The 72,089-nt window shown below is 42.5% G+C and overlaps 1 long non-coding RNA gene across 1 annotated transcript; it reads left to right on the top strand.

The window, feature by feature from the left end:
- The first annotated feature begins 15,060 nt into the window (after positions 1-15,060).
- Positions 15,061-56,418, top strand: LOC140848706 (uncharacterized). The gene is made up of 3 exons (XR_012129813.1): positions 15,061-15,244; positions 27,543-27,602; positions 56,256-56,418. It is a non-coding gene; the product is annotated as an uncharacterized lncRNA (long non-coding RNA).
- The last annotated feature ends 15,671 nt before the right edge of the window (positions 56,419-72,089 follow it).

Below are 72,089 nucleotides of genomic sequence, written 5' to 3'. Positions count from 1 at the left end.
TTAATTTTCGTGACATCCAACAGCCTGCCTGAGGGGCGGATCTCTGAGAGCATCAACACATGTGTGGCTCCGTGTGGGTTTCCATAGGACCCTGGGTCACATGCAGGGCCGCTGGCTGTGCTTTGAGGTGCACCATCCCCAGAACACGGTCCATGTGAGAAGGAGAGGGAGGACAGCACTTTTCAGGAAAGGTTGGCAGCTGTGCGGGGGAGCCATCCTGCCGCGCCCCTTGGGCGAGGTGACCTGTGTGAGTGGGTACCTCTCTGGCTTCCTCCTGGAAAACACAACTGTGGGTCTCTTTGGAGGGCTGTGAAGACCGTGCGCCTTGGGAGAGCTCGGAGGTTTTCCTGGGGAATCCAAGTTCATCCCCCGAGGCACTGAGATTTCCTGGAGAGTTCTGAGTTTTGGTCAGGGAGCCTTCTCTCCAAGCCTCAGATAATCTGCTCAGGTTTTGTGAAGTTCATGGCCTAGGAGCTCTGGGGTGACTCTCAGGGTATTTCAAAAGCTCTGATATTCAGCAAGTCCTTGGAAGCCTTGTGGCCTGGACAAGGAAAAAGTCCAGTGCTGGACTCCAATTCTGCTTCATCCAAGTAAATGGCTTCGATTCAATCGCAATGAGGAAAGTCAGCTTTCTCTGTGGACTGCTCCACAGTCAGATGCGGAGAAGCTGGATGCCCAGGGATGTCGACTCACTTCAGGTCTAAGGCCCAAGGGTGGCTAGGGAGTAGAATCCCTATCCTGACGGTCACCTAGGAAGGGCTGTCCTGACGGTCCCCAAGAGCACCCTACGCTTGTTTTCCTGCTTCCTGCTGCTTATTCCTGTCTACTGGTTCCTCTTTGGAGGCAGCCCAACACCATCTTCCCTGCCTAGGGTGAGTGTGAGGGGCATCTTCCCTGGGTCAGCGGGTTCAGCCCAGCCCAGTGTCTCAAAGTTCAACACCAGGCCAAGTTCTCATGGCTGAGAGGAAAGGGCCCCTGCCTCCTCGCTTGGCCTCCTGACTGAAAACTCCCACTTGCCCTGCACAGTGGATGAAGGTTGCTGCTCCCCATGAATCGTTCCTGAGCTCTTTGCTTCCTTGTTCATAGTTCTCAAGTTGAGCAGAGGTCCAGATGCAATTATAAATAAAACAGGAGAAAATGGCTTGGAAGACAGAGGAGATCTGTTCCCGTTATCCAGATGAAGGATGATTTTAAGGACAAGATTTCTTAAGGATTCTTTGGTTTAAGTAATATGTTCTTTGTGGAGTCATAATCTTTTCAAGTAACTTTTTCATTGCATAGAAGAAAGTGCTGGAGCTTCTTTTGGCAAATGGAGGCATTGAAAAATAGAGAGGTAATATTATTTCACAGCTTCAAGTATGAAATAAAGACTGGACTTGAAGTTCCTCATGTTTGCAATTCTGTCCTATCATGTTCCTCTAGGAGGAGGCCTGGGGACTACGATTCTCAAAACAGGAAGTACTAAGAATACTGATAATAACAGCTGAAGTTGATCCGCTATGCTTAGCACTTTGCATATATTAACTAATTTTTGTTTCTCCTTTATTGATTTCTATCTTTCTCTCACATGTCCCAGTGAATCTATTAGCACATCCTATCAGCTTCTCTTTCACAACATACACAAATGCTAGTCATTCCTCACCACCTCCTCCACTGCCACTCTAAGCCACTTTCCTCTCTGAGCTGGGCCACTGCCGCAGCCTCCCACCTGGTCTTCCCGCTGCTGCCCCTTGCAGTCTAGTTAAACAGAGCTAAAACGCAAATCGAACAATTCTACTAATCTGCTCAAAGACCTTCTGATGGCTCCCCTTTCTGCTCAGAAGAAAAGCCAAATTCCTTGTAACAATATAACAGGTTCTACATGACCTGCCCCACTCTTCCTTTGTACCCCCTAAATAAAACACTTCACCCATGACCTCATCTTTTATTCTACATCTCTATCACTTGGCTTTGCTGAACTGGTTTTCTTTTCTTTTTTGGAGGACTTTTGTTGAGGAGTTTTGCATCTGTATTCATCAGGGATATTGGGCTATAGTTTTCTTGCAGTGTCCTCATCTAGCTTTAGTATCAGTGTATGCTGGCCTCAAAAAAATGAGATTGCAAGTATTCCCCCCTCTTCAATTATGTGGAAGAGTTTGGTATTAATCTTTAAAAGTTTCATAGAATTCACCAGTGAAACCATTAGGTTCTGCCATATTATTTATTGGGAAGTTTTCATTATTGATTCATTCTCTTTATTAATTTTATTACTGGTCTGTTCAGACTTTCTGTTTCTTTATAACCTTCATGGTAAAGGTTGTATATTTTTAGAAACTTATCCATTTCTTCTAGGTTGTCCAATCTGTTGGTGTATAATGTTCATACATACCCTTATAATCCTTTATATTTCTGTGGTCAGTTACAGTCTCCTCTTTCATGTATAATTTTACTTATTTGTATCTTCTCTCTTTTTCTTCTTAGTCTAGCTAAAGGTTTGCCTATTTTGTTTATCTTTCTAAAAAGCCAACTCTTAATTTCAGTGATCATTTCTATTGTTTTTCTAGTCTCTATTTCATTTAGTTCTGCTCTGATCTCTATTATTTCCTTCTATATGCTAACTTTAGGTTTTGGTTTGTTCTTTTTTTTCTAGTTCCTATGAAGTTAGATTGTTTATTTGAGATCTTTTTATTCCTATTGTAAACATTTATTGCTATAAACTTCCCTTCTAGGGCCGTGCTGCATCCCATAAATTTTGATATGTTGTATTCGGTTTTCATTTGTTTCAAGGTTTTAAAATTTTTTCCCTTTTTATTTCTTCTTTGGCCAATCGGTTGTTCAGAAATGTGTTAATTTCCACATAGTTAGGACTTTTCCAATTTTCCTCTTGTTCTTAATTTCTAGTTTTGTCCCATTGTAGTCAGAAAAGACACTTGGTGTGATTTCAATCTTTTTAACTTTGCTAAGACTTGTTTTGTGGTCTAACATTGACCTATCCTGGAGAATTTTCATGTGTACTTGAAAAGAATTTGTTGGATGGAATGTTCTGTTATGTTTATCAGGTCTATTTGGCCTAAAGTATGGTTCAAGTTCAACATTTCCTTGTTGACTTCCTGTTTGGATGATCTACCCATTGTTCAAAGTGGGCTACTGAAGTCCTCTACTTTAATTATGTTTTGCTATCTACTTTTCCCTTCAGTGCTGTTAAAGTTTGCTTTAGATGTTTAGATTCTCCATAGTTGCATATATACTTACAATGGTTATATTCTCTTGATGAATTGACTTCTTAATCATTATATATGACCTTCTTTGTCTCCTTTGACAGTTTTTGACTTAAAGTATATTTTCTCTGATATAAGTATAGCCACCCTTCTCTCTTTTGGTTACCATTTGGGTGGAATATCTTTTACCGTGTCCTCACTTGAAGTCTGTGTGCATCCTTAAAGCTGAAGTGGATCTCTTCAACATGGATGGACTTAAAGGATATCATGCTAGATGAAATAAGCCAGGCAGAGAGAGATAAATACCATATGAATTCACTTATATGTGGAATCTAAAAACAAAATAAAACAACTCAAAATGAACAAAATAGCAAAAGAGAAGTAACTAGTGGTTCTCATGGGGAAGGGGTTGGGGTGTGTGGGTGAAATAGGTGAAGGGGATAAAGAGACACAAAATCTCAATCATAATACAAACTAGTCATGGGGATGAGATTACTGCATAGAGAATATAGTCAATAGCTCTGTAACATGTTTCTATGTTGACAGATAGTAACTACAGTAGTTGGGGTGAGAACTTAATAAGGTATTTAACTTCAAATCACTATGTTGTATACTTGAAACCAATTCAGTATTATGTATCAATTATACTTCAATTAAAAATGTATTAAGAAATAAAGTAAGTGTCTTGTAGGCAGTATATTGTTGTATCTTGAATTTTTAAAAATCCATTGAGTCACTCTATTTCTTTTGGCTGGAGAATTGAATCCATATTAAAGTAATTACTAAGAGGTAATGATTTACTATTGCCATTTTATTCATGGTTGTCTGGCTGTTATGTAAGTCCTTTCTTCTTTTCTCTCTTGCTGTCTTCTTTGGTAATTTGATGAATTTTTGTAGTGGTATGCTTTCATTCCTTTATCATCCTTCTTTTAAGCCTCCACATTTCTTTAGAAGTTCTTAAATTACTTATTTATTCTCTTTACTTGTTAGAGGTTTATTCAGATTTTATACTTCTTGAGACAGTTTCTACTATTTGCTTTCCTAGGAATTTGTCTGTTTCATCTACATTGTCTAATTTGTTAACACACACTTGATCATAGCATCCCTTATAATCCCTTTTACTTCTCTAAGATCAGCAGTGATGTCCCCTCTTTCATTTCTAGTTGTAGCTGCAATTTCATTTGAATGTGAAGATAGTGTATTACCATGGAGCCTTGAGACATTTTTTGTTCAAGAAAACAAGTGTCTGACATTTGTAAGATTTCAAAGGGGCTAATTTAAACTATGGAACAGGTAAGATCAGCTACTTTGATGAAGTTTGTTTCAGCAGTGAGGGCCTCAGAACTTAAAACTGTCCTGCAGAACTAGAAAGTCAGAGAGACCATCTATGTGTATTGGGATCGCCACCATTGATGACTCATGGCATTACCAGAAAAGGCATGTTTCAGCACATAGAGCATCTGGGAGTTATCTGATAACATATGGTAATATTTTATGGACAAAAGTAATTTGAAAAGGAGGGTAAAGTTGTCATGAAATTAACCACCCTTATTTATTTACATGATAAAATCATAAAAAGAATGCAGAATTCACTAACTCTTTACTGCATTCTTGAATTGTTTTCAGAAAGTCAGTTTAGAAGAAAGGGATAATCATAAGACTTCACATTTCAAACAAACCATGTAGCACAAGAAAATCTGTTAATTATTAAATGTTCAGCTGGAGGATTAATAAGGCATTATCCAGGAATGAGTAGAATACTTAGGAGAATAAGAATATAGGTCTAAGGATCAACAGAGGTGAGGCTTAGAACCTCCCCCCTCTGTTCTGAGAGAAATCTTCTGCATACGTGGATGTTTTATTGCCCTTGTCTAGCTTGGATTAATACATAGTCTACAGGCACACACCTGATCATCTACATTTGCTCTCTTACAACACTAAACTATGTTTTCTACCTTTATCTTGTATCTACCTACCACTTCAGCATTTTATTAAAAATAATAATAATAAAGAGAGAAATGTGGTATCCACATATAAATCAAGTATAAAAATCAAATGAATATTCATATTTGAACTGACTGTTTATAGTTCATAATGCATGAGCAAAACTGAAAGCTTCTGTGATGACTGCCCTTGTAATGTTCACCCACGTAACTTATTCACTATGTAAGAATTTGCACTCCATGTAAGAACTTGTTCGTTATGCTTCAGAAGATTGGAGACTGACGAAAATTAGGCTTGGGGTGGATTAACGATTGTGCATTGAGCATTGACCCCCCTATACAGAATTTTATTGTTGTTAACAACCATTTGATCAATAAATATGAGAGATGCCCTCACAAAAAAAAAGAATATATATATATATATATATATATATATATATATATATATATACACACACTTCCAATTGTAAAATAAATAAGTAAGCGGGATGTAATGTATAGCATAAGGAATATAGTCAAAATATTGTAACAACTTGGTATGGTGATAGCTGGTACCTAGAATTATCATGTATATAAATGTTCAATCACTGTGTTGTACACCTGAAACTAATGTAATACTGTGTGTCAACTACCCTTCAATAAAAATAATTATCTAAAAAAAAAAAAAAAGAATATACGTCTAAGGATTGTTATTGATTAGGGGATATTTCAGTGCATTCAAACTATAACTGGTTAACACTGAATGTATTACCTATTTTTCTTATAACTGCACTAATTAAATTAAACTTTTTCTTTTCAATATGGCAAAATCAGGTCCTAAATAAGACATGTCACTCTGAGCTCTACCCTAATACTAAAAATCAAATGTCAGTCCAATGAAGTCAGGGATTTTGGTTGTTTTATTTCATAGTTGTGTCCCAAACACAGTGCTTTGGACCATGTCAACACCCAATGAACAGCTGTTGAATAAATAGATGATTAATAGTAGCTGCTTGTTATTAAGATTCCAATGTAAATAATAACAATGGAAACCTCCTTTTTGTTGAAGAGATATCATAGTTCAAAGGCAAAATAACCTCTTCCAGCAATTTCCAAAATGCAGCTCTAAAACTTCCCTAAAGGATTAGTCTCCTGGGTGGTGAAGCGCCCCAATTCAAGTTTCCAGAAATGCTGTCTGTCGGAAATATCAGAGTCTTTAAGCAATCACAGTTAAAAACACTGTTGTTGTAAGGATTTTCTTTGATTTAAATACTGTTTCTCTTGGAAAGGGCTTGTTATTTTTCTAAGCAAGTTAGGTCATTGAACTGGGCATACCAGGGAAAAGGAAAATTAAAGAAGACATTTCAAAACAGAAACTACAGTCACTTTCTTGTGTGTATCTTGACTGAGTTTCTGATGCCTTCCATTTAATTTTATCAATAAATGCTTATTTATTAAAAATAGACTGAAAGTGCAATTTGATATCAAGAATTTAATCATAACCTCCTCCTGGGGTTCTTGTGAGGGGTAAGTGCTCTAGTGAATGTAAAGTACTGAAATATAAAAACAATCATTCAATGTAGGAAGTATATTAACTTGTGGGTGGGGCCCATCCTTATTTAACATTTTGATATTTTGTTCATCATGAATTTTTCTTAAAGTAATTTTGATTCTTCAAACATTAAAGTATTATTTATCCTGCCTGATTACTATTTTGGTCTTTCTAAAGTTTGGGCCTGACACAAGTGCCTCACTTGCCTCACCCTAATCTTGGCCCTGGTGGGCAACTCTGTGACCCGGGATGATTTAATGAGGTTTTACGGTGTATACCATGCCTGATTCCATTACACGGAAAACTGTATCACTCTTGGTTCCTGGGTCCTGGTCCTTTTTCCATGGGGCCCAGCCATACTATAGTTTCTTCCCTTGGATCCCAAAGCCATTCTTGATGCTTTTTTGCCTCATGTTTATCTTTAAAGATTGGTTCCCTTTTTCTTGAGCCAGGTGAATCAAGCTTCTGTTCCTTTGCATCAAAACAGGAATCCTCAAACAGATAATTATATGTATCTGTTATAGCCAGAATCTATCCCAGTGGAGTGGCCCAAATCTTGCAGTCAAATGGTATTCAGCATCTCAAGGAGGAGGGATTGGAGAGACTCTTGGAGGCCCAGAATGTCTGCTGATTAAAGCCAGTTAGATCTGCCCTCTAGGTACGCACACACTAGGAGAGAAATAAAAGAACAAGCAGAACTAATAGGCAGTTTGCCATGGCAGTTTCCTGGGGACCAAGTTGATCTAAGAGGTAAATATGGTCACTAAACAGTCAAGTTGACCTATAGGCTCTGCGTGCTAGGCCAATCTTCTTGCCTGAGCGGTCTTTCATGGTGAAGTTACAATGCAAGTTAATCTCCATTGGGATAAAGACGAAAGCTTAGAGGACTGCCCCTTGCCCTTCAATTTACCACAAAGAATAAAGGGTTTCTAGGTAGGATAAAAGAAGAAATCCAGGAATGAAGTCAGGAAAAGGATTCCAAAGGAAGTGTCAAGAAACTAGGTATTGGAGGAAGTTAGAGCAGAGGTGAAATAGGCAGAATTTGATGTGTGGCAGGACCACCTTTTGAGGAACAAGTTGGGAATTTCTGAATGCTTCAAGGATGGGCGTGTAATAGAGGGGCCAACTATTCAGCCTCAGTGTGGGAGATCTTGCTAGAGTTTGGAGATGTAAATCTAATTCAGGGAAACCTGAATTAGGAAAGAAAAAATATTTGTCCTTCAGAACTGACAGGAGGGCAAGCAACCCACTTACTTCTTTCAGGAAAATGAGGTGATATCATGTACTTCCTGGGTCAAGGGGGAACAGGTACTCACAAAACAAGGAAAAGACATGACAAAAAGTTATGTGTCTATAAGTTTAAAGTGTCTCTAAGTTTAAAGAAGAAAGTAATGCTCAACCATGTCCCACCATGCAGAATCATCATAAACAATTTAGTTTATTTTTAGTTTTTTTCGATGCATTTACTGAGTTGAGATAATAATATATGCTAATTTTAAGTGCCTCTTAATTTAGGAATATTCGCAAATAATGTAATTTAGGAAGGGACATGTAATAATATATACTGTCTATCCCTGGATAATTTATTGTCTTTCTTCAATGAAAAAACGTCTAAGTTAGGTCATCTAACACAGGGCTTTTAAAGATGCATAAAAACCATTTCTCAAGTTCTTTAGCAATGAAAAAGTTCATTATGTCATTCTGTGCAATACTGCTTTTGTGGAGAGGGAGAGAAAAGACCTTTTGTTTAGCAATTTTCTTGGCACAGGGTCTTCACTATGTAATAAGCTTAGACATTGTTAGAAAAATCTGGACAAGAACAGCATGAGTTATTGTTATAAGTGATCATCAAATAAGGCAAAAGATTCCATATGAATTTAGGTTAAGGGATAGGGCTCAAGAACTATGTTTCTTGGTACTGGGAGAAAGTGGGAGCAGTAAAAGAATAGCTAAGTTAACACTTCAGGGTTGCGTCACTGAGGATGCTCTTTTGACTGGAAGTGACAAAATTCTGACTCATGTGTATTAAATAATAAATACATCTGGTATCACAGCAGTTTGGTTCATTTAGCTAATCAGTTATGTCAGCAAGGACCAAGATTCTTTTCATCTGCTGGCTTTGCCATCCTAGATGTATTGGCATGGTCCTCAGACCAGCTCCTCTCATGGCTGTGAGATGACTGGAATAGTTCCCAGATCTGGTACTTTCAGACATGGTAATGCCAGGAAACATAAGCCTGGCTTCTACAAAGGATAGAATCCTCTATTTGAGAGAGGAGTGTCTTTTCCCAGAAGCCTCCAGCTACAGATTTCGCTCATGTCTTATTGGTCAGGATTATGTCACATGTCTCCACTTAAGCCAATCATAGACTAGAAGTAGTCCAATCACAGTCCACACCCTGTGGTGGTATGAGGATAGTTTTCCTTGAAGCTCATGGCTATGTCAAGAGGTGGGTATGAACAAAATTAGAGTGCCGTTGGGAAGGAAGAAGGATGGAAGATGTTGGTTAGGAATCAGTAACATCTCTCACAAGGCCCAAATTGTCTCTGAGCTACACATGTCCCAGACAACACAAAAAATCTACGGAATTCCCAAATATATTTCCAAACTGTGTAAAGGAAGTCCTGCTCCTTTGTGCGCATGTTGTTAATTTTGATTCTTTTATCTGTTGGTCAGTGTATGCTTCAAATAATGTCCAAGGAAAGACCATTGGTTGATGTCCTTGACTATCTGAGCATGTCTTTCCGTTGCCCTCATTAATCAATGACAGCATAATTAGCTATAACATTCATAGATCACAATCCTTTTCCATCAAAACTTTGTAGATATGGTTGCATTGTTCTTGCATTTAGCATGCAGAGAAGTCGGATTAGTCTAGTTTCTGCTCCTTTGTAAGTATTATTTTTTAACCTAAGTGTTGGAAGGATTTTCTTTATTCAGTCAATTTAAAAATGTGCTGAGGATGATCTAGCTATGGGTCATTTTTCTTTAATTTTACCTAAAACATCTCAGCAGTCTGCCTACTCAAATAATTTTTACATACGAAAGCAAGAAATTTTCAATTATCTCTGATTTGGCTCAGTTTCTCTTTTTCTTCCCTGTCATACTTATTAAGTTGAATTGTATTTCTCTTCTCTGTGTCTATTTCCTCCTCCCCACCATTTAAATTTCCTCTGTATGATAAAAGAATATCTCAAGTGTGGTCTCTAGAATACTAATTTACTTTTGCACAGAGCTAGTGCTGCTCTTTATTCATTCCAGTATATACTTTCATGTTAGATTATTTAATATGAAACCTATTACACTTCTGGTATTGCTAATACTCTTACTTTCCTCATCTACCGCTCATTGCTCTTCATCTCACTCTGTTTTGCATTCTGTCCTTTCCTCCTTTGTGACTATCAGTACCTCTTTCCTAGAAGCCATGTCTTCTGGCATCTCTATGAGGATATTGCACAGTCTTCTAAAAATGTTTTCTGATTCCCCCGCAGGAGATCATTTTCAGAGGAATGTTTTTCACCTGGTCTTCTTCTGCATAATTGTTTTTTATGTCTCCAGTTACAGTTTTTCTTTTCCTGATTACTCATTTTTGAAGGAAAAGAGAAAGAGCCAGTTTCAGATTCACTCACAGATGGGTGTGTAGATTTTATTTGGGCCTATTGATTGGACACTTTGGTAATGATGGAATCTTCTCAGATTTATAGGTTGGTGGGAGTGGGTGTCTGCCCGATTCTGATGCGTTAGCTAGCATTCCTGTAGTGTGGCTCTGCCTCCATGTTTGGTTCTGTGAGACCTTCCTCGCTGTGTATTGCTGCCGGAACACTTCTTCATATCATGAGCTAAGCATTTTATTTCTGGGGATTATCACTTGGAGACAGCAATGCATCCAACACCCCCAGTTTCATACACTTCTGAGAGTTAGTCTCTAAATGAACGTCAAAAGATGGAGATGGCAAAAAGATTTATGTCAACTCAAATGTAGCACTGTCATGGTAAAGGGATAGCCACCAGGTTTCTTGTGGTCTAGGCCTCGGGTCTCTAATTAGGGAAATACAACAGCCAGGACGAACAAAACCTCTTCCTGCCTTCTAAGTGGCCAGAAATCCTCTGTTCCTTAAGGAAAGGGCCAGACTGATAACTGGCTGTTTTCTCCTGCTCATTAAAAAATTTTAAGTATAAATTCCTTCTAGATTTTGGCAAGTAATTTTCTGTTGGTCTTTAGCTTTTGGTGGTAAATGGGGTTTTTATTTTTCTGTGGCTTCACAGATACTTTAGAGGAAATTTAGGCAAGTTTCTACTAAGGCAGTTAGTCTGGTGCTTTTTAAAATCAGAAGTAAAAAGTAATAGTTTTAGTTACTTCAAACTGGATATGAGTCAATAATGCACTTGGCTGCTATTAAAAAAAGAGGCTATCTTTATAGAGAGATCAAGGCTGGAGATATTCTCATCGCACTCTGCCTTGTGTGAGTTACAGCCAGGCACTTTGGGTTCACTTATGGCTTTATTATTAATAAATGGCAAAAGATTCTTTGACGAATGAGAGTAAGTCCAAGGGTGCATAAATAATCTCTGCATCATGTTGAGGGAGTGTAGGTAGTTAACTCTGAAAAACAGATGACATGGACAGAAAATGGGGGAGGACCTAACTGTGGTAAAATATGCAAACAGTGATCATGGGAAAAGGAATTCTATTTATTCTGGTTTGTTCCAAAAGAACAGAACAAGGATTACTGGGAGGAAGTTACAAAACAATGGATTTGGCTCAACCTAAAACTGATTGATAATGGAGTGGGCACCTCATAAAGAAGGCAGTGAACTGCCTGTCCCTTTCTAGAAGATCCTGGTCAAGAAGATCCTAGCTGACCACTTAGTGAGGAAGCTGTGGGAGAAATTGGGTACTGGGTGGAAAGTCGGGTGATCTATGCTCCATACTTTAATGACCTTGGTTCTGGAGTTTTGCCCTTGAGGTTTCTACCTTCTCAGTTGGATGAGTGACTTGGCCTCTCCTACAAGGAAAGCACTGAACTGCGAGAACCCAACTCCCTCCAGGCAAACGAGGACCCAGGAGAGGCATGTTCCACTTTCACCTGTGCTTTCTAGGCCCCAACTCACACAGTAGCCAAGGCCACTTCCAGACCAGACCATGACCAAGCTTCTGTCCAGGAGGTGGGACGTGGGAGCAAACAGGTGATGTGGGTGTCACTTCAGGTAGTCCTCACCACAATCCTGGGAGGCTGCTTCCTTGACAAAGAATCCAAGGCCAGAGGGGGCTAGACAATGTGCCAAGAGCAAGAAAACATTCATTCATGGAGCCAGTGGAAGCCCCAGGGATTTGCCATCAGAGGAGCTCAGGGGCACAATGGGGTTGGAATGAGAAACTGGAGATGTATCAGGAAGCTGCATATGCCTCATTTGCATTTTCTACGGATGCATGTAATCATGTTTCACATTATGATGTATGTGCTACTATTTTTATTTTGTGTCTGGGGTGGCTTGTGGGGGCAGATGGAGACGGGGATAGAGCTGCTCCATCCCACTCCAGGCACTCCTTGGCATCGTGTGGGGCAAGTCATGATTTGGACCCTGGTCTGATTCCAAAGCTCAGTCTGACCTCATGGTGAGCAGAAAGACCTCTTTAAATGTACTGGGGATTTGTTTTGTTTTGTTTTTGTACTTCATTTAGACTAATATAACTAAATAAGGCAGGAGAAAGCAGATTGCATGGTTTAGCCTGTTTTCTAGCAGACTCCCCCAGTACAGAAAGCTGGCCTGGATGCTGGCGGGTCTTCGCTGCGGCCCTTGCTGGCTGCGGCCCTGTGCTGGCCGCTTCCTCTGACCTGCAGGTGTTGCTCCTTGTCGCAGTCCAGGGAGGAGGACCCCATCTGCTGCCTCCCAGAGGGGACGCTGCAGTCAGTCTGGGTTGAATCTTGAACTCTTCCTTTCCCTTTCCTTTTAAAAACAAAAAAGCCTCCTCTGCTCATCCTATGGGCTTGCAGTCCCAGATGTGGCAGGAGTTGGTTCCCGTAAAGCAGCCTAACCAAGGGGCTCTTCCACCGCGTTACATAATGGCAGGCTTCACATCACTTTTCCATTGGTTTTGGACTGTGCTGGGGATAGTCCTCTGGGGATGTTCTGAAGTTCAGGCTCCTTCAGAGCCAGGAGAGAAAAGCCCAACAGCAAAACAAGTGGAAAGAGAGCATGCTGGCCGTGGGGCCTTCGGTTTTCTCTGAGATGCCTGTCTGTATATGTATTTTGTTTCTGGAAGATTGTGAACAATCTTAATGCTGGTCAAGTGTTTTTTCCCTCACGATCAACTGTCCTCCCCTGTCTTTGGACATATAACACGGATGGCCATTTCCTTTCTGTCTGCGGCCGTGCCTCCCTTGATGTCTACAACACTGCACTTCTGGAGTTCCTCTTCTATTTCTTTGATCACTCCTCTTTCCTTAGCTGAATATTCGGCGTCTGTGCCCTCTTTGCCTTGACATTCACATCCAACCTGCCATTTCTTAAGAGCCCTTGCTGTAGGTTAATCTTCAATAACAAGCAGTTCCAAAAATTATAATGGCCCAATCACAAAAGAAGTCTATTTCTCATGCATGCATCAGTACACAGTAGCTTTTCCTGTTGGCAGGTGGACTTCCTCTCCCCAGGGACCCAGGCTCCTTCCAGTCAATGGCCATCCCTACCCACTGGACTCCAGGGTCTCACTGCTATGTGTGTGCTGCTGACCAGAGAGGAGAAAGAGAAAGCAAGGTACGTCTGCCTTAAGACTTTGGCCTGCAAGTGACACATGTCACTTATGCTCATTTCCCACAGGAGATAACTGGTCAATGGCTGCTTCTAGATTTCCTATTTTCTAGCAAGGGGAGTTGGGAGGAGCAAGCGCCTTCCCCAGCAATGGCTCTATTTTATGGCAGGGGACATGGATTTTGGCATACAACCGGTCACCTTCACCACAGGACTTTAGTCTTCTTACATGACTGCCTTTGGTGAACTGCTCACCCATTCTTGGAGTTTCTTTCTTTACCTCAGCATTAATGACTCCTAAATCTCCATTTCCAGTATCAACCGTGCATGGATGGCTACCTAGTCATATATCCCCATCGTCCTCCAAGCAGCCTCCTCACTCCCTTAAACTTAACCTCTCTCCCATCCAGAGCTGGCTCTCGTGCTGGCCCGCCCCAGTCCTATCAATGGATCATCATTCTTCTGGCATCATCTACAATTCCCAGGCCCCAGAACTAATGCATCTCTGAGGCCTGATATGTCCCTTTTCCTGAGTCCAGTCTCCCTCTTTTCTGATCTATTTAGATGCTTTTGACAGGCTACTCTTTCTGAAACATTTTTATTCTGTCACTGCCAAGAAATTCTCCTGAAGAGCCTATGCTGCCTTGTTACCACTTTAGAAATGTGAAACAGTTTTAAATAGTAACAGCCTGTAAATAAGACAGCTTGTTAGGCAAAACAGTTACTTTTTAATCTGAAGGGCAAGTCCAGTTCAGTGTGATGAGGTGTAATAACCAACAGATAAGGAAGCCAGAAACCATAACTTCATCTTTCCCTCCACCTATAACCAATCTCTGAGCCTCAGTTTTTGTTTTGTAAAATTAAGAAGGCAGCATCTCTCCTGTCTGAAATCTATGGGCTACCACAGATTACATCTTTTGGTTCCTTCCAGCACTGGGAATGATAATTTTAAAAATGCAAACTCCCTTGCCTAATATTTTAAGAGACCCTCAATAATTAAACACCGCTCTTTCTCTCCAACTTAGTCACCCACACCCTCCTAAATACTTCTATTCCATCAGTTGTTTTCTCTCCATGTCCCAGATATGCTGAGTGTAGTCTGACCTAGTATCTCTGCCATGCTCCTCTCTGTCCAGAATCCCCTCCCCATCTGCTCTGCCCATCTAACCCCACCCACTCCCCAGGCACTGTCAGGAGCCAGCCTGGGCCACTTGGGAGGATTTGAGGCATTTAGAAGGACTTGGCCACCCACATGGCCTTGCCACTTCAGGGCTTGGAAACCTCAGTAACATGTGTAAATTTTGCTTTGTAAAATGCCATCACTACATCACTTAGTCTTATGATTGCTTCACGAGTTAGTTTTGTTTCCCCAGTTAACTGGCTGGCTGATTGGATTAATTGATGATTGACTGATTGGTTTCATCAGTCAATAAGCTTCACATAAGGTTGAACCGTGTGAAGCTGTTGGTATTTAACTGCTTTTGATCTACAAAAAAACAGCAATTTCCTATGTAAACCAAATAAAGTACTCTAAAAATATTTGTTATTCTTTCCACTCAACTCACTCAAATCTTCCAAGGCAGAGGAAGCCAACATTTGAGAGTAACAGTTGAAATCACTGTGGAAGTAATTGCCACATCTTTTTTTCAGCAGTCCTTGTCTGGGCTGTGATTTGGGGGAAAGAGCTGTCCCCAGAGGAGAGCCATGTCTGACCCACGGCTGCCCTCCTTGGGAAGCCGGTCCTGGAGCCAGCAGGCAGAGCAGCAGGAGGCTCCAAACCGCCGCTGAGGACTGAAGACTTTGCCTTGTGTCTCTGTCTGAGGTGGGTACGTGATTTCACCTGCACCAGACCAATGGTTTGTGGTATTTGGAAGGACAGATTTTAGACCCAGGTCTTGGTGACTGTGCCTCCCTACCTTAGCCTTCCACAGGGAGCTAGAGTCACCGAGTCAAGACCTTAGAAATCCAGGTGCTTTCTTTGTTTACTTTTTGTCCCTAGAATTCAGTCCTTATCAGAAAGAAATGTCGACTGTGCAGAGCAGGAGGAATTTGATGGGGAGAGACAGCCTCAGTTTTGGAATCAAGCAGACCTGATTTAAAATCTTATTTCTGCTGCTTAACTAGGTATATGAACTTAGATAAGTTAGTTAATTTCTAGAATCCTCAGTTCTATCATTTGCAAAGGGGAATAAAAATGGTTAACCAGCAGAGACAACCTTTTTTGTTAAGAACCTTTCAGATATTTTATCTAAAACACTTGCCCCTCTTACTGCACTAGGCCAAGACTAGTGACTCATTCAAGGCCTGGGCCCCCACCTCCCTTCTTGCCTGTGTGCACCTCGGGCTTCTCACCTTGAATTCTTCCTGAGCTCTTGGGTGAAAACAGTGAAGGAGGATTTCAGTAGAACATGGTTTTTAAAAATATGGTTTCCTTAGTACATGGATCAAATCAAGTTCTGAAACCACAATTACATTGGGAAAAGCTGGCCACCAGCCCCAGAGTCAGCAGGGAAGGCCTGTGTTGTGGGTACACATAACAGTTTTCCAGTGAAAACGTTCAAGTCTTTATTAGCTCACAAATGAAGCATGGAAGTTGTGTCCATTCTTCCCATAGTGGAGACAGGGAAACTGAGAGCAGAGGCGCAGCCTGCCCAAGCTCCTGCAAGTGAGCTCAGGGGTCTCCTGAATCCTGGTGTGGGTGCCGAGTGCCAGCCACCCTCTTCCTCCTGTGGGGCCTCAGGCCTCCCTGGACATCCTGGCCTCCCCGCTAACTCCCTCAAGCTGTCCCTTGCCCAGGCAGAGGGCCATTGCTCAGTTCTGCTTTTGCAGAGGCTCTGATGTGTCTGCTCAAGCACTTCTTCATTCAGCCTCTTTTTTTTTTTTTTTGCTCTTTGGCAGAGCCAGAAAGTGGGGCGAGTCCAAGGCAGCTCTGGAGTCTCTCGAGCCCTTGGGATTTCCTTGTGGGCCCAGGAACTGAGGGGTCCCGGAAAGTCTGAAGGTTGTCTACCATTTGCCTGCACCTGGGGCCTAGTCCAGACGACATGGATCTCTTCCAGGTCCCCCAGATGCTTAGGGTGGGTCCAAGTTACACTGAAAATGATCCAGCGAGTTCCAGTGTGATCCACACCCCTAGTTCCCGGAGTTGAGTGACTCAGGGTTTTAGAAGATACCTCAGTGCTAACTCACCCCCCTGAGGAAAGGGTGTTTCATATTAAGGGCTGTGTCACCTATGGGCTGGAAACAAGTTCTAGGCCTTTCCAGTTCAACTTTCAGGCTCACCCGCAGATTTGCAAGGGGTTCTGGCATTCTGCTACTCCATTTCCAGCCAGACTATAGTGACATTACTGCAGTCCATGAAGATTCCCTAGGAGGTCCAAATATCCATGACCACCCTCTTTCTTTAGCCAATTTCTAATGTATTAACCAAAGGAGCGAGAAGAAGGGTAGATGGTGTATGTGGGATTTGGGGTCCACGGGAGTGTATGCATAGCCTGGAGGCCAACCTGCAGGAGCCTGAGGATGTAGCCCACAGTTACACACTGTAGGTGTGGGCCCATGGCTGACCCTCAGTCCAAGGGTCTTTCCTGGTCTCAGTAGCTTGCACTCTGATACACTTGAGCTCTGGACTTCCAGTTGAGCAGCTGAGTTCTGTTCCAGCCCACAGGTGACACAGCCCTTGAATGTGAAACAGCCTCTCCTGGGGGGGTGACTTAACACTGAGGTATCTTCTGAAGCTCTGAATCAAAAGTGTAGTCATTGCCTTAGCCACCGGCATCTGGGAAGATGTGCCTCTAGATCCGGTGGAGAATAGGCTATGTGTACTGGGAACAGGAGTGTTACTCAGACCTGGGGAGTACCCTCTGTTCAGAGCACACACCAGCACAAACAGACATTCCCTGCTGGAACTTCTCAAGTGGAAGAACAAATGCTCAGTGCCAGCAGGACCCTGGCAGTTTGATGATTTCCAAAGTCATCATTTTTTACATATACATTTATGTACAATTTATAGATTCTGTAGGTTTGAGGTAGATATTGCAGGGCACAAGTTTTTGAAACAAGCAGCTTTCATATATATGTGCCTACCTTTGACTCACAATATGTGTTTAGTGCTGTATTTTTATTATATTAATAATTCATAAGTTAACATAAATGTCCAGGGGAATGAGTAGGTTAATTGTCATATATCCATACAGTGGGATAATCTGTAGCCATTAAAAAGCAGACTAATGACAGAGAAATACTTACAGTATTTTGCTAAACAAGCACAAACTTTTATATGAACTGTATTTTGAACCCCTGATAAAACTACAAAAAGCACTGCTTTATGTACATATATTTATATGTGTGTGTGTACATATATATATATTGAAAAATACTTAACTGATATACATGAATATTTATGCAGTTATCTTTCATTTTAATGTTTTTCTACAGTGTTTATGTATTAACTCTGTAATTTAAAAAATTTTATTCCTTTTTGAAAAAGGATACTTAGAAATTGTTTATTTTGGGAACCCATGGGCTAAGACCCTGGACCACCCACCAACATACACAAACTGCTCTGGACTCAAGTGCTGATGACGTGCGTTGGGTTCATGAACACAGGCCAAGGCCAAGGATTCCCGGGATCAGGGCTGCAACCTTCCCCTTTGGGTCCCTGAGCTGATTAGTCTTCAAGTGAGCTGGTAGAGTAAAACAATACACTTTGCTCATAAGGGCAGTGCAGTGTAACTTGCATTTTTTTTTTTTTTTTTTTTTTTTTTTTTTGAGAGGGCATCTCTCATATTTATTGATCAAATGGTTGTTAACAACAATAAAATTCAGTATAGGGGGGTCAATGCTCAATGTACAATCATTAATCCATCTCAAGCCTAATTCTCGTCAGTCTCCAATCTTCTGAAGCATAACGAACAAGTTCTTACATGGTGAACGAATTCTTACAGAGTGAATAAATTCTTACATGGTGAACAGTACAAGGGCAGTCATCACAGAAACTTTCGGTTTTGATCATGCAATATGACCTATAAACCATCAGGTCAAATATGAATATTCATTTGATTTTTGTACTTGATTTATATGTTGATCCCACATTTCTCCTATTATTATTATTATTTTTATTTTTAATAAAATGCTGAAGTGGTAGGTAGATGCAAGATAAAGGGAGAAAACATAGTTTAGTGCTGTAAGAAGGCAAATGTAGATGATCAGATGATCAGGTGTGTGCCTATGGACTAAGTATTAATCCAGGCTAGACAAGGGCAGCAAGACATCCACGGATGCAGAAGATTTCTCTCAAAGCAGGGGGGGTGAGGTTCTGAGCCTCACCTCTGTTGATCCCCAAATTCTCACCTGATGGCCCCCCTGCGACTGTGCCTGTCTTAGGTTGTTCCTCCCTTGAGGAATCTTACCCGTCTCTGGCTAACCAGTCATCTTCCGGGGCCATACAGGGAAATGTAAAGTTGGTAAGTGAGAGAGAAGCCATATTGTTTGCAAAGGTTAGCTTTTTACTTCTTTGCAGATTTATGCCCTGTGGCTTCTATGCCCAGCACTTGTCTCGAGGTATCTTTACCACCTGGAGGAATTATGATACTCGGTAAATTCGATATGAGGCACGAATTCTATTTAAAGTTTGTAATTAGGAAGGAAGAAGAAAAGCTATAGATGTAGCATATGAAGGAAACTTGGGAGGATTGATTATTTCTTTGACATATCTTCTTGTATAGTACCTTAAGTATGTATAGGTTTTAAACTACTAACTAATTTGCACACACATATTGACATAATAGGAATACGGTGACATAAACAAAGCAAATCTATAATCACCATCCATCTCCAGTGAAGCCAAGAAAACCATTTAGGCACCCTAGGCATTTGTGAAAATTTATCTATGATATGATGGATATTTTCCAACTGTACTTGAACCATCAGACAAATTAAAGCAGCCCATTTCTGGGATCTGTTCACATCCCATATGTTCTTTTAACCATAGATAGTCTATAGTCATGAGATTTTGGGGTGCTACAACTTGCACCCCTCCCAACTCCTGGTTGAGTTCCAACAGTACAGATCCAGTCAAATTCGTTGTCTCACTGTATGCACATGCCAGCCTAGACATCTCCCTCCTCCTTCTCATGGCAAGTCCAGGAGATGGTGGGCTGGATGCAGCCACAACCGCAGCATCGTCCGGATCCCTGTGGAGGCTTTTTGATGATCATCCCCCGGCACGAGTCCTCCAGAGAGTGCTGATGCCGGAAGCTCCTCCTCATATCGTATCTTAGTTCATTTTCTGGGTATCCAAGCTAGGCCTTGATCTTCTGCATAGAAACAAACAGACCCTTTGCCCACACTTTGACATGCCCTCTATACCACTGTGCAGAACTCATTGGAGGTCAGCACACAGTAACTGCTTTTTTTTTTTTTTTTTAATTAAGAGAAAGGAATATTATCAGAAAAGAGTACCTCCATAGCTGATCATCTGACACCCTTTAAGTGATCAACATTAAGGATATTTAAAGCATGCGTTGATCTTTGATTTACCAATAGTTTTATCCTGTTAAGGAGTAATCCCCCTTTTCTTTCTTTCTTTCTTTTTTTTTTTTTTAAATTTTTAATCTACACTTACCTGAAGAATACTATGTTTACTATGCTCTCCCCTATATCAGGTCCCCCCTAACAACCACATTACGGTTACTGTCCATCAGCTTAGCAAAATGTTGTAGAGTCACTACTTGTCCTCTCTGTGTTGTGCAGCCCACCCTCCCCTTTCTCCCTTCCCCCCATGCATGCTAATCTTAATACCCCCCTTCTTCTTCCCCCCCCTTATCCCTCCCTGCCCACCCATCCTCCCCAGTTCCTTTCCCTTTGGTACCTGTTAGTCCATTTTTGGGTTCTGTAATTCTGCTGCTGTTTTGTTCCTTCAGTTTTTCCTTTGTTCCTATACTCCTCAGATGAGTGAAATCATTTGGTATTTCTCTTTCTCCGCTTGGCTTATTTCACTGAGCATAATACTCTCCAGCTCCATCCATGTTGCTGCAAATGGTTGGATTTTTCCACTTCTTATGGCTGAGTAGTATTCCATTGTGTATATGTACCACATCTTCTTTATCCATTCATCTACAGATGGACATTTAGGTTGCTTCCAATTCTTGGCTATTGTAAATAGTGCTGCGATAAACATAGGAGTGCATCTGTCTTTCTCAAACTTGATTGCTGCGTTCTTAGGGTAAATTCCTAGGAGTGGAATTCCTGGGTCAAATGGTAGGTCTGTTTTGAGCATTTTGATGCACCTCCATACTGCTTTCCACAATGGTTGAACTAATTTACATTCCCACCAGCAGTGTAGGAGGGTTCCCCTTTCTCCACAGCCTCGCCAACATTTGTTGTTGTTTGTCTTTTGGATGGCAGCTATCCTTACTGGTGTGAGGTGATACCTCATTGTAGTTTTAATTTGCATTTCTCTGATAATTAGCGATGTGGAGCATCTTTTCATGTGTCTCTTGGCCATCTGTATTTCTTTTTTGGAGAACTGTCTGTTCAGTTCCTCTGCCCATTTTTTAATTGGGTTATTTGTTTTTTGTTTGTTGAGGCGTGTGAGCTCTTTATATATTCTGGACGTCAAGCCTTTATCAGATCTGTCATTTTCAAATATATTCTCCCATACTGTAGGGTTCCTTTTTGTTCTATTGATGGTGTCTTTCGCTGTACAGAAGCTTTTCAGCTTAATGTAGTCCCACTTGCTCATTTTTGCTGTTGTTTTCCTTGCCCGGGGAGATATGTTCAAGAAGAGATCACTCATGTTTATGTCTAAGAGGTTTTTGCCTATGTTTTTTTCCAAGAGTTTAATGGTTTCGTGACTTACATTCAGGTCTTTGATCCATTTTGAGTTTACCTTTGTATATGGGGTTAGACAATGGTCCAGTTTCATTCTCCTACATGTAGCTGTCCAGTTTTGCCAGCACCATCTGTTGAAGAGACTGTCATTTTGCCATTGTATGTCCATGGCTCCTTTATCAAATATTAATTGACCATATATGTTTGGGTTAATTTCTGGGGTCTCTAATCTGTTCCACTGGTCTGTGGCTCTGTTCTTGTGCCAGTACCAAATTGTCTTGATTACTATGGCTTTGTAGTAGAGCTTGAAGTTGGGGAGTGAGATCCCCCCTACTTTATTCTTCTTTTTCAGGATTGCTTTGGCTATTCGGGGTCTTTGGTGTTTCCATATGAATTTTTGAATTATTTGTTCCAATTCATTGAAGAATGTTGCTGGTAATTTGAGAGGGATTGCATCAAATTTGTATATTGCTTTCGGCAGGATGGCCATTTTGACGATATTAATTCTTCCTAGCCATGAGCATGGGATGAGTTTCCATTTATTAGTGTCCCCTTTAATTTCTCTTAAGAGTGACTTGTAGTTTTCAGAGTATAAGTCTTTCACTTCCTTGGTTAGGTTTATTCCTAGGTATTTTATTCTTTTTGATGCACTGGTGAATGGAATTGTTTTCCTGATTTCTCTTTCTATTGATTCGTTGTTAGTGTATAGGAAAGCTACAGATTTCTGTGTGTTGATTTTGTATCCTGCAACTTTGCTGTATTCCGATATCAGTTCTAGTAGTTTTGGAGTGGAGTCTTTAGGGTTTTTTATGTACAGTATCATATCATCTGCAAATAGTGACAGTTTAACTTCTTCTTTACCAATCTGGATTCCTTGTATTTCTTTGTTTTGTCTGATTGCCGTGGCTAGGACCTCCAGTACTATGTTAAATAACAGTGGGGAGAGTGGGCATCCCTGTCTGGTTCCCGATCTCAGTGGAAATGCTTTCAGCTTCTCGCTGTTCAGTATAATGCTGGCTGTGGGTTTATCATATATGGCCTTTATTATGTTGAGGTACTTGCCCTCTATTCCCATTTTGCTGAGAGTTTTTATCATGAATGGATGTTGAATTTTGTCAAATGCTTTTTCAGCATCTATGGAGATGATCATGTGGTTTTTGTCTTTCTTTTTGTTGATGTGGTGGATGATGTTGATGGATTTTCGAATGTTGTACCATCCTTGCATCCCTGGGATGAACCCCACTTGGTCATGGTGTATGATCCTTTTGATATACTGTTGAATTCTGTTTGCTAATATTTTATTGAGTATTTTTGCATCTACGTTCATCAGGGATATTGGTCTGTAATTTTCTTTTTTGGTGGGGTCTTTGCCTGGTTTTGGTATTAGGGTGATGTTGGCTTCATAGAATGAGTTTGGGAGTATTCCCTCTTCTTCTATTTTGTGGAACACTTTAAGGAGAATGGGTATTATGTCTTCTCTGTGTGTCTGATAAAATTCCGAGGTAAATCCGTCCGGCCCCGGGGTTTTGTTCTTGGGTAGTTTTTTGATTACTGTTTCAATTTCTTTGCTTGTAATTGGTTTGTTTAACTTTTGTGTTTCTTCCTTGGTCAGTCTTGGGAGGTTGTATTTTTCTAGGAAGTTGTCCATTTCTTCTAGGTTTTCCAGCTTGTTGGCATATAGGTTTTCATAGTAGTCTTTAATAATTCTTTGTATTTCTGTGGAGTCTGTCGTGATTTTTCCATTCTCATTTCTGATTATGTTGATTTGTGTTGACTCTCTTTTTCTCTTAATAAGTTGGGCTAGAGGCTTATCTATTTTGTTTATTTTCTCAAAGAACCAGCTCTTGGTTTCGTTGATTTTTGCTATTGTTTTATTCTTCTCAATTTTGTTTATTTCTTCTCTGATCTTTATTATGTCCCTCCTTCTGCTGACTTTAGGCCTCATTTGTTCTTCTTTTTCCAGTTTTAATAATTGTGATGTTAGACTATTCATTTGGGATTGTTCTTCCTTCTTCAAGTGTGCCTGGATTGCTATATACTTTCCTCTTAAGACTGCTTTCGCTGCATCCCACAGAAGTTGGGGCTTAGTGTTGTTGTTGTCATTTGTTTCTATATATTCCTTGATCTCTATTTTGATTTGTTCATTGATCCATTGATTATTTAGTAGCATGTTGTTAAGCCTCCATGTGTTTGTGAGCCTTTTTGTTTTCTTTGTAGAATTTATTTCTACTTTCATACCTTTGTGGTCTGAAAAATTGGTTGGTAGAATTTCAATATTGTGGAATTTACTGAGGCTCTTTTTGTGAGCTAGTATGTGGTCTATTCTAGAGAATGTTCCATGTGCACTTGAGAAGAATGTATATCCTGTTGCTTTTGGATGTAAAGTTCTATAGATGTCTATTAGGTCCATCTGTTCTAGTGTGTTGTTCAGTGCCTGTGTGTCTTTACTTATTTTCTGCCCGGTGGATCTATCCTTTGGGGTGAGTGGTGTGTTGAAGTCTCCTACAATGAATGCATTGCAGTCTATTTCCCTCTTTAGTTCTGTTAGTATTTGCTTCACATATGCTGGTGCTCCTGTATTGGGTGCATATATATTTAGAATGGTTATATCCTCTTGTTGGACTAAGCCCTTTATCATTATGTAGTGGCCTTCTTTATCTCTTGTTACTTTCTTTGTTTTGAAGTCTATTTTGTCTGATATTAGTACTGCAACCCCTGCTTTCTTCTCACTGTTGTTTGCCTGAAATATGTTTTTCCATCCCTTGACTTTTAGTCTATGCTTATCTTTGGGTTTAAGGTGAGTTTCTTGTAAGCAGCATATAGATGGGTCTTGCTTTTTTATCCATTCTATTACTCTATGTCTTTTGATTGGTGCATTAAGTCCATTTACATTTAGGGTGACTATTGAAAGATATGTACTTATTGCCATTGCAGGCTTTAGATTCGTGGTTACCAAAGGTTCAAGGTTAGCTTCTTTAGTATCTTACTGCCTAACTTAGCTCGCTTATTGAGCTGTTATATACACTGTCTGGAGAGTCTTTTCTTCTCTCCCTTCTTATTCCTCCTCCTCCCTTCTTCATATGTTGTGTGTTTTGTTCTGTGCTCTTTTTAGGGGTGCTCCCATCTAGAGCAGTCCCTGTAGGATGCCCTGTAGAGGTGGTTTGTGGGAAGCAAATTCCCTCAGCTTTTGCTTGTCTGGGAATTGTTTGATCCCACCATCATATTTAAATGATAGTCGTGCTGGATACAGTATCCTTGGTTCAAGGCCCTTCTGTTTCATTGCATTAAGTATATCATGCCATTCTCTTCTGGCCTGTAGGGTTTCTGTTGAGAAGTCTGATGTTAGCCTGATTGGTTTTCCTTTATAGGTGACCTTTTTCTCTCTAGCTGCCTTTAAAACTCTTTCCTTGTCCTTGATCCTTGCCATTTTAATTATTATGTGTCTTGGTGTTGTCCTCCTTGGATCCTTTCTGTTGGGGGTTCTGTATAATTCCATGGTCTGTTCGATTATTTCCTCCCCCAGTTTGGGGAAGTTTTCAGCAATTATTTCTTCAAAGACCCTTTCTATCCCTTTTCCTCTTTCTTCCTCTTCTGGTATCCCTATAATACGAATGTTTTTCCTTTTGTATTGGTCACATATTTCTCTTAGTGTTGTTTCATTCCTGGAGATCCTTTTATCTCTCTCTATGTCAGCTTCTATACGTTCCTGTTCTCTGGCTTCTATTCCTTCAATGGCCTCTTGCATCTTATCCATTCTGCTTATAAATCCTTCCAGGGATTGTTTCACTTCTGTGATCTCTTTCCTGACATCTGTGATCTCCTTCCGGACTTCATCCCACTGCTCTTGCATTTTTCTCTGCATCTCATCCCACTGCTCTTGCATTTTTCTCTGCATCTCATCCCATTGCTCTTGCATTTTTTTCTGCATCTCTGTCAGCATGTTCATGATTTTTATTTTGAATTCTTTTTCAGGAGGACTAGTTAGGTCTGTCTCCTTCTCAGGTGTTGTCTCTGTGATCTTTGTCTGCCTGTAGTTTTGCCTTTTCATGGTGATAGAGATAGTCTGCAGAGCTGGTACAAGTGACCGCTGGAAGAGCTTCCCTTCTTGTTGGTTTGTAGCCTTTTCCTGGGAGAATAGCGACCTCTAGTGGCTTGTGCTGGGCAGCTGTGCGCAGACAGGGCTTCTGCTTCCTGCCCAGTTGCTTTGGGGTTTATCTCCACTGTTGCTGTGGGCTTGGCCTGGCTGGGGCTGTTCCTCCAAAATGGTGGAGCCCCGTTAGAGGGGGAGCAGCCAGGAGACTATTTATCTCCGTAAGGGGCCTCTGTGCTCCCTGCTGCCCAGGGGGTTAGAGTGCCCAGAGATCCCCAGATTCCCTGCTTCTGGTCTAAGTGACCTGTCCTGCCCCTTTAAGATTTCCAAAAAGCACTCTCCAAACCAAAACAACAACAGCAACAATGAGAGAGGGAACAGAAAGGAAAAAAAAAAGAAAAAACACGCGATTTTGTTTTTTTTTCCTCAGGTGCCGGTCCCAGGCACCCGCGCACTGGTCCTGCTGCCCTGTCTCCCTAGCACCAGGGTCCCTGTCCTTTCAAGGCTTCCAAAAAGCACCCACCCACCGGTCCCGCAGGGAAGGAACGCTCAATATTCTTTGTCCTCAGGCACTGGTCCCACGCACCCGCTCACCAGTCCTGCCGCCCTGCCTCCCTAGCACCGGGGTCCCTGTCCCTTCAAGGCTTCCAAAAAGCACTTGGCAAAAAGAGAGAAAAAAAAGGGAAAAACGCGCAATTTCTTCCGTCCTCAGGTACTGGTCTCAGGCACCCACCCACCGGTCCCACAGGGAAAAATGCGGGATATTCTTTGTCCTCAGGTGCCGGTCCCAGGCACCCGCTCACCAGTCCCGCCGCCCTGCCTCCCTAGCACCGGGGTCCCTGTCCCTTTTAGGCTTCCAAAAAGCACTCGCAGAAAAGAGAAAAAAAAAGGGGAAAAACGCGCGATTTCCTCTGTCCTCAAGTGCCGGTCTCAGGCACCCGCCCACCGGTCCCGCAGGGAAAAACGGGGGATATTCTTTGTCCTCAGGCGCCGGTCCCAGCCACCCGCTCACCAGACCCGCCACCGTGCCTCCCTAGCACTGGGGTCCCCGTCCCTTCAAGGCTTCCAAAAAGCGCTTGCCAAAAAGAGAAAAAAAAAAAGGGGAAAAACGCGCGACCTCCTCCGTCCTCAGGCACCGGTCTCAGGCACCCGCCCCCAGGTCTCGCAGGGAGAAACGCGGGATATTCTTTGTCCTCCGGCGCTGTTCCCAGGCACCTCCTCACCGGTCCCGCCACCCTGCCTCCCCAGCAACGGGGGCCCGTCCCTCTAAGGCTTCCAAAAAGCGCTCGCCAAAAAAAAAAAAAAAACTGCTCCGGTTTCTCTCCACCCGCCGGGAGCCGGGGGGAGGGGCGCTCGGGTCCCGCCGGGCTGGGGCTTGTATCTTACCCCCTTCACAAGGCGCTGGGTTCTTGCAGGTGTGGATGTGGTCTGGATGTTGTCCTGTGTCCTGTGGTCTCTATTTTAGGAAGATTTTTCTTTGTTATATTTTCATAGCTCTATGTGTTTTTGGGAGGAGATTTCCACTGCTCTACTCACGCCGCCATCTTGGCTCCCGCCGTAACTTGCATTTTTAACCCCCGCTGCAGGGCCCCTGGGCCTGCAAAGGTCTGCTCTGCTGCCTTGCTGCCCCTCTCGCCTGGGGCCCGTCCCCACCCAGGGATGAGCAGCACCTGCTGAAGGGCTCCAACACCAGCTGGCAGCCAGGGTCTGCTTGTGCCCATGCGAACACCCTTGGAGCAAAACACCCTGTTTACTCTCACCCTAATGTCCCAACCAACTGAACCCCAAGCACGAGCTGGAAGGGTAAAAGCAGTCAGAAGATGGTGCCCCTCAGCCTGAAAGGGAAAGTTTGGATGACATGGTGTCTGGTTTCCTTGGTGCTGGCGGCATGTGGAGCTCCTGCTGGCTGTACTCATGGGGTCCCAGGCATCCCTCAGTCAGCTGAAGGCCCTTCCAGTCTGCTGCCCAGATGCTGGCCATAGTAAAGAGACAGAGCATGATGCCTGAGCCCTTCCATGTATCTGCCTCTGAGAGACTTGACCCTTTGGGTGATTTATGGGGTCTGGCTTTTGAGAGTCTAGAGGGTTCATGGGCAATGCAGGTGCTAAGGAAAAGTAACAAATGCAACAAAAGATACCACTTATTCATTCATTCATTTGTTCACCTAATGCATATTGAGTGTGTTCTATGTGCTTTTGAGTTACTGCAGGGAACATGACAGATGAAGACCCTGCTTTCATGGAGCTGCCATCCTAGAATGGTGAGAGAGACATGATAAGTACGTAAATAATAAATTATGATTGTAAGTGTTATAATGAAATGAAAGTGTCATGATGAGGTAGAGAGTACCTAAGGGCAGGCAGGGGTGCTTGGCTCCTGCATCACGCCCATAATATCCATCAGGGGCCTGGGAAGGGAGGGTGGAAGATGATTCTCAGTAAAGTAAGGGGGCCCCTACATCCAGGGCTTAAAATTCAAATTAGGCTGTGCTGTTTCTGTGTGTGTGTGTGTGTGTGTGTGTGTGTGTGTGTGTGCGCGCGCACATGTATGAGCATGTACGGGGCTCCCCCTTTTAGCCTAAGTTGTTTTTCCTGAGGTTTGTCTAAGGTAAGGAGAACCCATGGTTGATTTTCATATGAGTCCATCAGAGAACGGAAGGATGGCAAGAACGCTGTGGTCCCTATGCATGGAGAAGACAACAGGGTCGCAGTTTGCTGTCTCCTGTCCCCTGTCTCTGAGCCCAGCCTGACGGAGTCACGTGTGGGCTTTCCGAGAGAGGCTGCAGACCAAAGCTGGAGAAGCTTCTGTCCCTGGGAATCTGAGACACTGGGCCCTAAGCAGTTCTGATTGTGCATGGTTATGTGGTATGTGTCCAGTATAACAGATGCTCCATCATGCTAACTATTATGCCACTCTTTCAATGACAAAATATGAGAAGACTTAGGGAGGGAGACAAACGTGGCTCAGTGCTTCAGAGTTCCTGGGCTTCTGAAGGTCTGCAGCTCTGGGCAGATCCAGGGCCTGCGGCCTCAGTGCAGACATCAGCATTCTCACAGGAAAGCCTCCTGATAAGCCAGGAGGGCAGCCAGGGTCAGGATGGTGACCTCACCAGAAGGTGGCAAGAGGGAGACAGGAAGACAAAGAAGGAAAGAGAAAGAGGGGCCAACCCAGAGTTCCTTTTCCTTCCAGTCCTCCTACTCATCAGCAAGCTGGAGGTGGAGGGTATTAGTAAAACGTGTGCATAGCAAGATGTGAAACAAAACAACTGCATTAGTTTTGTGCAGTGTCTCCATTGTTCCAGTAAGAGGGAAATACATGGCATATGCAAGCTATGAAATAAAAACTGGAAAATTTCAGGGATTCTACATATGAGTTAAGTGCTATTATATTTGCATTTAAAACAGGGATTGCACAATCTCAAGATGAATGGTAAAATTCATTCTAATAACCTAAAATGTTAATTTTATTTACAACATTATATAGCAAATAAAACAACACCATGGTAAATAGAGACTGCAGATGAACTGAAAAAATTTTATATTTTGGCACTTTTAAAGGCAGTTTTGTCCTGCTTTTTTAAATAAGGGACTACATATTTTCTTTTTGCACTGGGCCCCACAATTTATATAGCTGTCCCAGGCAACAAGTTTATGTACATGTTGCAGGTTTTTAGAATTTTTCTACGTCACTGTCCTTGGACCCCAGGGGCTCTTGGGACCCCTCCACACTTTCCCCATCATGAGAAAAAGATGCCTGACCATGGACTGAGCAAAGACACAGTGAGACCGTGTTGTCAGAGGAAGCCTGACAGAGGTATCCAGCCTCCCCTTCTGTTTCTGTGATTTGTCTTTCCTGTCCTCAAAAATGATAAGGTGAGGAGGTCTCAAATGAAGATGTAGGTCACCCTGAGCCAGATTTTCACTAAGGCTGCAGAACTGCCTAAGCCTGAAAAAAGTGTGGCTCCTCCCAGCTCACCAGGAGACAGTGTGGGGTCTGTGGCCAAAGACCCAATCAGGAATATAATTCTTTTCTCCTGTGTGTATTTATATGCGCATGTGTGTGAATCTTTCCTTTAGGGCTTATCTTCGTAGCAGGAATTAGTCAAAGATTTGGGGTTCTTGGTTGGAACTCCCAAACTGCCGTCTCACTGTGAACAACCATGGAGTCAGCTCTCAGGATGCATCCCCATGCATTTCCCTCCTGGAAGTCTGTCAGCACGCCAGGGCTGCAGACAAAGAGCGGTCAGGACTGACGAGCTGGTGAGAGGCTCTGGAGAGGCAGCTCAGGGAGGTCGGCCTGACAGGGAGGGCACCTCCCCCAGGGGAAGGCAGCTGATGTGGGGACATGAGGAGCTCTTCCAACAAGTGAGGCCAGGGGCATCTATCACCACCAGGCCAGCCCGTGACACCACCTGGACTCCTCCTGTCAGCAGGGCTGGCCCCTCCTCACCTAGGCTGGAGACAGGAGCCTTAGGGTGTCCTGAGCTGGTGGGAGGCGTGCCAGGACAGGGCCCTTCCCAGGCAGCCAACTCTCCTCACTGCCTCGTGAACACACCCGGGGTTCAATTTGCCTGGGTACAAAGAATCAACCAGAATAAAACAAAGAACCAACCTTACAAATGATTGAGCTCCTCCCCTGAAAGAAAGGGGCACAATTGTGGGATTTTTCTTTCCCTGGCACCATTTTTTTTCAATGGGAATCAAAGAATATTATTGGGAAAACCCATTCATTCATTCAGTGTTTATCATCTACCTATTTTGTAAAGGAAGAAGATGCTCCAAGAAGTGAGACACACTAAGAAGAAAATCCGGGGCATGACTGAGTGACAGCAGTTTAGCCAGTGTTTAAAGAAAATAAAAAGTAGGAATGGCTGGAAAGGGTAGGGAGTCTGGAGTGTGGGCTTTAATTCCTTGGGCAAATGAGAGCCACCAAAAGTTTTTTTGTTGCTGTTTTGAGATATAATTTACATGCAGTAAAATTAATCCATTTTAGTGTTCTGAGTTTTGCAAATGCACATAATCGTGTAAACACCACAAAGATCAAGCTACAGAACATTCCCATCATATCACAAAGTCCCTCAGTCAATCTTCTCTCCACACTAGCCTCTTATAACCTCTGATCTGTTGTCTGTCTCTGTAGTTTTGCCTTTTCCAGAATATCCTGTACATGGAATTATGCAGCAAGTAGCTTCTTGAATCTGTCTTCTTTCACTTAGAATGATGCATCAGAGACCCACCCATGGTTTTGTGTGCCCAGCATCCGTCCCCTTTTTGCTCAGCAGTATTCCATTGTGTGGGGGCCTCACACCTTGTTTGTCCCTTTATCAGCTGAAGAACATCTGGGTTATGTCCAGTTTGGGTGATTATGAATAAACCCACTAACCACATTCATGTACAGGGTTTTGCATGAACATAACTCTTTCATTCACTTGAGCAAATTCTGAGCATTTAAGAGTTAGGAGTCCCAGGTCAAATGAGTGTTTATAAGTGTATGTTTAACTTAAAAAAAAACCCTGTGAAACTGTTTTGCAAAGCAGTTCTCCTGAGCAGTGTATGTGACCTTACTGTCATTCTGCATCCTCGCTGCTCCTTGGTATTTTATTTTTTATTTTAGCCATTCTGATAGGTGTGTGGTAGAATCTCATTCTGGTTTTAACCTGCTTTTCCTTAATGGTTAATGCCATTGAACACCGTGGCATAGGTTTATTTGCCATTCTTACAAGTCTTTGGGTAAAAGATCTATTCAAATCTACTGAAGTGACATGATCATAGTCATGCATTAGGAAGAGTTCATCCTGGCCACAGGGTACAGCCTTGCTACTCAAAGTGTTGAGTGAAGACCAGCAATACCTGAATCTCCCAGAGCTTGGTAGGTCTGCAGCACCATGGCCTCATCACAGTAAGACCTCCAGGTGGTCTGTAATCGTGTTAAACTTTGACAAGCACTGGTGTACAGGAAAAACTGGAGGAGGGAAAAAAAAATGTAGGGTAATTTAGGAAACTGTTGTAATACAGAGAACTTGGTGAGGTGAGCTGTCAGAAGTCCAAGGAGGTAAGAATCTCCACATTTTCTGCTGACAGGACCTAGAAACCTGGCTCAGGGTTTGAGTTCCTGCTTTCTTACCTGGGTTTCACTGTTGGAGGAAGGCCATGTGATAATGTCTTGTGAATGGGTGTCAGCCCCAGACAAGTTCACTATGGGTGTAATGAGACCGAAAAATGGCAGTGGAACACTCTTGGGGTGAAAGGGTTATACAAAACTTTATCCCCATGGTCAAGCACGAGAATCCCATCCACTCAGAGCGAGTCTGCATGAAGCAAGCCCATCTCTGCCTCTGGGCCTCTCTACCCGCCCCCCACAGCTGTCTCAGTCTCTGTCCTCGGCACTGCTACCACTCCAGCAGCCTTGCAGCCCTGCAGCCATGCCACCATGTCACCCAGAGCATTGGGCAGAGCTCTTTATATAGAGTCAATAGCAACATATTGCCCACATGTGTGTAGTGACCTAGCTGGCTAAGGCCAGGTGAGAATCCTGGCCATAGAAACCTTCACTTTATCCACACGTAGCAAAGAAGGTCATCAGAGGAAACCATTTCCTAGAACAGGAGACATATCTTCAGGCCTCCACTCACAGTCTGTGTGACCAGAGCAGAGGGAGGCCTGTGGGTCAGGAAGGCAGGAGAGGATTCTGTTTAGCCAGTTGGCCCAGCCAGTTCTCACAGTGCCTCTGTGTGAGCACACAGATAAGCCTCAGTCCTTAGATGAAAAGTCCAGTTGAGGAGACAGACACACTGTTCAGTATGACAAGTGTCAGAGCAGATGTATATGTGACATACTGCATGAACCCAGAGAACATTGTGACTAATTGGGGTAGGGGATGTCAGTAAGGGGCAGAAGATTTCACAAGTTGACTTGGTTTTAGAAGCTTATTATTAATAGCCAACATTTAGAGAGCACTGGCTGTGTGTCAGACCCAGTATTTTGCATGAGTGTCATGTTTAACTCCCAGGACTGCCACTGGTACCACTCTATGCATAAAGTATCAGTGGACTTAGGGGGATTCATCAACTTGCCCTAGGTCTCAGCTTGAGTCCCGCTCTGTGTGACTACAGAGTGTGTGTTCTTAACTGACCATGTGCTATGAGCCAGGGTTGTCCAAGAGAATCCCAGGGAGAACAGAGGCAGAAACCAGTGTCCCTGGCCCAAGCAGCTCCTAGGCCTTGCCCCAGCCCCACCTGTGCCCAGAGGGACCAAAGAGCTTGGACAGATGCCCAGACAAAGCCTGCCGGCTGCCTGTGAAAGACCTGGGCATAGACTGGAGCCACCACTGGGCTGCTGGGGTCAGGCGCCCATGGTCACCCTCTGCTGTGGCCGCCACCTTCCACTGCAGGCAGAGCTGGACAGTATCAAAAGCTTGGCTCTCCTTAGATCCCACATAACTGTGGATTTCTCCTCTATCTAAGGAGATAAAGCCAAATACAGGCTTTTGCTATTTCTCAGCCTCTCTGACAGCATAGAGGCCTGTGCATTGTAAAGATTTCCAAAAAGGAACTCTGTTATAGTTTTAGAAGTAAACCTTGAGATGCAGGGTAGACATGACTCTCAGCATATCTTGTAAAGGCCTCATGCTCCCTTGACCTGTTAGTTGAACTTTGTAAAAGCTCATTGAGTGCAAGGACACATATGCATCTATGTTCCTCTCTTAGTACCTTCATGCTGTGCTGCCCCAAAAGGTGTTCAAGGAGTGTTGATTATGCTGACAACCTTCTGAAGCTGTAGCTCAGAGAGACTATAAGGAGCACAGATTGGAGCCAGGTCACCAGGCTGAATCTTGTCTCTGCTACTTACCAGCTGATGTGACATTAGTAACTTAACTTCTCTGGGCCTCAGTTTTTCCTTGGTAAGATGGAGGTAATAGTCCCTCCCTCTTAGATATGTCATGAGGTTTAAATGAGTTGTTACAAGTCAAGTGCTTACAGAGTATCTGGCCCATACTAAGCACAACAAGCATAGTGAAAGAGAGCAATCTTTGCAATTAGACCTGGGTTGAAATCTCAGCTCAAGAAAATTACTCAGCCTGAATTTTCATTTCCACTTCTGAATAATGGGGAAGATAACACCTTCATCAGAGGATGGGGGAGAAGATTAAAGGCAGGAAAGGACTGGCCCAATGTCTTCTCAGAGTTAGACTGCTGTAATTATTTGGTTTCTTGAGTCACTTGTTCACCTGATCTGAGAGTGAGGGAGACATGGAGTTCTCTCTCGCTGGCCTAGTAAGGTGCACTCAGCCCTGTCTTGGATGAAGTCCTGAAGCTGATGGAGGTTGGCTAGGCTGTGCAGAGAGAACCTAACACTTCTAGGGCAGAACTAGCAAGACTGATGCATGGGAGGCCTGAGGAAAGCTGAGCAAGATGACCCCTATCCAGGGCTGTAACACCAGAAAATGTGGCAGCTACAAGGCCCCAGGGGGAGGGAGGGAGGACTGGATGGGTGCTGGGTCTCCCTTGAGCCATGGCTATCTGGAAACTCTGTTTCCTCTCTGCCCTGGCAAGCTGCTGGCACCTTGGTCTCTGTCACACTGCTATAATTCACTCCCTGTTCCTGTGTATTTCAGGCTCCATACAGACAAGCCTGTACCCTTTGCTATTGCTGGGACTAGCATGTTCAGCACACCCAATTGCACGTGAAACCAAGAGTGCTTCCAGGAAAGCAGAGTCACGGACAAGGACAGGGAGGAGATAAGAAGCAAACGTGTGCAGAAGATCAGTGGAAAAACACTGACTCTTGGTGGAGATAACACACAGGGTGGCCAAGGATACCGTCTCATGGGCTCCTATGCAGGCGGCTGAGGGTGCATGGCCCCCTGAGGCCTTTTGTCCCCATGGTCTTCTGCTGCATCTTCACTGAGACCACAGCAGGGAGCCCCTTTTGCCCCTCTGTGTACTGCCTTTGGAAGCCCCTGGAGAAGGGGTGCAGGGGACAGGGGGGCGGGTGCTGACTCAGACAGGTGGGTGGGGCAGGTTCTTAGAGGGTCTTGGCTGCAGATCCAAGGAGCCGGACTTGTGTTGTAGGCAACGGGCAGCCAGTGACAGACGTTAAGCGGAGAAGTGCAATGATTTGATGGGTGTTTTAGAAACTTCTTTCACAGTTGTGTGGCGGATAAGCTCCTTGAGAAGATAAAGAAAACACTGGCTAATTTTTCTCTTAAATGTACAGCGTTTTCCAAGTGAAGCCTAAATCACTGACTTTGTTTTTCTCGATATATTTTTTTATTTGATTTCTTTAAAAAGTCAAAGAATACTTTTATTCTTTTAAGCCTTTGATGGTGTCCTAATTCATCCTCTCCCCACCATGTGAAGCAGGGCTCAGAGAAATAAGGCAAATTGCCCAAACTCATGCAGTGGGTTTTTGGCACAACCAGGAAGGATTTCACACAGTCTAGATTCCCGGAATTGTGCTCTAATGAGATCCTGCTGCCACCCACCCACACACCCAAGTTCACACTTAACTCCGAAAAAGTTACTTTAGCCTTAGGAAGAGCACTGCCAAGCTTTGGAAACTGGGCTCTGAGTACAAGCCCCATGTTAGACGTTTGCAGATCTCCTTGCCTCAGTTTCCTTCTGTGTCACCAGCTTCCCATTGTTAAGGTTTCTGAGTTTCCTGCCACTTCCTTCACTGGGTTATAAATGTAAACACGGTCCCAAAGTTGACCCTTAGCCTAGCATGGCTGTGAGGCCCCAAAGAAACCCTCCTTAGGAAACGTGACTGGTAAATACATGTTGAATAGAAAGTGAGAGCTGCCTGCCTTCTCCTGAGAGCACCAATGTACCTCTTCCTTTACCATGAACACTGGCCTCAGCCGCATGACTATGTCAGCGTGTCCTGTTTTCTCGGAGCTGAGATGGCTGCTGTGTGGTCCACCCGCTGCACTCTGTCTCCAGAGCACCCCCGGCAGGGAAGGCCTGTGTGTACAAGACGTTTATGAGGCCGCACTCAGAGTGTACTGTGGATTTCATGTAAATGCTCCTGTGATTTGAAGTAGAAAATGGTGCACCGTATATCACTTTAACCGAGTGATCTGAAACTCTATGCTATTCCCAAAGGCAACATAAATGCCTCACTGTCCCTTACACAACAGGCTTCCAAACTGTGCAATGACAAACAGGTGTATTTCTGCATAGCTTTGCTCTTTCCATAATACTGTGTAGTACTTTGTTTCTAGCCCATATCTCACTCTGAGGAAAAAACAAAACAGGTGAAAACCCTTAGGTCATACAAATAAAGGATGTTGTTTGTATCCATACAAATAAAGGATAATGTTTTGACAGGATGTTGTTGGGCTTCAGGCTATGGGGAATGAATGGTACCTTTTACCACAACTCTAGGCTTCCACAGGAAGGTACAGCAGGCTTGCCTGCAGCAAGGAATCAAGTTGCAGGCAAGTTAGGGCTTTTTCAAAAAGAAATAGAAAATAGAAATCTGTACTTTCTGAACATCAGCTAGTAAGATATTTTCAGTTGGCTTATTAAAGCATGTTTGAACCTGTTTCAGAGAGGCTCATGAAACATCCTCGCCAGAGTGGGGGAAGGCGGTGGTCATTTGATTTTCCCTCAGAGAACTAAGCCTTGTCCCAACAGGATACACTACCCCCTGGAACTGAGGGAAGCCCTGAGCTGCGCAGCTGGGGTCATATCTGTCTGGACCCTGTTCTCAAAGTTCAACAACCTCATTTTCTTTAAATGAAACACTAACCTGCACAAGCCTGTGCTTGCGAGAGGAGTCACATTCAGCTCAGTCCTCGATGGGAGTGGGTGGCAAATGGTGACCACACTTGGCAAAAATTCAGGTCAGAAAAACACCTGCATGTGTGCCTTTTGGAAGACTTAGGTGTCTAACCCATATTGTACTATCATGTCTAGCTTCATTTTTAACAAATTTCAGAGGCCATTTTTATATTTCCAATCTATCACTTACGTGTTTTATTTCTCTATGGGATATACTTCTATCATTAAAGGATAGTTTCATAGCTTCATTAAAAATTATCTCTTATACCCCATGTTCCTTTCTCCAGGCCAGGTGGGAACCCCAAAACACAATTATTGTCAATTAATGATTCCTGGGAATTCAGGAAAAGCTGAGAATAATGTCCCATAGGATCACTTTCTAGGATCAGCATTTAACCACAAGCCTGAATAAATACTCCTTTTGCCACAAGAAAAAAATAATTCACCGGAGAAATCATGTTGCTGATGAAACTGAAAAGAGAGCATAAATCTTCCAGCTGGGGAAATGAGAACAGCTTCCCAGAAAGAGATGAGGCTGAAGGGAATTGTGTTATCATTGTGAGCCATGTTCACAAGACTCAGATTTAGGGTGGGCACAATGATTATCAGCTGACCTTGTATTTGAAAAAGTAAACTAAGGCAAAACTAAACATTTACAGAGGATGCGAAGAAAGAAAGACTTTTTCAAAAAACAAAGTTTTAAAGCCTATTTATCCAAACTTCCAAGTTAATAGTTAGAATTTATAATTAAAATGTGAAATTGTCATTTGAAAAACCAGTATTGATTCTTACAATGTCTTTACCAGCTTTCCCCCACATAATAACTATGTTCTGCTTCCCCACCACACTTACTGTATCTAAACATTTTTCCATGTTACATAGCCTTCAAAATTATCCTTCAATTGGTTGTTTCTAATTTCTCACTATTATAAACAATGCTGCAATGAACACTTTGAGGACTTTAGCTTATTTCAATGTCTGAATCACTTCCTTAGGAAGTGCCTGCATTCTGGAAGTAGAAACAATGGGCTAAATAGTATGTTCATCTTTATGCTCTGGACACAGTTTGCTAGATTGTTTTTCCAGTAGATTATACTTAGTTACCCAGCCATTAGCAATGAATGAGAAGCTTGTTCTCACCAGCTGTGGGCATTAATATGTAAAATTTGTTTATTAACTTAATAGTAGAATAATTTACCTGGAAGCTTTAAAATTTTTAGGATGGCAAGCATGTCCATCTTTATCTCTGCTTTCTGAAACTGCTCTGGGCTTAGACAATTGTTCCCTTTCTCCTTTAAGAGCATTGAATTTGAAAATGTGCAGGAAGAGTGGGATGTTTCCCCCTGTCTTGGGCTGCACCCCAGAGAGGCTAAATCAAAACATCTGAAAGTGGGTTCTGGGTCCCAGGTGACTCCTAGTGCGGCCAAGGCCGAGAACCACTGGCACAGAAGGCAAGACCTTATTTGGCTTTGAAAGGGTGAAATAAGAAAAGAGGTATTGGGGAGATAGAGTCAACAGTTTCCCTTTCAGGGAGTTTGATGGAAGGCAGAGATAAGAAGACAGTTTGAGAAGACAGCAGGGTCAAAGAAAGGGACTTTTAACAATGGAAAGATGACCTGCATGTGTTTGAAGGTAGAGAGAAGGATTCCATGGGAAGGGAGACAAGGATGGAAGGGACAGAGAGAAAGAGGAGGTGAGCAGGGCTGAGGCAGAGAAGCGGGGCAATGACCCCTGAAGAGGGTCAGCATGGGGAAGAGAACATAGTTATTGCTCAGACACATGGGAAGGACAGACTATGGGCCAAAATGATATATAATGAGATTTATTTAAATGTGGATTAGAACTCAAGTGACTGTGGGACCTGGTGGAGAAGTCTAAGCAAGACTGGTGCCTCTGCATCAGGTGTTGGGACTGAAGTCACCGTAGGTCAGCAGGGACTGAAAATTGGATGGGCAATGAAGGAGAGCAAAGACACACTGGAACTCATGAGGACAAGTAGGAGCTGCATGTGTCTCATTGGCTCCATCCTGGAGGATGTGCGTGACCTGCAGAAGCAGCTGTGGCCCTGGTCAGAGCTGCCCATGTACCGGCCTGGGACCTGGAGAACTTGGGGCCCCATATCAGTGAGGTGGGCCAGCAGGTGCCTAACAGCATATGCAAGCTGCCAATGCACCTGGTGCCTGCACCAATCTATGGAGCATAAGAATGGCTGCTGCCTCACTTTTGGTCCCAAATCTCCCAGAAACCAAAGAGAGAAAGGAATTCTGGGAAACTTGGCTTCAATGTGGCTGAGCTGACACCTTACAAAGTCACTGCACACAAACAGTCTCTATGTTCAAAAGTGTTTTAAAGCACTCCTCAGACTCATGCAGAAATCTGGGACACAAAACAGACTGCAGGCAACTTTTGAGTTTTATAAGAGCAGAAACACCAGCCCAAAGTTTACAGTTTGGACCCAAAGTCATATCTTGTGGTTCCACTGGAGCGACAACAGTTAAAACTTAGTTTTTCTGGTCCTACACCTGAGTGAGAACTGAGATGCCTTCTCTCTGCTCACCTAGAGGTGCTAGGGGATCAGAGGCTCCCACAGCCAGCACCTTTGGACACAGTGCCTGGTCTGAGTGATTAACTCTCATGTGGGGGCACCTCAGCTGTGAACTTGAAGACTTGGCAGCATCCTGGATCCTCATAAAGCTCACATATTTGCCGTCCAATGAAGCATGGCTGAAATAACACAATCTCCTTGTCGTAGGTTTGGGGAATGTGGCATCAGCTATCCCCGGGGCTCTGTGGCTTCCGTTCCTCTTCGTGGAGGTGGCCAGCTGAGGAGTCAGGCTGGTTCGGATGGACAGGGTACAATGTCTGCTCTGGCATGTGCCCTGCCTGCTTCCTCTTTAACCTGGCTTCAGACACAAAGGGAATCAATCAACACCTAGATAGAAATTAGACAACTAGGTCTTCCTTCCTGTATTTAAGCTTGGGCAGCCACATTCAGTGCCTCAGAGAGGGTAATGTTTTAGTCAGATTCAGACATCATTTAGTTTTACTGCACATGTGCAATCAAGCTAAACTGGAAAGCAGAACCATTTAACAGGACCTGGGTTGGAAAGATTTTGGAAAACATTCTTGGAAGTAGGTAAGGCTGGCTTCCCAAAGCTTTGCTCAATCTCTCTTTTCTTTCCTCCTCCTCAGTTTCCTCCTCCTTCCTTCCCTTCCCTCCTCTTCTCTGTCCTTTATGCTCATTCCAAAAACACATAACCAAGTGTTTGCTGGGACAGGCCTGTGATAGGAGCTCGGGGCAGTGAGAAGATCCAACCTCTGCCACAAGACAGCAAATTAAAAAGCACAGCATTGTGGTGGAGCAGGTTACAGGGGTGGGTGGATGTCAGGTGAGCTGAATCTTGAATCAAAAGCGAGAATTACCTGGTGGTTCCCTCTGTTCTTTGGTTCCCATTTTTCTGCCCAAATGTCCTCTTTTCTTACCCTTTACTAACTACCAGAGTATCTTTGGGAAGGAATAACCTGCAGCAGGTAGCAAACTTTGACATCACACTTCTTATGCCATCTCTAGCCGCCACCTCCTGGGTGAAGAAATCATCCTCAAATGCCAAATTCTTCTAACTTCCTGACTCTCCAGAGGTACCCAAATTAAGTTCCAAACACCCAGTCATCTGCCCATACCCACTTTTAATTAGAGCCTGTGAGTCCTCTCAGCTGTGTTGACCTGTTAAAATTTCTGCAGTTCTCTTAAACACACAAACATACTTCATTTTCAAGCCTCTTTCCTGTTTTTCACATTTCCCGGCTGCTCTGCTAGATTTTTTTGTTGCCTCTACTTTCACTTATGCCCCATCCACACCACAGCTTGTAAGGTGGTCAGAAACTGTTTTAAACATAATTTGGCTCCCTGCCTGAGAGTTGAATTTATCATCCACTAGTCTCCTGGTATCACACCTGTCCTTCCAGCAGCAACTCTGGTACCCGGCCCAGCTGTGGGCTGAAAGTGTGAGCTGCCAAGGAGTGGGAAGCAGCTGTTAGGGGAGGGCCTTTAGAGTGCTGATGGCACAGTCACTAGATCTGCAAAATCGTACGGAGCGAAGGGTGGGATTGCTCAGAGACTGAAGGCTAAGCTTAAGGAACGTGGAAGTCCTTCAAACTAGGTATAAACAGAGAGCCACTTTTTATGGAATCTTTAGGAGCAGCGTGTCACTATTCTGCACCGTCTTATGGGTGCTGCTGCTGGACGGTTTGAGGGCCTTGGAGGTTGTCATCAGCCTGGTAACCAGCAGACTGCCCTTATGATGCCTAGCATATCAGAAGGGGGGATGTGGTCCATGGACCAGCAGTCTGTGTCACCTGTGAGCTTGTTTGAAATATCAGATCTCAGGCTCCACCCCCCCACCCCCAGCTCTACAGAAGCAGACTGCATTTTAACAAGCTCCCCAGGTGATTTGTATGCACATTACTGTTTGAGATGTTCTGCCATAGAATTTTATGGCTAACAAAGCACTGCCATATAAAATGGTCATCCAAGGGAAGCTGAGGAAACTGAGGATTTGTGGTGAGTGACTTATCTAAGGTCACATGACTGGAACAAAAAATTTCTTACCTTCTAGTAGTTTGGAATTAATTTTACTATATTACTTTGTCTTCTGGAAGCAGTCAAGAGTGAAGAATAGTGGTGTCTCACCTGTGGGGGATTGCCCCCAGGCAAGTTCACTCTGGATTCAGTGATACTGAATAACAAGGAATGTTAGGGGTTGTGAGGAAGTTGGGATTCCTGTGGCCAGGATCCTCACTGAACTTAAACCACTTGATGATGTAACTGGCCTGTTGCTAGGCTACTGCTTCCACACCCATGTAAACTATTATTGCACTATATAGAGAACTCGGCCCAGTGTTCTGCTTGGAGGCAGAGACACTAGTGCTCGACCTACTGCTGGGAGAACAAGTTAGGTAATAAACCCTTTCACTCCAAAGAAATATTATACTGTCATTTCTTTGGTCATGCTGAATCCATAGCAAACTTGCTGGGGTCTGAAACCCATTGGCAAGACAGGGGTAAAAGAGTTTATACCAAACTTTATTCTCATGGTGCCAGGTTGAATGCTGGAATCACATCTCACATCTGTATCTGGAATGTTTGCAATCCGTCTCAGTCTCTGCCTCCAGGCAGAGCACTAGGCAGAGCTCTTTATATAGTAAAGACAAATGGCTCATTGCCAATGGGTGTGTAAGCATTAGCCTATATATAGTCGGCCAATGATGTCATCAGGTAGATTAGGGTCAGGTGAGGATCCTGGCCACAGGAACGCCCCTTTTCCCTACAAGTGATGATGGTTATATTTGTTGAGCTCTCAGCATGTGTCAAGCATGGTTCTGAGCTGTTATTTAATCTCACTGGACCTATGAAGTGAGGACCTTTATTTTTCTCATTTTTCAGCTACTTAAATGGTAGAACACCAGAAGAACTAGAGTATCCCAGACTCTGTTGGTATTAACCACCTGAAAGTTGGATTTTGGATTTCCCAGTAACTAGATTTCCCAGGAAGGAACAAGGGAATGATACAGAGACAGGCAACTGGCTGTGTGGCATGGGACAAGTTACCGTTTCCTCCCCTCAGATTACTCATCTAATAAATGAGATGTAATTAGATGATCTTTAAGGCAATTTCCAGTCTTGAAATTTTAGGATTCCGCATCTTCCAAATTCTCCCTTTGGTATCTAGTGATAATTTGAATTCTGAGCAGCTTTGATTTAGGATCAGAAACTGTTCATTCAGAGCAAGGATGGGGAACAGGGCTTGGAGGCAGAGCCATATTTTATGACTGGGACAGATGGCAAGCCACATCCACAGCCTGCACTCAGCCTGCTGGCCAGCGTCAGCCCAGTCTTCTCTGTGACATCTCGGGAGAATGTCCAATAAGGCTGTCCTACAAAAGGTTCTGAGAATGACTTAAAAACACTCCTTGCAGCTGCACCATCCCCTTCCATATACAGCTGGCAAGAGAATACCTTGAAAGAAGCAAAGGTGGTTGGGCTTGGAGTGTTTCCTACAAACCCCACACCACAGAATGTATCAGAAACACATGGTACTCAACAAGCTTCTCTCAGAATGCACACTGTTTAATAATCTAGGGAATCACTGTTTCTCAAAACAGTTGGGGCTTGTTACCAAATCCAGGACCTCTGAAATCCAGCTTGAAATGTATTGTCAAACACACCACACTCTCCAGGGCCAGATTAATGCATCTTTGCTCCATCTACAGAAGATTATTTTCCAATAATAACATTTGGTAATTGTGACTCAGAACAGGGTCTGATTAAAACTAAGTTTTCAAAGATACCTGACTAATTATGCTGAGTAAACACAGCTTACAACAAATCACAAGGAAGCACTGCTTTAGTCAGAGTGCAAAAGAACACATGCTTGCTGCTTCTATTTTCAGAAAATTAATGAACAATTTCAGTTATGGCAAAACAACCCTGCAGAACAAGGGTCAGTTTGCTCTTTTAATCAAGAAGCTTTGCCAAATATTTACTAAAATAGGGCAGACTCCTTGTAAAAGTATAAATAGTTTTGTTTCTTATTTAAAATAAAAAGGTCCCTAGCACCTTATATGGTCTGATCCTTTGATAGCACTCAAGTGTTTTTATAGTAGGATTTCCATTGTGGTCTCTAGTAGGGAAAAAAGAAACAAGATTGCAGCACGAGGTTAGAGAAAAATAATGCTTCACATAAAAATCTGATAGAAAACTCTACAGAGTAAACTGTGAGTAATGTCTTGAGAGGATAAAGCATATGATAATGTTATACCCAGATTCAGTTTAGACCAAGGTTTCTGTAGTTGGTTGCTTACTCAAGATATATCCCTCCTTCCTCCCAGTTATCTGTCTCTCCATGATATAATGCAGAGGATGGACTTCATGGGAAAATTCTGTTTCAACCAATCATGGGAGTCCCACTGATTCATTTAGGAACAGGCATGTGATCCAGTTCTGTTCAGTGGAAGGGGATACCTTGCTGAGGAGTTTGGGAAAAGATTTCCTTACTCTCAAAAAAGAGGAGTGAGAGGAGACAAATTCTTCTTCCTGTGGATGTTGTTGTGTTTGGATATGATATTTTCAAAGTGGCATCCCTCTTGCTCTTGGACAGGGGATGGGCAGAGAGAGTCACTGAGACATGGGAGAGAGCCCTGTCACATCGCATCTGGAACCCACCTGCCTTTGGGTTTCCTGTTATGTGAAATAATAAATGTCTTTATTGTTTAAGTAAGTTTGGGTTGATGTTTGCAGTATATGCTGCCCAAAGTATCCAAACTCATCTAATATAGCTTTCAGATTAGCACACAGACCAGCCATTCATCTTTTCCATCGCTTTTTCCTGAATACTTCACCTTGCCCATCATGTTGCCAAAAGTCTTCTGAAAGGCTAAAATTTCCCCAAAGGCTGTAGGTTAAATAATAAGCCTAAATGGTGACTTTCTACTGATTACAACTAATTTCATTTTCATTTCTCAAGACAGGGAGATACAAGTGAGACCCTAAATAGTGACTTCTATAATAAAGATAAGATTGAGTCAATAGCATTATTTACAATAGTCAAGATATGGAAACAAACAACAACAAAAAATATATATATGTACATTTACAATGGAATATTACTCAGCCATAAAAATAATGAAAATTTGCCATTTGTGACAAATAAATGGACCAGGACAGTATTATGCTGTGAAATAAGTCAGACAGAGAAAGATAAACACCATATGACTTCACCTGTATGTGGAATCTGAAAAACAAAACAAATGAATAAACAACAGAAACAGACTCATAAATACAGAGGACAAACTGGGGTTGCCAGAGGGGAGGAGAAGGGGGAGATAGGCAAAATAGGTGAAGGGGATTAAGGGATACAAACTTGCAGTTATAAAATAAATAAGTCATGGGGATGAAAAGTACAGCATAAAAAATATAGTCAATAATGTAATATCTTTGTAAGGTGACAGCAATTACACTTATGGTGAACATTTCATAATGCATGTAATTGATGTAATTGTCAAATCACCATGTCATACATTTGAAACCAATATGTCAACTGTAATTCAGAAAAAAGATTGAGTCAATAGTACATGCATTCTAGGACTTGTTGAGTGGATCCATCTACTTTCTCCCATGTATAGCCCTTGTAATGAATTGCTGGGAATGTTAACACAGCCGATGGGGGGTCAGAGTTGATGGTGGAGATCCTAGAACAGCAAATCTTACTGGTTCACTCAGGAGTCAAACCTCTAGCCAGTGCCTCAGAAACAGCTTGAACTACAGACAAGGTTTTCTGTAGTTTTTGAGTCTGTGTATCATATTGCAATATGAACTACAGACAAGGTTTTCTGTCCCAAACCCATGTGAGATCTCAAGGTCAAGTTTTATAAAGAGCTCCTTTGTCCCATATGAAAAGTAAAAATTAACTTGTATTCCCAAATATAGTCTGGTAGTGTTTATACCTTTGTTTGCATGTATGGCAATAATGGGCTTCCAATTTTTCCAAGCAACTTTGATCTCAAATGGTTCCTTCTGCTTAGAGTCAGAGGGTTCACATACAAATACCAGATATGTTCTCTATTTTACATTCAGAATTTCTTTTTCTCCCCTGTTTTTCTTTTTCTTTTTAAACCTTCATTTAAGTTCTTTATACAAATATCTCAAAATAAAATGATGCAGTAAAAAGAGTAAAGGGGGAATTCTAAAAGCATTTTCTGCCTATACCTGATGAGAAAGGGTTGGATTTATCATCCGTAATTACTTGGCTTATTGCTTCAATTTTCTCTTTTGTATGTCTATGAAGACTAATTAAACACTGGCCATCAAATCCCTTGCAGGTGGTAGTTAATGTTCTACCAGCTCTAATAAGGAAAGCCTCAGGGCTTATAACTCCAGGAGGGCGCCTGGCACTTAGATTACAAATTGTAGGAATTGTGGGTAATTTCCAATCAAAACTGAATCTGGAAATATTTTTAACTAGATTCTAGAATCCTAACCATTGCTCCTATCTATATTCACTCAAAATTATAAATGAAATAGAGGTGAATTTTTGTGGGGAACTGAGTGGGAGTTTGTGAGAACCTATTGGCTAAAGAGTAAAACAAATCATAAACCAAATGTCAATTCCATTTCTGTGTTGATGCATCCTTACAATGGCAGGGGCAGCTCTGGTCGTGCTGACATCCCGGCACACATCGTCACTCTCTCCAAAGACTGTAAACTGTGGCGTGAGCCCTGTTGAGAAAGACTTAACTGCTCTATAGAGTTACAGATGCACTGAGAGTCTTTTCATTTCTCCTTCCTCCGGGAAAGGTACAGTGCCTTTCTTGCAGACATTACGGGCAATATGATACACAGACTCAAAAACTACCCTGTAACACACACAGCTTGACCCCAAATTCACAACCTTTGGGACTCTTCCCTTTCATGTGAAACCCGAACACCAGGCTCATGAACTATGTTAACACAGGCCTTTATCCTTTGCATTCATTATAATTAAAACACAACAAGTGACATCTGCCATAGTATCACGGGAGCAGGCTTTGATGATGTGTTCTAGAGCGCACTTCAGTTTGCAAAATGGTTTTCCATATGTTATCTTATGTGAGCCTCTCAGTAATTCTGGTGGGATTTCATAGGCAGGAAAAACAGATGAAATCACAAGGCTCATATTACTTGCCCAAGTTTGGAGGCAGAGCTGGTTCTTGAGCAAATCTTTCTTACTTTAAACCCAGTGCTTCCTCCATGAAACTGTATTGCTTGAAGAAGGTGACACAAGGATGTTATGTGATGGTGAAGAGCACAGTAGATCTGGGTTCAAATTCCAGCTCTGCTACTTACTGGCTCTGTGAACTGGGGGAGTCCCTGAGTCTCAGGGTCCTGCCTTGGTTTTCTGGCCTACAAAATAGAAATCATAGTATGTGCCTCACAGAGTCTGGGGAATGAATGCATTAATGCAGGAAGGACCTGCTATGCGTGCTTAGCACAAAGCACAGTACTTAGCAAGTCCTCAATGAACAACTACTAAAAACAAAGGGGAAATTAGCTTTGTTTGAAAACCTTGAGTACAAATCATATTTCTGTGGCTTTTCACTGTTACTGTTAGTCAAACATGTCCTGTGAGTTCCAGTTTCCTGTCACTCCAAATAAAGGCAACAGAGGCCTTGATATTAAAACCTGGAAGAACCATTCTGCTGACCTCTGTTTTTAGCACGGAGCTCTCTGTTGTGGGGTGTGTGTACCCTAGGTGTGGAGGTGGAGGAGGAGGAAGAAGGGAGTGAAGGACCTGGGTATCAAATTTACCAGCTTTCCCTTCATGTTAACACTCACCCAGCACCCAGCCAAGGAGTTCACAGTGCGGGAGATCAAAATGCAAAGCAGAGTGGTGACATTTGGAAACTGTCAGAGTGCTCTTGGCAATGCACAGCAACACACACAGACAAGGCTACTATTGATTTTAGAGACTTAATGATTCTAGGATGGCAGCAATAAGATTTAGTAGTTAAAATTCCTAAATTTACATCATTTGTTTAAAATACTTTAGGGCACAAACAAGTAGACTGAACTACAATGTTCACATCACCTGGCAGGAATGATATGATGAGAAAGCCAGCACCTAAAAGAGACTGTTTCTTATTACCACGCAAGTGAACTGGATGTTTATACTAGGCAGGGCTTCCTATGTGCCACACAAACCACTGTAACCAAGGCCCAGGAGGTGTGAGGAGTTGCAGAGATTCAGAGTCCTCTCTCTAACACCTTTAAAGTTAAATTGAACAACAATTTGCTAGGATGTGCCACATAACAAGCAAAGAAACAAGAACTAATACAAATTCCTGATCAGGGCCAAAGTGATTCTTGAAGAACAATATTCCTCAGGGTTGTAGTTGGCCAGTGGGGTCACTATACAAGCTCCCAAAATTGTAACTCTTCATATTCACTGCTTAGTTGTTCCCAAGGAGTCCAACACCACTGGGGGTGGAAGGTGGCAGGGATGGTTTCTGTTTGGACCTTCAGATCAAGTCTTTCCTCTCTACACCTAAGGTGGTAGGGGAAGTTCTTTCTGGAAAGACATTTAAGCAGAGACCTGAAGACTGTGAGGTGCAAGCTGGCAGATGTGTGAAGAGTGTTGTAGGCAAAGGGAACAGTAGGTGTAAAGGCCCCAAGACCAAAAAGATACTTGGCATGTTTGAGGAACAGCAAGGAGAAAAACGTAGCTAGAGCAGAGGGAGTAAGAGGGGCAGGGAGAGCTGGGGAGAGGTGCAGGACGTGAAGGCCCTTTGAGGACTTTGCTTTCACTCTAGGGGAAATGGGAAGCCACTGGAGCATCTGAACTGGCTGACATGCTCTGCCTCTGGGTTTAAATGAGCTCTTCTGGCTGCAGCTTCTCTGTCTCTCTTCTTTCTAGGTCTCAGCCAGTTCTCTGGCTGTTAAGTGAAGAATTGATTGAAGAGGCTAAGCCACACTTGTATACCTACCATTCATTGACTTCTATGTGCCAGGCATTTGAAGTACAGAGTTTCTATTTTGTAGAGGAGGAAATTGGTGTTCAGAGAGGTCATACAACTTGGAAAGTTGATAACAGGTTTTCCAACTTAGGTTTCTGATTTTAACCAATATGCCCTACTACCTCTCCTGATAGAACCACTAAGCTTCACAGCATAAATACTATGGGTAGAATTAAACATAAATATTAATGACTTAATAAAGTTAAAGGGCTTGGGTTCATGATCTGTGGGCAAAGGTTGAAGCAAACACATGCATGCTGGAACCTTGAAGCTTCAGCTTCATGGCCTTTGGTTTGTGATTGAATCAACTCCTTCTTCCATACTTGATGGTGAGTCATGTAAACCCAAACTCACAGCCCTAAAAAGCCACCTAACCACAGAGAATTTAATTTATACCTATGGTTTCAGACTACCTTCTTGCTTTCCTTTAGCTGTATCTGACCACAGCTGCATCCTGCTCTATTAACCACGACTCAAAGTTGCTTCAAACTTGTCTTTCTTTTTACGGAATCATCTCCATACTGTATAGCACACTGAGATTGGAAATTAAATTCTCTGCTTGGTTAGAATTACCCCTCTCTGTTATCCAGGAAGTTGAATAGAACCCAATTCCATCACATTCCCCCTAATCTAAGAAGATCCTGTCTCATTAACATGTCAGATGATAGGCTGAGCCTTCTAGATCTACCTTTTTTAAACAGTGTTTTTGTAGGTAGCCTTAGTTAGCCAACAGCTGTCTAGTAGAAAGGCATGGAATGCGAGTTAATTGCTGCTGTTGTTTTTAAAGTTACAATCATTAATTGGTAGCTTCTTGGGTAACAGAAAAACAATAGGATGTATTCTCTATTACTAATGCAGTAAAATTAAATTATCAGTCACTCTATGACCCCTAGTCTACTCCTGCAAATTTATAACCAAATACACTGCAGACATTTATATGCTTAACATAGTTGTCAATTTAGAGTTTATGTTTTCCTAACAGCTGGGCTGTGAGCAACTGTTTTTTGGTTTGTTTGTTTGTTTTTTGAATGTACGGGAAAAAAAGGTTGAGGAAGGAGGGAGTAGCGACCAAAACTAACTTTAGACCAGCTGTGTTTCTTCTTCAAGAGGGACCACTGAGGAGGTGATGGTTTGTTTAATCTCAGAAATGTAAACTGAGGGAAGCCTGTCACTATTAAGTTAGAATTTAAGCACTAATTAAGTCTGATGCCATGTAATAGAGATTTAAATTTAGCAAATATTGATCCCAAACAGCTCTACTTTCTTTACATGTCTCAAATTAATCTTAATGGAAACCAACATGCACGGGTTCTTTTTAAAGTAAAATTCACTCATATCTGTATTCTAAGAGAAATGAGATTGGAAACCACAGGGATTACATTTCCCAGGAATGTATATTAAAGACCACAGCCTTGGAGTGGTGCTATCTGTGTTTCTGCAGTCTTGCTTGCAGCCCGTCAGTTCACACAGACCAGCAGCAGCAGATCACTAAGGAATCCTGGGCAAGATGACACACACACACACACACACACTCTCTCTCTCTCTGTCTCTCTCTCTGTCTCTCTCTCTCTTATATAAACTGACCCAAAGTGTCACAGACTCCAAGTTTTTAAGATCTACTTTGTAAAGTTGGTTGCATAACTAGAAGAGTGTGTTAAAAATATTTGAAAAAAAATTATAATTAATCTACCAGCAACTACATCTCCCATTTCAGTCCACCTCTGTGATGGCTAACTGAAAATCCAGATCGCCTTTGAGGGCATGGAGAAATAAACAGTTCCTGATACTTCACAGAAGAGGAATTTATTTAATGCTGCTAAGGGAGTTTGTGATTGTCCAGTTTACTTTGAGACCATCTTTGTCATTTAAAAAAATACATACTTGTCAAATGAGTTAACCTTCTGCTTTTGTTTTTATTAAAAGATGATATGCTTGTTTTATCTTTGTAAGGTTTTATTATTTTTTAAAAACAGTTGGCACCAGAAAGGCAAAAAATGAAACAAAAGAAAAACCTCACTTAAAATAGATAAATGATTTTCCCAAGAGGAGAATTTTGTCACACTGAATTGGTGCATAGACCAGGAAATATTATGGTAATGGAATGTCTGACACCTTAGATTTTGTATCAGAATCCAAGACCTGGAAAGGATCATCCACCTCTTCTGAGCAGGGCTATCCCTGGAAAACATTGGCATTTTTCTTAACAGTTTGATAACTGAAATAGAAACCAAGAAAAAACTCACTGAGCTATCTGTTTTGCAGGTGAGAGGACTAAGTTTCTTCTGTGAACCCCCTGAACAAGTGATAGCCTAGAATACATCGAGGATGTTTGTTGGAATCAACAAGAATCAGCTATGGATGGGATGTGGAGGGAAAGGAAAAGGGATCAGGGATGACGTGTATGTTTTTGATTTGAGCATTGGGGTGGAGCATGATGTCATTCCCTGAGATGGTGAAGACCGGGAGAGGGCAGGTTGATGGGTGGTAGAGCACAGGGTTCTGCTGTGGCTGATGTCTCAGAAGCCTGGTAACCATCCAAGTGGAGATGTCCAATAAGCAGCTGAATATATGAATCTGGAAGCTCAAGGGAGCTCATGCCTGGAAATAAAAAATGGAGAGGATCTGGATGGAAAGAAGTAGGAAGTTCAGGACTGATCTCTGTGCAGGGAGAAGATCTAGTAGTAAACACTGTGTTGGAAAATTCATAATTTTGAACTCCTCTACTGAGTATCTTTATTACTTTGTTTAGAGCTGTAAATTCCTAGGACAGTAAACACACATTTTCAAACATATGGTTCAAATATATGAACAAAAGTATATTCCAGGTGAAATGTTGATGAATTTTGGGTTAATTGCTTTAGAATAATTTTTTAATCATTGCAGCTCAAGATTTGACTATATTTATATTTTCATATTCAGTAGAAACTAGTTCAGTGAATTTGACAAGTATTTAATAAATAGATTTAGAATCATACATTCAGGACTTAAATGCTAGTTACAGCACTTAATTGACTGTGCAATTGTAGACAAATAAATTAGGGTCTGAACTTTGGGTTCCTGAGGCATAAAGTATCATTGGGAGGGTTAAGTGAGACAATTTAAGGTAAAATACATGGAGCAATTCCTAGCACACACTAAGAGTTCAGTAAGAGGAAGCTATTATTATTTAGGTAAGGCATGTATGTTCTCCCTGGACCTTTCAATCTGGTGAGAGAAGACAGACAACCAGGAAATGCCAGCAAGAAGTTTCCAGAGGGAGAAGATTTGATATGAGCAGGGACCTCAACAGTTCTGTTCCCTTCCTGTCAACAGGAGTGAGAAGGATGGTTCCAGCCTCCCCCTGTTCTCCTGGGTGGGTTGAAGCTGGATGGCAACCCATTCCAGCCCTTGGAGAACTGTTTCTGGCCACCCAGGAGACACTGACTTGTCAGGACCTGTAAGAGCAAGTGGCTGGCAGCCTTGGGCCCTAATTTCCCTTTGGGTGCATCTGCCTTCCCCACTGCCCTCCTCTTACCAGACAGTCTCCTCCCAACCCGAACCTTACTCTGCCCCTCACAGAGTCACACTTGGTTTCCTGACATGCTGCTGTGTCCCTAATTAGCAGTTTCAGTTCCCTCTCTGGCCTGGGGTTTCCCCTAAACAAAGGTTGTGGCATCCAGAGGACATGTCCTAGGTCCAGGTTCTGCTGCTGGGTCAGAGTGCTTCCAGCTGTGTCCGGAGATGCTGAGCTCAAATGCAGGTTGTTGGGGAACCTGGCTAGAGCCTGTTTGCATGACCCACTATGGTCTGAGGTGCTGTCTGTACTTCTGCAGGCATAACTTCTATTCCCTCGGAGGCATGGGACTATTTGTCCCTGGTGGGTATGGTTTCTTGGCTCACTGTTTTAATTCACTATGCATCCTGAAATGTTTCCCTCTTCTGTTCATCATATCACAGCAGCTTCAGTAGCCAAAGGATGCAATTTAAGTGGGAAATGAGATGGACTTCCTGCCTTAGACTTGCCATACTGAAAGCCAGGCCAGCTTTAAAGGCAAAAGGCAAAATTTGGTGTGATGCATGGCATGTAGCTCATACTGGCTCAGTTTGGGTGTCTTGGGTCCCAAGGCACAGGTGATCTGTGCCTCCAGGGATTTACGGGCTTGAAGAAGGAGCAACAACAAAAATCTATGAATGTAAAATGCTGGTCAACAGTGTCTCATAACTTTGTTTAAAACAGTAAATATTCTGTAAAATAACAGTTTATGAAATGTTCTTTTTAAATGATTACCTTTGAATTGACTACCTCAGTGTTTCAATCTAATAATAATTCTCAGGCTTGCAGAGTTTCTTTTCACTTCTTGCTCTGATCTTCCTAGTTTCTACTCCGGGCTTGAAAATCAGCAATTAGGCATCATCTCTGTGTGCCAAGGAAATAGGGTAAAGCCTTGCTTCCTCCCACCAGACAGGAGCCACCAAAGATCTTGCTAGGTGGTTAGAGCTCAGTGAGATTTACCTAATGTGGGTTTACCTCAAAGGTAGGTTTAAGCTTTGAGACTTATTCTTGTTCACACCTCTCCTGAGGCCCAGTACCTGATTTTGTATTTGTATTTTCGTATTCATTTGCTTTCAAAGGGCCAGAAATTATATGGCTTGAGGCCTCACCAAACCTGACTCTACACCTGGGGTGAGTGAACTCCCTCCAGGGCCAGTCAGAGGACATCTTTGGGCTCATGCTGGGCACAGTCTCCTTACCAACTGACCAAGGGCAGTGTTAGAAGAAAGGTCCTGAAGTGCAGGTTACCTTTGGAGAAATTTGCATGATGCAAAACAACAGACATTTACATCCATCCCTGAGTACCAAATGGAGATGGCTTTTGATGGATTGTTGGAAAAACAAATGCACATAAAATGTAGGCTGTGAGGTAGGTCTGAATACCTCTCTGGTCACCTAAAGTTGCCTCCCAAGTCTCCCAGGCTAGGCCACATGTGACCCAGATCCTCTTCACTTGGGAAGCTTCTGTTTGCGGTTCCTCATTCTCTTTACATCCCATTTGGGGTTCTTGTTTTTGCTGTAGATTTTGTGGTTTCTAGTTAATCCTAGCTGTTTCCCCGGGACTCTGGCCAAGTTCCTAGATCCATCTTACCTTCGTGGAGGGCAGGGAATGTAAATAGTAATAGATTTCAAACAACATTGTAAATGCTTTATGAACTGTGTGTTACAGGAAGTAGCTGAACTGTATAAAATTGGAATTAAATCTATATGTTTACAGAAATGTCCTGCTTTCTAAGTACAGCCTTTGTGATGCAGAGCTTTGGGTACAAGGCTCAGAACCAGGGGCTCAGGGACATCTCAGACAGCGTCCCGTCAGTGTCTGAGACATCTTCCCATTTTCTCCATGACACTTTGCAGTGACTCTTCTTGTGGGGCATACAGCTTCTTTACTGAGTCTGTAATGCATTCCTTGTCAAATACCCCTCACATGCGCCCGTCACATGAGCAGGAAATGCCCCTCCCTCTAAGGGGAAAATGGTGCTGTCAACACTCCTCCTCAGAGGGCACATGTTTAGTGAGTGATAGTGATGAGCTCCACCAGCTGTCAGGGTCTCCACCCCCTCCACCAACAAGCCAGCTGGAAACACATCTCCGTGTCACTATTACCAAAGCAGGAGAAAGCAGCTTCCTTTCTTCCTCCCTCCATCCTTCTTTTCTCCTTCCCTCTGCCCTTCCTCTCCCTCCCTCCTTTTTTGCCTTTCTTCCTTCTTTCCTGGGGCTCTCCTGAGTGTCTACTCTCATTTCCTCTTCTTGACTTTGTTCATTCAATCACTATTGGCTCCCCAGACATTATATAAAGTAAAAGAAGACTTTATACACATACACATCAAAGGAGTAATAGGAGAGGGAGGTAGCTTAGAATGGGCGAAAAGAAGTCAGACCATCCTAGTTTTGAATCCTGACTTAGACAGGTGGGATTTCGCTTAACTCCTCTGAACTTCTGTTCCTTCCTCAGTTGCGTTATGGATATAAGAACCTTGCAAGGGTATCACAATATAAATTGGTCATGGGCATAGTAGTACAGCATGGAGAATACAGTTAATAACTCTATATCTTACTACATTTACAGATAGTAACTGCTCTAGACGCGGTGAGGATTTAATAATATGGATAACTCTTGAACCACTGTGTTGTATATTTTAAACAAATGTAAGATTGTATATCAATGATACTTTAATAAAAATTTTTAAAAAAGAACCTTGCAAGGGCAATATAAGAATTCAAATTTGTATAATAGGTACCCTGTAAGTGGTACACATTATTATTTGTATGACTTGCATAACAAAGTTCACAGTAGTCCCTGTAGGCTTTAAGAAGGAAATACCCAGAAACGAGTTATATCATCTGGGTTTCTGGATGGTTACAAACTGGTAGGAAATAGGTGAATCAGTAATTCAGAAATTGGCATGAAGCAATGGGAGTTTTGACTCAGAGATCATGTTGAACTGGTCTTGGCTCATAACTCACTGAAGACCAACCTAATGAAGTTCATTCGTTGGGAGCCAAATTAATGAACTAGGACTGAAATAGGAAATGGTTGGGCATCTCACATAGATGAGTGTCATTCTCCACTGGGCTTGTGGGTGCTGAGCATACAGATGCAGGGTTCCAGGATGTTCTGTCAATGGAGTAGGCACACTCTGACCCAAAGGACACCAAGAATCCTACCCTGTCCTAAAGTGTTTTCCCTGCAGTTGGTACCAACCTTATGATCCTGGCACTGTGTCTTCAGAAATGTTACAGCAGGAAACTTCCCAGCATCCTTTAGTACCTCTAATTTTTTTAAATTGACATATAATTGCCATATAACATTATAATTGTTTCAGGTATACAACATAATGATTCATTATTTGTATATATTGTGAAGTGATCACCACCTAAAATCTTGATACTTGCCATCCTTGAATCTAGGCTGTCCCATACTTACCCATTTTTTACCAACCTGTCTGCCATCAAAATGTTTATCTCTGCATTCCATTTGCTCTCAGCTCACTGTAAATAACACGAAGCAACTTAGCAAAGCAATCCCTGTGAAGGGATTAATGACTGATAATAAGGATAACAGCACTAACAAGCACTTACTGTGTACAAGGAATTTTGCAGAATATATTATTTCTAATCTATAGAAATGATAATTCTACATGGTAGTGTTTTTCTTTTATACTGTCATAGATGAGGAAATTAAGGCTCAAACAGGCAATTAATTTGGGCAAGGTTGCCCATCTGGTACACAGTAGGACCAGGATTTGAATTGAGATTTGCCTGTGAATGTTTTTGGAACATTCACATCCATATTGGCTAAAAGCAAGGCTGCATGGGGATGGTGTGAATACCTGAATGACCATCAGTGTAGTTACGAAGGGAGGGGAAACTGATGAGTGTTGGGGGGGAAGCATAATGGCCACTGTGGCTCTGTAACCAACCTTCATGGCCTGTGCCTTACAGGACAATTGTTACTCCTTTGGGGAAAATTTCCCCACCTCCTTGTTGAAGCTAAAGGGTGGCTAGTACTCCATCAAGAACAGGCCAACGTGATGATAAGCAAAGGGGTCTGATTATGGGGCCTTAACAGGGGCAGCAGCTGTTCCAGAAAAGATGTTGCAGTGAGAGAGGCAAGCCACTTGGTCCTCAAGGAGTGGCGGGAGGAGCACTCCCGGAGCTATCCTGGGCGCTGTGTGCCCATCAGGGGGCCTGCTGAGTCTGATTCCCAGCAATTAAGTTGGGACTGCTGGCTGGGTCTCCTGTGTTGGTGGTGCCTATACCATTTGGTTTACTGAACCAGGCAAGAGGCTCCCGGGGACTCCAGGGTAGGGTATGATATAGCCTGGGGGTCAGAGGGAGGTGCCAGTGTTGGACAGCTTAGGTCAGATCCTGAATCTGTTACTCAAGAGGAGTGTTGAATTGATTTAGTTGATAAGCCCTTCTCACCCCCAATTTCTTCATCTTTCAAATGTGAATAATTGTACCTATACTTCTTCTGGGAATTCTGAGGTTTAATATAGGAAAATAATAGGATTGAATATAAAAAATACCCAATAAATGTAAACTTTTAATATGATTTTGGTTTCTTCTTATCGTGGTTCTCAAGTTGGGGCAATTTTGTCCCCACCCCTGCTCCCCTCACCTCCAGCAGACATTTGGAAATGTCAGGAGACAGTTTTGGCTGTCACACCTGGGGGAGTAAATTCTACTGGCATCTAGTGGGAAGAGGCCTGGGAAGCTGATGAACATCCTGCAGTGCACAGCACAGGCCCCCAGAACAGACTTGTCTAGCCCCAAATGGTAACAGTGTGGAGGTTCATAAGAAACAAACCATGTGGATCTTTCATTGTTTACCAAGAAGTTGGTGAGATGCTTGATCTGCCATGAGATTGGGAAGGCCTGGGTTCCAGAGCTCAGCAAACAGCCTCTTTGGGATGGGTGAGTGGAGCTGAGGGCCACATGATTTCGTGATTCTCAAACACCTCTTTCAGGACTGGTTAATTGGTTGCATGTATTATCAAGCCATACTTGACCATTTTGACCCCTGTACTTTTTGTCTTTCTTTGCAGAGAAGATCACTGGCATTCTTAAGAATAGTGAATAGCAAGGAGGAAATAAAACAGGCCATCTCTGTTCCTGAGGTTCGGCAGCACTCCTGGCCTTTCTACAGGTCCCCTGCCAATGATGGTTTTACCTGTTACACCTGCAGAAGATTTTATAAAGTCTGGTATTTGCATGGCATTGTTCAAGACAGTCCCTCCACCAGGAATTCTGCTCTGTTCTCCTGTGCCTCCTGGGCCCCATCCCAGTCTCTTGACTATTGAAATTGGGAATTTTATTGTTCTTTTAAGGTCTGCTTCATACTGTACTTCCTGCAGCTTCACTAGTGTAGTTGGAAATTGTCTCTCCCTCCTCTGAACAACTCAGTCATAGTCTAATCACACCCTGACCTAAATTGAATTTGCCTGATAGCTTTTCAAAGCAAAGACTTTTTCTTGCTACATCTTTGAAGTTTCTAATGCTCAGGATCGGCACGTGTTTGAGTGAATAGCTAGCCATATGGATCCCACAGGAATGCTCCCTCACTGCCAGCCAAATGCAAGTCAAGTGCAAGCCCAGAGAGAACTGTGTCCAGGCTCAGGCTTCTGCTGTGCATTCCCATAGTACCACATCTCTCTCTGATGAAGCTGTTTTCTGTTGATTCCTTGGGAAAACATTCCAGGCATGTACAGTAAAGGTCACCACTGTGGGCAGGGGACTGTCCAGCTGAATTTATGTTTCTACCCTCAAGGACCATGGAGCTGAACTGCAAAAAAGGGTGAAGCCCAGAAATAAGAGGAGATTGTAGTGTGAATGCCAGCAATTTAGAGCATTGGTTCCCCTGGCCCTGATGCAGCCAAAGGGCACTGCCCACTCTCTATAGGACTGTTGTTAACAGCCCAAAGGGTGTCATATTAGTGTCAAAGCAAAGTTCACATTTCCATGGAAGGCACAGAGGCCAAGGGAAAGGTCAGGCGCGTCTGTGGGGCTTTTGTCTGGTGGTTCTTTGTTCAAACCCACATGTGGGCCTATCTTGATCTTGCACACATCTGCATGTGTTTCTGGGTGGATGAGAATGCTCTGCAGCTGGACCCTGAGTAATGATTCCGGCCTTCGACGGGCTCCACAGAGGAGCAGTTTAGACAGGGCTGCATTCTGCTCTCAATTTCCAGTTTGGCAAAGGAAACTGCATATTCATCTCATCAAGTAAGGGGAGAGTTAAGGGCGTTGCCACCAAATTCTTTTCCCTTCCCCCGTGTGCAGTCATGAAGGAACAGTTCTGACTCTGTGTCTCTGTAACGCCAATTCATGGCATAGGAGTGTCAGCGCCAGTCTACTGCCTGGTACATAGTAGGTGTTGTTTTCTAACTTTTTCTTATGGAAAATTCCAAGCATGTACAAAGATAGAATATACAAGATGATTTCAGGCACATAAAATGATACCTATCAGTCACTTTCAACACTTACTAACTCATGGCCAATATTGTTTTGTACTTCCTCCACTCCATCTGCATTATTTTGAAGTGAATTTCAGACATCATAGAATTTCTTCCATAAATAGTTCTGTAAGAATCACTAAGTGACTCTTTAAAAAATATATATAGCTACAATACCATTATCACATCTAAAAAACTTAGCAAGAAGTCCTCAATATCATCAACTATCTAGCTTGTGTTCAAATTTTAAATTGTCTCCCAAATGTCATAATTTTTAAAAAATTTCTTTATTTGATTCATAAGCCAGGTAAGGTCCATATATTGTGCCTGGTTGCTATGTCTCAGCTTTCAGCTATGGGCTGCCCCTCCGTCTCTCATTCTCTCTCCCACTTTCTCTAGCAGACTGAGCCTGCACACAGGTAGGATTGCTTTCTAGAAGCTGTATTTTCCCATCAGGATACACACAATATTTGGTTTCTCCCTTTTGTGATACTAGCAACCATTGATGTTCAATTCCTAGATCCATTTTAATCCATTGTTGCAAGATGATGACGATTATACTGTAATTCTACCATTATATTTTCTTATTCACCTGTAATACTTCTATAAAGAGAAGAGAAACTTTTCCCATACTGCTTGGTTAACCAGTGCAATCGTTTATGTAGGAAAGGCAGGATAAATGCTTGATTTTCTAAATTTTTATTTTTCCTTATTTCCCAGTGATCCAAAAAATGAAAAGGAAGAAAAATCAACTCACCAGCCCTTCAAGTGTGACAAATTATCTTTCAGAATCAATATGAACTCACAAATGTAAACATACCTGATGCATTCTAATCTATTGCAGTTACTGTCATTGTTGATTTCCAAACTGTCCCATCTTTGGTTGGTGGGAGCCTCTTAAAGTCATTTCCTTAGTCTTCAGGGCAATCTTAGTAGTAATCTCAGTCTTTGAGAACTTTCTATCTGGTATGACAAGATGTTCCAGGCACATGGATTTCCTGCTCTAAATGTGGAACCAACTGTTTCTCCAAAGAGACTTGTTCCCTTTAGTGGGAAATGGTATTTCTGGAGCTCATTCCCGGGCATGGGGGTGCTCTACGCTAACTCGCTACTCATTGTTTCTAAGTCTTTTTGGGAGACAGAGCCAGGAAATTTGTATTTAAGATAAATATATCATGAGTTCATATGATATACATTTCATAATACTTTCAATTCAAATTCAGGATTGCAGATTCTGCTTAACATCAGTCCTACATCTCCTTTCCCCCAAAGCTGAGAATCCTGGTTTTCATATATACTGGGAATGATATATTATCACATCATTGTGCATTTGTTCTATCATACAACACACACAATCTCAAAGTACCGACATTTCCACCAACAAAATGATTTCCTGAGAAGAGTTTAAATGGATTTGGTTTTGTTCTTGTAGTTCTTATCTCCCCTAGGCCTTGTACCCCCTAGGGATCTGCAGTCAAGCTGAAGCTTTAGAACCTGACTCCTCTCTGTGGTTATGCAAACTATATTCACATTTAGGATCAATTGGTCCACAGTATATCTTTGTACTATATTTTATTTTCCAGGATTACTTTTTCAAAATGTAGTTTTATAAAGTATTTACATGGTTCCAAACTCAAGTCTATGAACAAAGTATAAAGTTGACTAGCTTCTATTACATATCTCTTCACCCTATTCCCTCATATCTTATAGACAATCATTTATTTTTAAAATTTATGGTTTAATTCTTCTAATGCTTGTTTTTAAAATATCATACACACACACACACACTCACACACACACAGAGATATACTTTTCCTTTCCTCAGATATATATACACAATTTTCTCTATTCTGTTTTTTTGCTTACCATATCTTGCTTACCATATCTATAGTGTTCCATAGACATATTTCTTATTCCTTTTTTTAGATTGGTTTTAGTTTACTCAACTAGTCTTTTGAGGAGGGGTATTTGAGTTGTTTCATCTTTATTGGCAAAAATAATAACAGCTTTGTGCTCTTTCTTTCTTCCCTTCTCATTCCTGCCTTCCTTCCTTCTTTCCTTTCTTTCTGTGTTTTCCACGGTATATCTTTGGAGTATATTCCTAGAAATGGGATTACTGGATACAGATAGCTTAAATTTTTTTTTTTAACAATCTCAAACTTAAGGGAAAGTCACAAACAGAGTAAAAACATTTCTTTCTGGCACCATTTGCGAGTAAGTTGCCAACATGAGGCAACCCAGTGAATATATATGTATTCCCTACAAACAAAGCCATTTGCCCACATAACAACAATACAACCATCAAAATCAGGAAATTAACATCAGTCTGATACTACCGTTTAATCTTTGGACTCCATTCAATCTTTGCCTGTAACATCCTGTAAAGTGAAAGGATCCAATTTAGAATCACACCTTGTGTACTGGTGTCTGTCAGATCTCTTTAGAGTCTCATTTTGGAACAGTTCTCTCTTTCTTTAACTTTCATGACCTCAATATGTTTGATGATTACAAATCAGTTATTTTGTGTTTCTCAGTTTGGGCTTGTAATATTGCTTTGTTTTTTTAAAAAAAAGATGTATTGGAATAATGTTCACCATGTTCTCCTTAAGGAGTGTCAGGACCTTGGGGAAGAGGGTGGAGCAAGGTGAAGGGAGAGAAATATCACTGGAAGAGAGGAGCCCATCCCTTCTGGAAATGTGCGTATCTCACTGCACGCAAATGATTGTAGCCTCTTTTAACGGAGGGTGGGGATAGGGGAAAGGAAGCCGATTCCCCAGGAAGCTCTGCCAGATAAGAAATCTGTCTGTAAACTCATCTGCTTCTGTGTTTTATATTGTCCCTCTTTAGCTTTCCCCTTAGTTCTAGTAAAATTATTCATGGGTGTGAAAAAATTTCAGTTTCGTTTCAGCTCAACTATGGGGAAAGGGGTTGGTCAAGAAAGAGGGCCAGGTATAGGGAATCTATCCTGCTCAGGAGTCAGACTATGAACTGGCCCTTAAAGGAAGATGAAATGAAATCCTGTATGAAAAGTGCCTGAGCGCAGCCAGAACTCCAAAGGTAGCTTCTTTGCAGAGCGCTCAGAGCTCCTCTTTCCCCGTCAAGGGCTCTGTCCATACCCCTGTTATAGACCTTACCCCATTGAAGCTGTTGGGGCCTCTCTTCTGGTCGGGGAATCTGGTGCCTCCCGGCTTTTATCAGAGCCAAGCAAGAGGAATGACATGCGCTGAATAGTATCACATTAATATGGTTCTCAAATGCCTAATCCATTAGCAGCCATAATTAGGGGGGCTTCAGTCAGACAACAGGAATCTTTTCCATAAAGAAGCTGGGTTAAGGCACACATTAAATATAGGAAAAGAAAGAAGGGTGCAAGTATCCACAAGGGTCTGGTGACAATTTCAGGCCCAGCAGCCAGAGTAATTTCATGTAAACTGACCTTGAGGAGAGAAGGAAGAGAAAGGAAAACAGGAAGTCAAAGAATTTGTGATTGATCCCCTTTCAAATCCAGGATGCAGGAGTCAGAGGGACCCATGCTGACCACTGTCCCCATGAACCCTTGCAGCCCAAATGCAGCCAGGCCCAGGCCTGACACTCTACACCCTAGGCCTGCTTGAGAGTTCGGTCAGGCAAGGAGCGATTTGCTTTCACTGCCTTTGCAAAGCCATGTTTTCTTTTCAGCCCAAAAAAATATAAAAGAAAAAAGGCAAAACTGTTTCAAGTGTTTGCACTGCTTGCCAAAGACAGAATGGACACAACTTCCTCCTAGGAGGTATGGTGGTAGGTTGGAGGATGGTTTCTCTGTGGGTATTTTATTGGACAGAGCCCCCAAATTGGATAGAGTACCCCAACACTGAATCCTTTTGTTAGCTGATAGGAACTCCAATGCACTCATCAAGAAAAAATCAAGTTGCACCTTCAAACAACTGCTCTGAGTTAACCTCAGAGACTAAAAAGTCACTATTTGCTTATAGGAGCTCTATGTACATGTCACACATTTCATACTCGGAGTCTTCTAAAATTCCTTATTTCTGATGGGGTACAGCTTGAGGACTACCCTCATCAGGAAGTCCCTACTTCCTTATCCTCCTCCCCTCCTTTCTGGGTGAAACATTCTTTTTTAACTCTCTAAAGATTGCTATTTGGCTATAGTTGGAACTCTCTTGGTAAGAGGACTTTGGCATGTTTGTATCATTTTATTACTTGGGGAGAGAATGCACAATTTGACAGTAGGGCTTCTAGATATGAAAGATTTTGCTAAAACACTTGGAATTTAAAAGCTCTTCTTGCCTTGTAATGAGTTCTTTGAAAGATAATCTGTTTGGGGCCCTTTGAGGTTTCTGAGGAAACATGTAGCTTTGAGGGGAAATGCTCTCTCTCCCCCTTGGTCTCACAAGTGCGCATTTCTTAACCCAGCGTTCTAGCTGGGTCACTCTGCTTCCTCATGCAGTAATCAGATATTTTGGTGAAGGAAATTTTAAAGCCCAATCATGCTGTAGTGAGGAAGGTGGGATTTCTTTCCTTACATGTAACTCAAGGGCACATTTTCCTCAAAAACCAAGTATTACATTTTGGCTTCTCACTGAATGCCCAGCCCCTTACTATGAAAGGGCTCACAGTCTCTGCCCTTGGAGAGGTTACTATCCAGAGTGGAGGAGAGGCAGCCAGCCAAATAATTTACACGTGTGGTAATTGCAGTAAACTTTTATTAGTGTTGTCAGTACATTTGACACATTTATTGCATTTATGGAGCTCAGTGCCTAGGGACACAAAGGCAAATACTAAAATGTATCACATCACATCTATGCACAGATAGCAGCCACACCATTGCTTTTTTTTCTTTCTTTCTTTTTTTTCTCACCAATAAAGAAAAAAAAAACCCACTGCCAATTGTAATGTAAAGGAACCTGATTTCAGAGATGCTAAAAAGTTGAAAATCTGCCTCTTAGATGAATGAGATGCAGGAATCCCTTCCCTATTCACTTGGAAGACAGGGAAACAATTGCAAACCAAGGAAAGAGGCACCTTTGGAGGTCGGAACAAAGTACTAAGTTGGTCCAGAGCCAGGAGCTCCTGATGCTCAGAGGCAAGGCAGAGAGGCTTTGCAGAGAAGGTGACATTTGAACACCATCTAAAGAATGAATAAAGATTTTCAGGTGGAGAAGAAAGAGCATTCCAGACTGAGGGAACTACATGTGGGCTTCAGATACATGTACCAAATTAAGGCTCACAACAGTATGTTAGGTTGTATGATTACTTCTCTTTTACAAAGGAGGAAACAGGCACAAGTTGAATAATTTACCCAAGGTCTCTCAGCAGCTAATGAAGAAATACTAGCTACTGCTATTATGTATTTCTGTCCAGTCATGTAGGTCCATCATTCTAAAGCTGTGCGGCCCAATATGGTAGCTACTAGCCACACGTGACCATTGAGCCGCCTGTGTCACTTGAGTTGTGGCTAGTCCAGATTGCGAGGTACTTTAAGAATAAAATACACATTGGAGTTTAAAGACGTGGTACCCTCCCCAAAAGGGGGAAAAATCTAATAATTCTCTATATCAATTACAAGTTAAAAATGGCAGTGTTTTGGATGTCCTTGGTTAAATAAAATATATTATTAATCACAGTAATTGTTTCCTTTTATTTTTTGCAATTGGGTTACTGGAAAAAATTTAAATCACATATGCGGCTCACATTATATTTCTGTTGGTCAACACTGTTCTAGAGCAGCCTACTGCGAAGTGACGCGTGGGGAGGGTGAACGGAGCCCAAGGGCCAAGGACTGCGCTGTGCCTCATGCCCTCTGCCCCTGAGGCTGTGCTCACAGCGCCCCATACTGGGCCTCGCTGGTGCAGGAGCTTACCCAGGCTCCACAGCTGCAGGTGGCGAGGCTGGGCTTTGAACCCAGGCAGCCTCGCTCTACAACCTGCCTTTCTATTCCAAGAACGTGAGTGACTGAGGTGTTCATGACGTTGAGTGCAAGGCGGTAGGGGGCAGGTAGTTAATGTGTTACCCCTTCAGGGAACATGTACTTGTTTCCAGGAGGCCTCTGAGGAGAAGTGGAATGTTGGGAATTTCTGTGCCAGCAGCAAGGTCTTGAGGAAACAACTTCCTTCTTGCAGCCGGCTCCTGTGAGAGCTAGGCAACCAGGTTTGGGCCTGTGCTAGTGAACTTCTGCCTGAAGCCTAAGTGTGGAGGACTCAAGCCCCTCCACACCAGGAGCCCTGCTTTCTAACTCACCTCACTGTTTTGGCATCTGACTCCCCTGCCCTCACCACACATTACCTGCGGACTCCCTTAGACACTAGGGACTTGGACGTGGCCACGTCTTTGCTAATGCTCTAGCTCAGCTTACTGGCCTCTTCCTGTCTTGCCCCCAAGGCCAACTCTCCCTTCAAGACCCAATTCTAACATCACCTTCCCTACAATCTTCCCTGGCTTACCCAGGACAAAACGTGTCCCTCCCACCTCTGTTCCTTATGGTAGTTATTTGCCCACATATTTGAGGCTCCTGCCTCCACATGCTCTGGACCTGCTTTTGGGATGGAATTGAATTGAATCATGTTTGACCAGCTGGAGGAGAACGGTGACAGCTCCCTCACAATCCAGCTGGCTCTGCAGATCTTCAGGTCAGGGGCTCCTGCCCTTTGCCTGTCTGTTAAAATGCAGGACGAAAAGAGGAAACTAGTAGCAGTTGTTTAACTTCTGAAATGGTTGTTACAGAAGCAAACCATGCAAGAAAAAAAACCTCACCAGCATGACTCAGTGAGGAGGCACATTCCAGGGGAAATGCGGGTTGGTTTTACTCACAGGTTTTTAATCCGTGAAACCCTGTCACTCTCCCTCACAGGTGTCTCATGCTTTGTGTCTTAGCTTTGGAGGCACCATCTGGGGCCCATTTCTGTGACACTGGAAGGCTTCTGTGCTTGATTTCTTCACTGCTCACAGCAGCCTCAGAATATAGTAAGGGTTTGGATATTTTCCTTGGTCTTAAAGTTTTGTCTCATGAAGTAACAACTTGCAACAAGTTTTCCCACCTCCACATGGTTTGATTTTTTTCCTTTCAAACTGACTACTATAATCACAGTACTTTGGACCTTCGGAGTCAGTACTTGAGCCTTCCCTACCGGAGCCAGGTGCTGACAGCAATGACTGGGTGCTGGGGGAGATATTTAAGATGGCAGTAGGGTCTGTGTATATACCCCAGGTCCTGAAAAGGAGCCCCAAGTCTGCCCCGAGAGCCTGTGCATGCTGCAGTCTCAGGAGGAGCTAGCCTCCCATCACCTGCTCCACTGAAGTAAAACTGACATTTATTCTAGAAGTAAAAAATTTGACCCCTCAACCCCAAGCAACTGTTATTCCACCCAGGAGGTGGTTCTATCCACCCCCTGAAATACTACTCTGCATAAAATTTCAATTGTTTTACTACAATGTCCAGCAAATATTCGGCATCTGGGAGCCCAATAACTCAGCAGGATGTTCTCTGTTTTCTTTCTGACTATACATTTGTATACTAAATTTTGGAGTCTGTACAAAGTAGAGAAGAAAATCTGCCTTCTGCTCAAGAAAGCAGGGATTTGTCTATATTGTCAGTGTGTGAAGAGCTATGTAGCAGAATGATTTGCTGATACTTAGCTTCTGTGATAGTGTTCTCATTCTTCTCCTTCTTCTCCAGCTCCTCTTCCTGCTTCTCTTTCTACTGAGAAAGGTATCAGAAGGTCTGGGAGGGAAAACAGTCCTGAGACACTGCAGAAGTAGCCTCCTCCGAAGGCAACAGGACCCACTGAGATCATCCAGGTGACCTATCTTAAGAAGTGGTGGGTAGCCCTATTTGCTGAACATGAGCAATAATGAGGACCTTTCATGTTTCAAGTGGTGAAAAGAAAAAGTTGCCAGACCTACAGCTGCATTGTCCATGAGGATGGAAATTACACAGAAATGTAGGGCCTGCAGGGCTTGACAACCTGATAAAACCTGATGCAGACCTTCTGGGTGAGTGGGTCTTTGGGGAAAGGTCACATAAAGGACTAAAGTTAGCACTAGTTGCTGTAATTCTAGGAACCTAAGCAAGGGGCAGTCTGGACAGAGCCAAGCATGAGGGGAAGGATCATTTTCCTGGCATTCTTCAGCAGCCTGTGCAGAGCCCTAGACCAACACCATTTGAAGACTCATATTAGGCATTTTCCACAACCACATGGCAGTGATCGGAAACGTTTCTCCCACTGGGGTGTGGAAGTCTGACTTCCCCCTCTGTTTTGATTATGTGAGCCTTTTGAGATTTTGGGCAAGTTATGGGGTGGGAGACAGCCCCAAGACAGAGATGCTGGACTTCCTGCTAATCCCACAATCTGTTAAACCATGGACACTTAAGCCACTCGTTTGTGTGAAAAAACTAAGTATGACAGTATTTGCCCCTGGATTTGTGGAGCAGTCCTACTGGCTGTTACATCCAGGATATGTGCATACACGAACAATTAGGAAGCTAAGGAGTTTTCATCATCAGCCCCAAGTTGAAAGTTGGTGAAGGGGCTGACCCCAAGCTTCTGTCTTGATGGTTCTGAGACACATCAAGACAAAAACAAGCAGCTGAAGACATTTGATATACATTTTATGTTTATAATGAGAAGAGAAAATGATCACTCTTGAGAATATGGTGCTACAACAAAGCAAAATGAGAGGCTAAGCTCTGAAACAAGGTTTGCTCAGTCATTCTGCATTTAATAATGTTTCCATAGTACCTACTCTTTGCCATGCACTGTGCTATGTAGTGGGGAATAAAGTGATAAAGCAGACATTGTCCTTGCCCTCTGGTGTTGAGGTGGAGAAATACATTTTTCCAATAATCATTCATATAAGTAAAAACTGTAGTTAGCACTAAGGACTTAATTACTATTTCCAGGCTGATTAATTTTCAGCTAAGAGACTGGATAGATGAGACTCTATGAATAGAGCTCAAGTTAGGAAAGAGTTAAAGCCCTACATGGGGCCTTACTGAGCTGCCCCAGGGGAAAAGAGGGGCCCATTCTTCAGTCCTTGGGTGATGGATTGGTTTTTCTTCTATGGCCATTCAGAGAATGCATACACCCTCCGGCATCCTGGCTGGCCCGGAAGGTCACTGTAGGCTGAGGGTGCCACAAATGCAGGATTGTTCACTCTCTTTGGCTGGGGAACTGGGCTGAGGACCAAACTGGCCCACAGATTCAGGTTTTCCTATTTCATTTCAAGGGCAGCCAACTTCAGGGCCTTAAAAATGGGCTTATGGCACCACTGAGAATGATGGTGAGGGGAGCCAAAGCCATGCCATCACCAGGCCATGCTGCCTGCAGAGATTTCCCAATTTCTGAAACAACTGCAGAGTGATTGCCAGAGTGATTCAGAGGGCAGGAGAGTTGCAGTGACTTTGGCTTGGAAGGTTGTATGTTGAAATAATAGGTAGAATTTCCTAGGGATCCCCAGTCTAGTCTATTTTTGAACAACTGCAGTTTGGCTTTCTTTCTGTAATTCTTGGGTGTAATGTGAATTTATATGGAATTTTGTATTGATTAGCTAATCAATTCAACACATATTCACTCTTGCTCATTCTTTTACTAGCTGTAAAACCTTAGGTTACAGTCCCTTCACACCTCCTTACATCCAACCAACAAACATTTATTTAGTGCCTACTGCAAGTCAGACTTGCGCGATAGCCAAAGAGGGGAACTTAACCCAGAGGTTGAGCAGAGTACGGAGAGAGGAGATGGGCACCATAAAGGACATTTCCCTGTAGCAGAGATAATACTCACAGTTCACCACATCTCATATCATTCATCTCTTTCCCAAAGCACATGGGAAAACTACATTGCCCAGACAGTCTGGGGAATCCTTATTGGTTTGGACCACATGACTGGATCCATCCAATAGGAAAGAATAGAAATGATGTATGTTACACTCAGGCCTGGCCATAAAATCCTTGTGCAATTGTCCAGGTTCTCACTTTTCTTTTTGCAGTGAATCCAGATGGCAGCAATATAAGGTGAAAGGAATGTGAAAAGGAACCCTGAGTCATCACTTGAAGAAGAGCCATAGGACTGTGGTGCAGAATTTATTTGTTATAGGCTAGTCTTGCTTTCCCTACCTAATATACACACTCTTTAAATGTGGGAATGTCTAAGTTTAATACTGAAAGAAAAGAAATTGTCTAGATTAAGTCAGGTAACATGACCACTTTCAATTATCTTTTCCCAGATACAAAAAAAAAAACCAACTATATAAAAAAAGCCAGCTTACCAAACAAAATATCTTGATCAAATACCAAAGTCTTGAACGACTCTCAGGTTTCTATGTGAACAACTGGATACAGTGGTTGCATTCATCAAAATAGAGATTATAGAAATTTCATGAAAAATTCTGATTCACACTGAATAAAGTTTTAATAAGACTGAAGGAGATAAGAGGTTAGCTGGAGGAATCATTTTCTTCTCATAAAAATGGATCATCCAGTTCTTGACCATTTGGAGTTTACAACTTAATGAGATAGAATAAAGGAAAGCAGAAAGAATATCAAGTTCATTCAAGTCCTAGATTCTTGGACCTAGCTTTTCTCCCTGCCAGGAAGGCTCTTGTCATTTGCTTCCTCAGAAAACGCCTTGCTGACAGCTTGACATAAAACAGAAACTCCAGTTGTTCTCCACTGAATCACCCAATCTAATTCTCTGTGTAGCGCTCTCCATAATCTGATAGGTTTCTTGTTTATGAATTTTGTTTATCATTGGCTGTCTCTTCTCACTCGAATGGGAGAAAGAACACTTTGCTCAACATTATCTCCAACACAGTGAATAGTGGCTAGCACATAGTAGGAGCTCCATAAATGTTTAATGAATAAATGAATGGCAGGCCAACAGGAGCAAAAATGCAAATTTTTTATTTTGAAACAGATTCACAAATATACCGAATGGCCAAGCTTGAGATATACCTCAAATGAGAACTATGAGGTGGCCATGTTCATCATTCTGCACCAGAGAAAAACCAATGTCAATTCGCATCAATATCTTGCCTCTTCTGAAATAAAATTTTTTTGAATGATAAAATGGAGCAAGTCTACTACCGAGGAATTCCTTCTTGATAAAGTCCCAGAGATGTAAATAGTTTTAAATCTGATTTAGTTCATATACATTAAACCCCTTTATGTGAAGGTGTATTAAGATTATTTGATGCCCACGATGCAGTTTTTACTGTAGAGGCTGAAGAAAGCAAGATCTCTCTTTCAAAAAGGATGTGAGTTCTTGGACTTGGGCCTCCTCTACTTGATCTAACTGATCTGGACCCTGAGGCATAGGCAGGCCACATCTGAGTTATCAGGAAATTCTAAGAATATGCAGTAAGTCTTTTTCATGACCTAATATCATCTTCAGACAATCAACTAAAATCTCAGTTTTGAAAGTCATGTTTGAAATGAGTATAAAGACTAAAGAGATGTGGTTGCAATCCTGAAGTTAGAAGCTATAGCCAGAAAATAGGTCAAGAAAAAAACTGACAAAAATGGCATGAAACTGGGCCCTATAAAGACCAGCCCTGCTAGTTCACCAAACAAGGAGGACTTCTCAGGAAGCCACATGAGTGGGCTCACTGCAAGCCAAGCTAAGGAACTAAGTACTAAGGAGGGGGCTCACATAATAATAGCTTTAGTAACAGTTGCAATAGCTAACAGTTTTTGAGTGTTCACTGTGTGCCAGGCACTCTGCCATGTACTTTACATGCATCATATCATTTAAAATTCCTCATGACCTGTGCCAGTGAGCGTGCGAATAGTAATTTCTATCTATAGGCCAAGAAACTAAAGTTAATTAACTCACTCAAGCACAGATGGATTTTCCTGACTCTTCAAATTTAATATAGAAATATTTCATTTGAGTCTTCTCATAATAAGGAGGATTAAAATGTTCAATTCAGGAGACAATATGTGGTGTAGTGGAAAGACTAAAGCATGTTAAAGCCTCTGCGCCCTGCCTCACTCCTGCATTAACCATTAGTATGATTCCAGGTCCCTCACTCACCTTCTCTGTGTCTCGGTTTCCTCATCTATATAATGGGACTAATCCTTGCCCTGTATTTCCCAGTGCTGAAAAGACTTTCTGAAAGGCCTAACAAGGGAAGGATTCTAATTTAAGTTGACTAAACCTCTTCAATACATTTTAGTCTCCAGGATTTTTTTTCACTGGCCACTAGGTGTAGAGGAAAAAGAAATGCCACAATACAATCACAATATAATCCAAATCTCATCTGCACTACAGGAAACTGCATCATTCTCTGGGCCTATGTTGTGCTTTTTCCCTTTAGAGGAACAGAAAAGGGAAAGCGTTATGATCTATGCTGAGGAAGCAGCCTGGAAGGCGGGTGGACACCAGTCTCTCACCTCACAGCCGTCATAGGAAGCAGCTGGTAGAGTATGGCAATCTACTTATTCCTTCAACATTTTAATTATCTGCTGTATAAATTCTAAAACTTCAGGTGTTTTCTAGGTAGAAATCTTGGATCAACTCCATATATATTACACTCAGACAAGATGGAGAGGGTTTCTTGGCCTGGCTGTCATTGCCTGAGAGGCACAGGAACATCAGGAAGGGCCCCAGATGCCAGGCTGCGGGGCTGGGGGCCAGGAGGGCTGTGATCTGTGATGCCCAGTGGTGCTAAGGGACCTCAGGGCAGGGCTTGACAAGGCTCTGTGGTTGAAGGGTGGAGCCCAAGAGATGGTTCAAAACAACATTCTTCCTTCCTTCCCCAAATGTTGATCAGCTGACCCATGTCCAGGCATTGTCCTAAGCATGGGAGATACAGTGATGAAGAAGACAGTCTTTTATAGTTGGTTTAAGATAGACTTATGAGGCAATAAGACTTGGGCTTAAATCTTGCCTCTGCCACTAATTAGCTGTGACCCTTGGGAGGTTACTTGACTCTTTGAGCTCAGCTTTTTCAATCAGAAAGAGGGGACAACCTTACAGTTATGATCGTGAAAATTAAGTTAGATCATTTCAGTGAAGCATTAAGCACAGTTCCTGGCATGGCGTGAGGGCATCCAAGCAATGCTGAGCGCCTGTGAGGCAGGGACTGCCTTGGATTGACTTTGAGTCCTCGGTGTTTGCCAGGGTATACAGAAAGTGCTAAGAGAATGATCTCTTCAAGGTTTGAAGGTTAATAGGAGAGTCAGGTTGGAGGCCAGGAAGCAAACAAAGCATCTAGAACAGGATAAAGTCAACATGTCAAGGACTAGAAAAAGCAGAAACAGGATTTAGGAACAGAACATTCATAGTGACTAAGGCTACTGGAGCCAGGCCTCTACAGGAGGTGGCGGCTTTATGGGTGAGCATGGAATAAAGGGTTGTAATAACAGATACAGGCAAACCTTGTTTTTTTGCACTTCACCTTATTGTGTTTTTAAAAAATTAACAGCTTGTTGCAAACCTGCATCAAGCAAATCTGCCAGCACCATTTTTCCAACAGCATTTGCTCGCTTCATGTCTCTGTATCACATTTTGGTAATTCTCGTCCTATTTCAAACTTTTTCATTATTATTGTATCTGTTATGTTTTTCTGTGATCAGAAATCTTTGATGTTGCTACTGCAATTGTTTTGGGCACCACGACCCATCCTATATAAGGCTAAACTTAGTAAGTGCTGTGTTCTGACTGCTCCACCAACTAGCCATTCCCCTGTCTCTCTCCCTCTTCTTGGGCCTCCCTATTCCCCGAGACACAACAATATTTAAATTAGGTCAAGTAATAATCCTACAGTAGTCTTGAAGTGTTTAAGTGAAAGGAAGAATCACATGAATTTCACTTTAAATCAAAAGCTAGGAATGATTAAGCTTAGAGAGGAGGGCATTTTGAAAGCTGAGATAGACTGAAAGGTAGGCCTTGTGTGACAGAGTTAGCCAATTTGTGAAAGAAAAGGAAAAGTTCTTGAAGGAAATGAAAAGTGCTATTTCAGTGAACACATGGATGACAAGAAAGCACAACAGCCTTATAACTGATATGGAGAAAGTTTTGTTGGTCTGGATCAAATCAGGCACAACATTCCCTTAAGCCAAAGCCTAATCCAGAGCAGGGCCCTAACTCTCTTCAATTCTGTGAAGGCTGAGAGAGGTGAGGAAGCTACAGAAGGGAAGTTGGAAGCTAGCAGAGGCTGGTTTATGAAGTTTAAGGAAAGAAGCCCTCTCTGTAACATAAAAGTACAAAAAGTGAAGCAGCAAGTACTGACGTAGAAGTTATCCAGATCTACCTAAGATCAAGTCTTCTCATATAAGAAATACATTTCTTAAGCTGCCACAGACAGTGATTCCACTGATGGATCTGGGCAAAGTAAATTGAAAACCTTCTGGAAATAATTCACTATTCTAAATGGATTTGTGATTAATGGGAAAAGGTCAAAAAGATCAACATTCACAGGAGTTTGGAA

Source organism: Manis javanica, chromosome 4, assembly GCF_040802235.1.
Source record: "Manis javanica isolate MJ-LG chromosome 4, MJ_LKY, whole genome shotgun sequence".
NCBI classification, from domain to species: Eukaryota; Metazoa; Chordata; class Mammalia; order Pholidota; family Manidae; genus Manis; species Manis javanica.
This window is presented reverse-complemented; position numbering and strand designations above follow the sequence as displayed.